Source organism: Anarhichas minor, unplaced genomic scaffold (genome assembly GCF_050575085.1).
Source record: "Anarhichas minor isolate MPS153535 unplaced genomic scaffold, ASM5057508v1 ptg000010l, whole genome shotgun sequence".
Lineage (NCBI taxonomy): Eukaryota > Metazoa > Chordata > Actinopteri > Perciformes > Anarhichadidae > Anarhichas > Anarhichas minor.
Genome location: NW_027466456.1, coordinates 13,091,331 through 13,163,419, shown reverse-complemented (window position 1 = coordinate 13,163,419; position 72,089 = coordinate 13,091,331). Strand labels below are relative to the sequence as shown.

Here is a 72,089-nt window from a genome sequence, read left to right as displayed (position 1 = left end):
TCATTTTTGTTCACTAATCTCTGAACAATGAAGCTGGTAGGCGTGTGGCATTTTAAAGTGACATCAGTGCCTGAGGGACAGTGGTTTCCCTGATCTGACTCAGCATCAAATTCAGTTCAATTCAAGAATGTTTAAGCACACAAAGGCAAAAAGGAATTGTATCAATATTAACTGCAGAAAACACGATTCAATACAGAATACTGGAACATGGCTGATAGTGTTTCACTTCCAAAAGAATAAAACAACACATTTTGTACAATTTATAGGTCGTGCTAATAATGTAGTTTAGGGATAGTTTGGGGACTTACAGGCCAACATGAATGTTAAAGGAAGACTGTGATATTCCTTATTTTTCGTATTTGCCAATAAAACGAATGAAAAGAACAAATATTACGAATGTGTTTATCCACCTTTTTACTGGTTCCTCCTGAAAGCGTTAATCTTTAAAAAATGGGTCACAAATAGAGCCCTCTTTAAAGGCTAAATAATATTTTAAAACAGCTGGGCACTGCACTTTTAAAGTAAATCGGAGTAAATCGTGCATTTGCTTGGGATTATTTTCAGTAGTGGATAAATACACATGTGGTAGTCTAGTAAGAATTTCTGGCAGCAGGGCCTTTGCCCATGTTCACCATAAATAATGACAAAGGTGTGTTAGTTTTTAGACAACATCTATGGCACAGAGGAACATCAGGCTTTGGCTACACAATACTTCAATCATTGTTGGCTCTTTTTATGAGATGTGTTCACCATCGGAACAAAATGTAACGTACTCTTTGACTGCAGCGGCGTGTGCGGACTTGATAAAGAAAATGCATAAAAACACATTCTCAAAATAGCATAAATAGTCTGATAAATGACAACGGCAACATAAATTAAAGGCCCTTATTGCAGGCCTTCAAAATGTATCCAGATGCTCTTTAGCTGAGGTCATGTTCAGGTTAGTAGAGTATGTGGTAGTGTTCACACAGCGCTGCCGTGTCGAACCGTGATAAGTTTAGTTTGGTTGAATTTGCTACCCAGTGTGGGAGCTAGCTTTACGAGCGGTGCAGCCTCTAATACGTCCTGCTGGTCATTAACAGCGGGCCAGTGTGGACCTTTTACCACGGCGCAGTGTCTCATTTGAACAGCGAGCCATAAAACCCCAGGCTCTGCCACTCAGTGTCATTTAAACCAGGACTGATTGGAACTATCTCTGGCCTTTGCTTTCCCACCTTCCTCCCCGCTTGCGTTCTTTCCTGGTCGGTTCATGAATAATGAATGAGGATATATGCAGGCTGGAGCTCAGATATTAATGGAGCTGAAAAACATAAGGAGAATCATTCTTTGTGCTGCCAGCCATTGCTTCTCTACTCTGCCCCTTCCCGGTCGGGTGTTTTTTTCGCCCTTTTCCTCCCTTTTTCTTCCTTTCCTTCCTTCTGTTGCCGGTGGGCCCAGATGAGATAGTGCTCAGTCTGTCTTTCTCTCTTGCCGAGAGATATTCGCTTCTCTCCTGGCTGTCACAGCGGGGGCAAAGGGTGGACAGTGACTTTGAATTGAGAGGGGCTAACTTTCAAATTATAAAAAAAAAAAGGCAGAGAAAACTAGGGAACATAAATGAAGAGTTGGCTTGACTGGATATGCAAGGTGGCTATTGTCTGTCTGTTTGAGCAGCTCTCTGTCATTCAAGGGCATGGCAGTGAGCTTCCTCCTTTGTTTGCCCCTGTCCTGTCTTTCTTCCAGCCCTTCCATGATCTGTCAACTCTGGCCAGAGAAGCCCCCGGCCAAACTGTGGCAGTCAAGGGTGAGAGGTACAGTAGGGTGGAGGGCAGCCTGAACATTGGCCTCAGCAAACCATTGTGCTCAAGTCATAACCCAGTATTTCATACTTTTTAAACAAATGCATTCAAATTAATTGATACTAATGATTGCATTTTATTTTTCTATTGGAAAGAAAAGCTTTTTGCACTCTATCCAACCAACAAAGGCTTGCTGACATTGTGCATGCGGCACGAGGGGGCTGGCAGTCAGCGAAGTCTGGCCCCGGGGCTGGCAGAGTCGCTGCCCATCCTTGGATGACTCGCCCAACTAGGCCAGAGGGCACAGATAATGGGCAGAGTCTTCTAACCCTTCATTTGTGCCAGAACGATTCCACATTCAACACTGCTACATCCACACCTTATGTGGTCAAACACAGACAGAGAATCCCTATTCTGTGGTCCAGAGAACTGTGAATTGGCTACTGATGGAGAGGTGTGGTAGGCGGGCGAGGCCGGGCCGCCCTCAACCTCCGACCCAAAACTTCCATCGTCTTTCGTGGACCGACTCTCATCCCTCACTCATCTAACGATCCTTTCACCTGAGTTCATTTATTATAAACTCGTTTTATTGTTTAGCTGCTGGCAGTTCCAATAAATTCAATAATTTTCAAGTAACATGAGGATTTTTTTTTCTTTCAGAAAGTGTTGTTCTGCACACCTAACTGAGCAAAACAATATATCCCTCGAGCTTTCAAGTGGCCCAAACTCTTCACAAATACAGTACATTTGAACATTTTGTCTCAGTGGAGTCACTGAGCTTCTTTGTCAAACCGACAGCCAGAAGAGCTTCTGTAGAAGTAGCAACATAATGTACAGGGTGGGATTACACAACTTCAAAACGGTGGTCAGCGCATCCAATTATTCTGTCTGTCACTCTGTTAACATTTCATCAATACATTCATGCATTCTCACAGTCATGACTTTTTGTCATGCACACACTTGGCACAGTTTTAAGTTTGCACAACTTGTTAATGGGACTTGCAAGTTGGCAGCGCTGTTTTGCTGTCCATGTACTCCAAAGCCTCAAATAAAATATATTTCTACCATGAAGCAAGGTTTTGATCTTGGAAGAGAAGCAGAGTGTCAGTGAAATACCGTTAAAAAAAGGAGCACAGTTCAAAAAGTTAAAAATTTAACTTTTGTGCTGGCTTGGGTGAGCGTTTCAGCTAATTACGCACAAATCCCTCACGCTCACAGCTCCAAACCACCAGCACCGCTGTCTCGGCAGAGGACAAAGAAAACAAAGGAGACTGACAAACAAACAGTGAGTGAAAAAAAATATAAAAGAGAGGAAGCTTTCTTTCCATATAGCGGCTGAGCTGAGGCGACAGTGGCGTTTAATCAGTTGGTTTTTCCAGCGCCGTCAGCGTGAGCAGCCTCGGCGGTGCAGCCCTCTGATCAGCACTGGGAGAAGAGCTCCCCGCCGAGCTGCTGCCGCCCCTGAACCACAGGTCAGTCCTTGGTGAGTAGGTTTCATTCTGCTGTCGCCTTCACAGCGCCATCTCCTTCTCTCATTAAGATAGAGCGTGTGTCTGTGTGTGTGTGTGCACTTGCATGTATTTATAGGCATGTGTTTGTTTCTGTGTGCGCATTTTTGTGTGTGTGTGAGGAGTAGATGCACCCCAGGACTAGCCTAAAGGGGATGTGGATTCCCGGCCTCTGCTGAGATCCGGCAGCACAACTAGGATTTCTACCAGCGGGAGGGGGGTTGTGTGGGTGTGTGTGTATGTGCGTGCGTGTGAATGTTTGTTAGAGAGAGATGCAAGACGCATCAAGTGACTCGGTGCCTCGGGGTCAGACACACACACATGCAGAGAAGGAGCTGGTGCTGCGGCGGGGTAAACAAGAGCAGACTGTTAGATCTCATCAGCCTCATCACACGCTTTATTATGCTGATTTGGGAGTATACTGTAAACTAATCAGGAATCCAGGAGTCACGGGGGGGCACTCGGCTTAAAGGTTAGGCGTATAGAGAGAGAGAAAAACTTGCTCTGCCTCTGAGTTCTTAACTTTTCTTATCTTCTTATTTCCCTTTTTTTGCTCACCAAGGCCCCTCCGCTGCCACAGTACAGGAAGAGCTATACCGGCTGAAAGGTTACAACCTTTCACCCAAGTGTGAAAGGTTCACTTTATCATGTCTGCCTCCGTTCAATTTCAGAGGTGTGGGGTGATTGACTGGCACTAGAGAGCCCAGTGTGGACCGGGGATTTTAAATGGAAGTCAGGACTCGGGCCTGTCTGTCGCTAGATGCTAATTTTGGCCTTTAAACTAATTCACAAAACACACTTTCAGCTTCATGTTTGTTCACTTGCATAAATGCATATGATTCTTATTCTGGCCGAACATCTACTCTGACTAACACAACAACGCAACAAAGGAATGTTATAAAGTTCACGACGTCTATTAATTTTGAGGCATCTGAATAACATCTCAGTGTTTATTAGACCTGGCGGCACGCTTCATAAATAATGTATAAAAACAGTCTCGTCTTGCTTTGTGGACGTGACTTTCGAAACGTTTCCGTTGATTTCTTTGATATGTCATTCGATTCCACCTTTTCTAAACCAGCTAGTGAGAGAAAACCTACACAATTATAATTTGGCTTCCTGTCCATTGGCGCTCTCCAGTCCTCAGTGACAGCACATTTATGACGCACAGAAGACATAGAAACACACAGGAACGTGGCAGGGGAGCAAGTTTGAGAACAAGTAGCAAACAAGCAGCCAGAGTGGTGAAAGTCACCTCTTCTGGTAATTGTGACGGAGCGAAGAACAGGGTGTTAATTAAGAGTTTCAGGTAATCTCATGTCATGTGGTTTGCAGTGAAACAGCACAGTAACCGAGACAATAAGCAGTGGTGGAAAGGGACTATGTACATTTACTGTAGTTCTGAATTTAAGCCCAATTTTAAGATATTTATACTTTACTTGAGTATTTCCATATTGCTTTATACCTCTATTCATCTCCACTACATTTCAGACCGCTACATCTATTTAACAGTTTTAGTTACCAGTAACATTTCAGAGTAAGATTTTACATCGAAAGCATATAATAGGCCTATATTTAACTAATAATAGCTTTTCTGCTTTTACTTAATTAGGATTTAAAATTAGGCACTTTTACTTAATAGAGCATTTTTACAACTTTTACAACTTATAAGATGTGTACATCTTCCACCACTGACAAAAACACACACACATATGGACTTCCAACGTATCCTCAGAAAACAGTCAATTGGGTTGAAATAAGTATGTTTGTTACATAACTTACATACGTGACATTAGTTAAATACGTATCTTGTGTAACAAAAGTAAGTTAAAAAAGGTCATTGTTGACTTTTGGTTTCGCATGGGACACAAACAAGGGTCTCCGGGGGGAGAGACATCCACCCACCCAACCGCCTCCATACGTGGGCTCTGTCGGCCTTTGAACTACGTCACCTGACATCCTTAGAGGCAGCTCTGCACGTCCTGGTTCACGATTACGTGGGTTTTATACACATCTTAGTGCATTACTTTACAAAAGTATAAGTACAAACAGTGAATGAGACCAGCCTGGAACTCCTAAATTCCCTCGCACCTCACCTCGAGATGAACATATTGCGCTTGTAATCACTCAGAGAGTGTCAACATGTACAGCATGCCTCTACTCTGTGGCAATGCACTCCTGCGGCGAGATGGAGAAGGCATCCATTTTAATCTGCACCTGTGTGCACTGGTGCACCTTGATATAATAATCTCATTTGGGGTGTGCTCATGTGGGCTGTCATCATACGATTGTGTTTGTGTCCAACCCAAGCAGATCCTCTGCTCCCCTCCTCTGACACAGGAGGCTCCAGCAGGGCTGTCTGTCGTTTAGTCGAAGGGTCCTGCTGTTTTGGTGTCTCCTCTGAGCTGTCAGAGAACACAGTCGAGTGGCAGAGAAGAGATGGGGACAAGACAGAAAAAAGATGGAAGAGGACAAGACAGAAAGAGTCATATCAGAAGAGGAAGGGACCAGAGAGAGCAGAACAGATGGGGGAATGACAAGAACAAGGAGACAAAGCAGAGGAGGGAACAGGAAAGATAAGAAAGACAAGGACACACAAGGGGACAGGACAGGAGAGGACAAAAGGACAGGCAACAAATCGGACCGTATAGAACAAAATAAACGGTAAGTCTTAGAGGACATAAGAGAACAAAAAACAATGGGACACAACCCAAGCAAGGAGACAGAACGGGAGAAAAGGAGGAGCGCTGCATGATTATTATCACTGGAGATAAATAATTCTCAATCAATTAATCCTGAAAATTGTCCATCACAATTTCCTGAGTGTACGAGGACTACAGAAAAGGACAAAAAAGAGAACAGGACAGACAGAAGATAACAACAGAGAAGACGGGGCAGGATGGCAACAAAACCAAAACAACAAGACCAAAGTGGACAGGAGGGGTAGGAGACCGATAGAGGACGTGCAGAAGAGGACAAGAGAGAACAGGACAGAACACAACTAAATAGAAGAGGACCCGTCCGATAAGAAGTGCTTTTGTTTTTGTCTGTGTGTGAAAACCAGGTTGGTTAGCCTGCACACACACACACACGCACGCACGCACGCACACACACACACACACACACACACACACACACACACACACACACACACACACACACACACACACACACACACACACACACACACACACACACACACACACACACACACACACACACACTGCTCACCTGGAGGTGGTGGGTGGGTGTGGGAGGATGGGGTCTGTGTTTAGCTGTGGGCCCTGCAGACAGGGCGATCAAAGGCTCCTCAGTCTTTGTCTGCTAACGTTGAATAGACAATAGTAAAGAGGGCCCGCTTTGATTTCAGCTCACTTTTATTGATCACAGAAGAGCAGGGATTGAAATATGAGAGACAAGCCCTGAACTGGATTCTTCTTTAGCTATTGATTATATCCAGAACTGACGGCATTTCACCATGATCCAAGTTTTTATTTTATCCTCTTTTATTTTATTTTATTTGAACCATGAAAAAGTGTGTCTGGCTCCTCGCCTCTCTTTCAGGTGCAGCTAGTAATACACCAACTACGGTTATTTTATCAGACAATGTCTCGTCTTGAGTCTCATTGTTGAGCTTCTCCTTAAAGTTGACACCCAAAACTTATCTAGGATATGCTGACAGCAACCCCCACTCTCCGTGTTCTCTTTCATCCACCCTCTCCTCGCTTGTCAGCAACCTTGAAAGCGTAGTTTTAGGATGACTTTTTGTTTCCATAATTTCAGAGGAGGTACAGTCAGTGTGCTCAGGAGGCTCGGGGATCGGGTACAGGAGGTGGAGGGGTTAAATGTGCAGCACAGAGAGGACCGTGGGAACAAAGAAACACAGCATGGCCAGATACAACAACACCCTTTCTCTTCCCTTTCACAGTACAAATCTCTCCTCCCCTGCGTACAGGGTCTCAGCTTATCTCACGCCAGCTGCGTTTAAATCACTCCTGAGACACAAACTGCATGCCTAAATTTGAGACCAGCAATCAGTTTATAGTCCCGGGCTTCACTGTTATGAGGTGAGACGCAGAACTGCTCAAGAGCTCGAGGTGTGTGCAAGTGTGTGATGGTTTAAATTTAACTTGGCTGGTAATAAAAGTAATTTCTAATACCAGGATAATTAGAGAGAAAGTGCAGTAGTACATAATGCTGCATGCATGTATAGTTTAGAAAGCACCTTAAATTATTTTTTTATTAACAATTATTTTCCGTTAAAGAAGTAAGTAAGTTGTTTTATTAAAAAAATAGATATATGAATAATTTTTATCTATCTAGAATCAGTGTCCCAATCTTGAGCAGCACACGCATGTTCTCGTGATATCTATTTTTCTTAATTTCATGCCAGAGATCAGAATTGTCTCGATGTATCTATGTGCAGCCGGCGTGGTCCCTTCATCTTTAAAAGTGGCTCTTAAGGGCCTGTTTAAGTTGAGCTGACAGATGTGGTTATTTGGGGACAGCTCATTGGCAAGTTTATGGCCAGAGTGCTTATTTTACTAGAGCCGCGCACATGTGCCTGTGACAGTGAGGGAAATCCTTTCGGAAGTCTGGCATACGGTTGAAATATAGGAGACTTAAGAGGACATAAAACCCTCTCGATGTTTATCACGCAAAAAAAAAAAATCTCAATCTCAAGAGAGTTTTGTCCAAGAACACAAGATGATAAAGTTTGACTGAATCAGCGTTCGTCTAAAAATAAAAACTGGATTTAATTCAGCTGGATTTAAATATTTGATTTGCACTTGTCCTTAAATGTTTAGATGACCACATGTGCGTTATGCAAATTAGCTCCTTGAGCACAGTGTTAATGCCTAAATGAATTGGGTTTTATTGGATTTGGTTGATGTTACTGCGAGCCGACTGCTGTTATCAATGCAGTAGGGAAACAAATTAAAATGTAGTGATATTAAGCCGTATTAAACGTCTTTTATCTTTATGTTGCTGTATGCATGTATGTTTACATACATCATCATTAGAGTAAGCAATTGTATTAGATGTGACATTAATGCACAGGCAGTGTTTTGGACCATTGTATTCCCACTGTCAATATGTTCAAATACACTGTGACACACACACACACACACACACACACACACACACTGTGCAAACACACCAACACCAGCCTGACATTATCCTCTGTTTACAGCCAGCAGTCTGGTCAACACAGAGGGGAGACGATGGGGTGACTAAAGTCTCACATAGGAAGCAAGAAACAGCAATGGTGTGTGTGTGTGTGTGTGTGTGTGTGTGTGTGTGTGTGTGTGTTGGGGAGGGCTGCATGTGACACACCACCTGTAAAGTGTCTATGAGGATCAGGTTTCTTTTGAACACATTTAAGACGACATTTGTTTCCAATAGTAGTCCTGTTCCGGAAGGCTGGACCGATGCATCCGAGTTTGGTTTTGCAGGGCGGCGTTTTATAAACCTCCCGTAGGGCTGCTGGACGGCCGAGGGAGAAGCAGTGCGTGCCTTTTAAGAGCCCCTGACGGGTTTAGTGAGCCACTTGGCTTTTTATTTTGGCTCAGCTCACTGCAGGCTGCTTGTACTTTACTGTGCCCCCTCTGTGCTGGCCTGGTGGTTGCAGATTAAGGACATGCAGAGCAAGAGTCCCTCATTACACCAGCGTACACATGCTTATTATGTGTGGTGTTTACTGTGTGTGTGTGTGTGCGCCTGCTTCCACATATGTTAGTGTGTCAGGAACAGTGTTGATGAGTGACGCCAGTTGCGGCCTGCTGGGTGTAGCTTCCAACTGATAAATGACTGCAGGGACCATCTTTCTTTACCTGAACCTCACAACATCTTCCCCGGAGAGCATGCTGCTGACAAATATTCTAACCTGAAAACCGAGCAGGCCTGCAAGACAACCGTTTCATTCTAAATATGAGTTTAACCTGTTTAAAGTTACTCAAGTTCAAACAATAGCAGCTTTCAAATGATGAACAGGACTGTGCTGCTGTTCCCGCTTGTGTTTGGAGACTGTCCCTGGTGATTCTTCTCTCCCAGCAAACTAATATGTTTGAAGCTCAGGCTGCCATTGCCAAGCCTGCGCCACGAGCTATTTCAAATGTGCAAAAAATATTGATATTCCAAAAACAAAACAAACAAACGAAAAAAAAAAATAAAAAAAATCTAAGTCAATGTCCTCTGGAACGGCCCCATTTTTTCTGCCTCAGAACACTCAGAGATCACCTGGGACAAATGATGAGCCCAGAGATTATTCTGCTATTTCTTCCACGCTCTCTCCTTAACATACACATAAACACAGCATGCATGATTCTATTGAGGGAATGCACGCAGGCCTTCTTCTCTGTTTTTGTACTCTTGTTTTTAAGAAGTTAAAGTGCAAGCGCCCTCAAATTCACTCTTTTTCCGCTGCACTTTGAAGAATATTAGTTGGTCAACTAAATTATCTGTACAAAGCCTTGAGGATGCATTTTCCCATGAGCTTGTCCCATTTTTTTTTTTTATTGACATATTCAATTATATTAACAAAAGGTTGGATAAATCTGAAAAAGTTTTGGACCCTGGAATATTCTTCTTTGTAATATATAGTATGTAATAGCAGATAAAAGTATCTATTGGATAGGCTATATTCAGATGTATTAAGATCATTTCTAGGGCTATTAAATGCCTTCAAGCTAGAACACTATTGGACAATAGTTTTAAGTATACATAGACAAAGCTCCCGTCTGCCACAGAGTATATTTTTACATATATATTAAAAGGACTCACAAGTAAAAGCAAACTGCAGTGAAGACGTTTCACCACAAGATGGACTTAGGGATACATGGATTTGGGACGTATGGCAAACAGCAGGAATAAACTGCATGCTCCCGAACTTTTTCCAGAAATGTGTTATTACTCCCACAATGCAAAGCCAGTTTTGAGTAATGTATCAATATTTCTCTATACTATAAAAGAAAAGCAGTCCATGAGGGGGGGGGGCTATCGATGCTGGGAAGCACCAAACAACTTGTGTATTAATTCCAGATATTTACTTGTTTGTTTTGACTGTGTTCAGAGCTCCATGGGAGCAATTTTTGCTGTGATGAAACTGAACAGCAGTCCCTGTGGAGTTCATTACAGGGAAAGAGCTAGTGCACTCCCCCACTGCTCCCTGGCCAAGAGGGATTTGGAAGACCCAGAGGGATGGGTTAGCTTGGGTGGGTGGAGTGGAGGGAACCTACAGAATAGGGTGAGGATGTGGAGGGAAGGGGGGGACTCAAGGGAGGCAAGAAGGAAGGAGACCATAAACACTCAGCTAATGACCTCAAACACACTAACAACACAACAGAAATTAATGAAACTGCACAAATGGCGACATTCACTCCAGGAGCAAATGGCAGAATGTTTTCTTTCTTTAGAATGGGAGAAAAAAGGAGAGAAAAGAGTTTGCGAGAGAAGAGACAGCATGTGGCCGGGCTACCGTTGATCTGTAAGCTTCAGAGCAGGAAGGAGTCAGAGAGAGAGAGCGAGAGAGAGAGAGAGAGAGAGAGAGAGAGAGAGAGAGACTTTGCTCTTTGCAATGTCTCAAATTGGAAGTACTTGTGAAATTGTGCAGCTACTCAATCCCAGAGCAAACTTTACATACCAGAGCAGAGCTGTAATGGCCTATATATGTAACATTAGGGGACCATTTTAAATGTACGGCTTCTGCACCCCAACCCTCGGTGGTCTCGGTGGTCTGGTCTGGTCTAGGAGAAATTCAGACAGCTCAACTGACCACATTAAAACATTTTGAAACAAAAATGATGATTTAAGTCACGGTCACCAAAGATGAATTTGTTTTTATCATGGACTTAATTGATAAAGGTTTAAGGCACTTCTTCGAGCCGTCACCTCAACATTGTAGGTAGATAACGATGGCTAGCGTTAGCTACACAGCTGTAGGCTATATACAGTGTTGGCTATACAGCAAGCTTGCCAACACAGAGCTACGACACAGCAATGTGTCAAATTAAAGTTCTTTAAACAGGATCGTGTATCCAAGTAGAGTTTATTTGCTTGCTGGTTCTGGGAGAGGGAGAGGTGCTAGCAGGAGGAGTAATGGCTGTAAGAACAGTCCAACAGTCACACCTGATATAATGCGGATACCAGCAATATCATGCTGAACGCAACACACATTTTCCCAATAAAACTGAGGGGGAATACATTACCAGTCGCATGGGTTGAATTGAGCGTTGGACTTGGGGAGTTTGAGGTGGTGGTTGGTGAGGTGAGTGGAGGTTTGTGGGCAGTAGTTGAGGTGTCTGAAGGCGTGACAGCAGCTGTTGTCGAGGTGCGTGGAGTTGAGGTGGTGACAGATAAGCTCCTCATTGTAGGTAAAGGGGAATTTGTGGTGGTACGTGGAGGTAAGAGACAGGTCTAAATTGTCTTTTGGGGTAAGAGAGAGTCGAGGTATTGCTTTGTGCACTCTGTAAATAGAATATTTATTCATTTGCTGTGAATGTGTTCACATTTGAGTCCAAGCGCTCATTTGGCACCAAGATACAAATACCAGCAGTTGAAGAAAAGCCGTCATCCTTGTGTCTCCACAGATGAACTCAATGACATCACGGAGCTGTCTGAGCTGGAGCCCTTCACAGACTACAGCTGTACTGGTCACAGTACAGGGGCCCGGGACAGTAAAGCCTTTTTGAGGCTGATTTGTGATTTGTGATTTTGGGCTAAACAAAATAAATTGATTTGAAACATAAAAACAACTTAACTCAATGTTATTAAATGTCTGTTTGCCTAATAGTACAAAAAAACATTTGCATTCACTGCAAATCCTGTCAGTAAGTAATACATTTTAAACAAACTACAACTTTAAAGTGGACTCCATCTTTTTGTTATGTAATGTGCATGTTATTCCATTTACTTATGTGTCTGCCAATCATATACCATCTCTTAATGTATTTGTTTCCTGCTTTAACATCTGCAGTTTACAAAAATATGACGCATGTAAAGTCAGACCTACAGATCCTTCACACAACTTCCTGAACAGCTGTGAGGGACAACAAGTTTAGAAGCGTTTTGTCTTTATATCACTACTGTCAACCAGGACAACCAATACAGCGACACATAATGATGCTTATCAGTGTTAAAACGGCTGTTAAAGCTCACTGTGAGTAAGTGTTGTAGCTAAAGGAAAATATCTTGTTTTTCTTCTCTTAGCACCAGCAGGAATTACTCCACTGAAGGTGGACGTTCCAGAGCATAACGTGATAAGAGTAACTTGTGCTGATGAAGAACGTTCGTATGGGCCTCAGCAGACACGTTGCACGTCTTCACGGTGTCACGAAGAAGCTTAACGAACAAAAATGCTATTTTGAGTTCAAAGACATAAGCTGCTCAAAGAATTATGAACAATCCCTTCTATTCATCGAAAACATAAATGCCACCACTTTGATATTCTTCGGTTATTACGATCAATTTCTCCACAGTGTTGTGAATGAAGATGAGATGCTTGAACTAACAGCCAGTGAGTAGACTGATCCCTTTTGGTTTCTTGCTTTTTAAGTCCTTGAGCAAGTATGTCAAATGTACCTGTAAAGCGCGCCGTCATTTGATGAGTACCCAACAATAATTGCACAATTTCCTGTTTTGCTGCTAGTTTATGTTAATGTCCCTCGATCTGAAGACATACGCTGATGAGGAAAGGCCCGATGGAACTGCCAACAGAATCATCATTATACACTTATTACTTTGTTTTGTATGTAGATCGCTTGTTAACCCGCTTACATTTGGTATGGTCTGTTAAAGGAAAGATGAGATCGACTCCTAATGTCTTGCTCGACAGCACTCCAAAGTGTTTTGTTAAATGGTTATATTTCTTCTCATGTTTTAATGTGCACAAACATTGTTTTTCTGATTCAAATTTGAATGGTGATGAGAGATTACACCACGACACACGGTTGAAGGTTAAAAACAAAGCACGACTGATAAAATGAAAGGCGACTTTTGGTCATCTTACAAAAGCCTTTTCTGAAACTATGCTAAAGTCAAAAGCGCAGCACGCATTTAGAGCAATGACATTAACGCTATGAACAGTTTGTCAAACAGTAGAATCTTAAACTGGCAGTTTATTTAAAGTCACGCTTGCTTAATATTATCGTAATCTGTGCTTTATTGTTCTGTTGCGATCATGTCATGTTGTCCATATTTTTGAACACATGCTGAACTGCACCAACTAAAGAAGAAGTAGCTGCAGTTAAGTCCTGCAGACGGATAGAAATGTTGGTTCTTGTGTCACCTGCAGGCAATTCACGTTCAGTAGTGTTCTGCCTTTTTATCAGCTGCTGTTTTCATGTTTTTACAGTTTTACCTTTCATATTTGTATGACCTTTTATAATCCATCATAATTTAAAAATTGAAAATAGTATCAGACGTGCTTTGTATTAAATACTCAAAAATGAAATAGTAAAAAAATCACATTTAATCTTTTCTTGTTGGAAGACATAATCACTTCTTTGCATGTTCATGTAGAGGACAAAAGCAGCTTCCTTTAATCCAGATCTGGAGACGACGTAGTTTATTCCATGTAGCCGCTAGTATCACATAAGAAGCCATTGTGCTGCGAGTGGGTAAATAGCATTAAGGCCATCCTCAAGTTCCAACTAGTCAGGAACTATAACACGACATCATATTTATAGGTATCCATGTTCAGGTGGCATTCTATCACTGCAAAAATACATATCACATGAACTTGTAGACCAATAGAAAATTGCTTCGAAGGCTCATTCTGGCCTCCGAAGGTTTAGTCCTTCCTTACAAACAGCCCAACTGCTTCAGAACTGCAGGTGTGAAACTGCCACGGCGCTGCAACTACATCATACCGGCCGGCCTTGGTAACGTTTTGGCATAAACGTTACCGGAGTGTACTTTTTTTTTTTTTTTTTTTACTACTGCATTTCTTGGAGATCAAGTGTTGAGATGTGAAACTCATTTGAACCCAGTGAGAGCACTCGCTGTAAGAGGCGACAGAAGTTTGAAAGCTTTATTGCATTTAGTCAGTATACAAGGAGTTTGTGATGAGGGTCTTTAATTTGACATGATGTTCAGAAAACAACAAAAACAACCAAAACAATAAATATTATTTGCAATGTTCTAATTTGTGGACTACCCAGAGGGCCTGTGGACGAGCAAACTGAGCCGAGGTAAACGGCAGAGATCGAGGAGAGCACGGTCACATGTTACACAAAGACAAAAACGCTCCCCACCAACAAATGGCCATAATCCTTAAAAGTGACTCTGCGCTGTGTGCTATAAACCTGCGAGTGAAGATTTAAAGAAATTCAATGAAAACTCGACTATGCACTGCATATACTGCATGTTAATAACTAACTAGGCGACGTTCAATGAATATTCTTTTCTGGGGCATTTTCATAACTGACGATGGTGCGTTGGCGTTGTGAATGGGCATTCACTTACATGTCAATAAAAAAAAGAGTCAGCATTTTAGTATTTTGCTGGTAAATAATGTATTTAAGGAGTTCTGTAAAGCATCAAAACTCAATATCTAAAAAGTGATTAAAAAGTTAAATGTTACAGATGCTGTCGTCAGGAGAATGTAGAGACAAACAGCTGAAGAACATGAACAAGATATGAACTGAAAACAAAACAGTTTTACTGCAGTGGGGGGGGGGAAGAAAGGTTAACATTGTATTTGCAAGTCTCAAGACAAATAACTATCAACACACGTCAAAATGTTATGCTGACCAAAACAAAATAACTTACATTTTCTTGCACTTATAAGCTTTGATTTTGAATATAACACATGTAAGTAGTATTGAAGGTTAAGTAGAAAAAGAAACATGGGGCATACACGTACAATAACTCCAATGAGCGGTTAACAGGCTATTTGATGACGTTTAAAGACGTTTTGGTAAGACGCTAAATTAAAGCGTCATTGATCATTAATTACTTTCTATACCTTTCATGTGGTATCGTTGTTATTTTGTAAACTAGTGGTCGTGAGTGTTGTGTATTCGTGACCCACTGGTGTAAACCTACTCACTGTAAAAAAGAAAAGAAAAAAGCTGTTCCACCAAATGAATAAAGGGTTCCTAAAACCCGACAGCATTGAATCTATCGGAACGTCTACGCTACAATATGTACAGTAAAACAAAAAGAGGACCGTTGGTGCTTGCTTTTCTCAGTACAACACTTTAACATAATATTTTCATGAAAGACGCCTTAACATATATAAACTGCTCTTTCCATGTGTGACTTTCTCTTTGGTATCTCAAAGGTTAGGTACGCTGTGATTTACTTACGACATGGACGGCTTCACAAAGGCGAGGATCTGCTCTCTCTTCAACATGTTTGTTACTTAACAAGACGACGACGCTGCAAACTTACGCGACATTAACGATCACAAAACAGACTAACTGTCTGGGGGGTCAAATGCAGCCACTGGACCGTGATGGAGAACTTTGCATTTTGACTTTAGATTCTTCTTTTTTTTGTCATGTCTTCGTTGTGATTTACAAAAAAAAGGAAAAATACCTTAAGTTAAACCACGGAAGAAGTCTTTTGGTGTCAGTGACTAAGGTAAACAGCAGACGTAAAACTGCTTTTCTTAAAGCTTACCGCTCCTTCTAGGCTGTCAAAAAAAGAAGAGATATTCTGAATTTTTCAAAGACAATACATCGGTGTCAAAATGACTTGCATTCAAAGTGTTGTGGAGACATTTGCCCATGTTCTCCCCCCGGCACATCTCTAGTCTACCCTCTAAATCATCCTTCCTTTCCGAATACATTCATTAGACATGATCACCCTGCCAGCCTCCCATTACCAGGGTAGAAAGTGCAACACGGCAACGCTTCAGCCATCAAAAACACTCAAATCTCTCCACTCCAATTTAACTATTGCCCTCAGTTTTCATGGTCTTTTTTATCTTTTGCTGCTGACCACAGGTCTCATGAGTCCTACCAAACTCTCAAAAGGTCATTTTTATATGTACCTGATCTTTGTCTTGATTAACTGTTTTGAGGATCGGGAGCATGTAACACCTAACTTTCCCTTTAAAAAAAAAAAAAAAAAAGAATTCAATTCTCCAGTTTGTCTGCTTTAAATAGCATCTGCTCACAGCGGCTGCTGAAGAACGGCTTAACTTCACTACATGGAAATACAGAGGACATGCATTTAAAAGCCATCGCAAATAACACATCAGTGAGTTACAGAACACTGATGTTCAGTGCTGTAACAGTATTGAAGTCTAAGGAATCAGAGGTCCATCTGATAAAAAAGGTATAATCTCTATAGTCTTTATCCTAGGGCAGAGAAGGTTTTGGATGTTGTAAACTGTATCACCTTGAAAATAAATCCGTAACACATACTACTTATCACAAAGAGCTAAATTGTATAAAAGCAGACAGATGTGTCCGAGTCGAGCATGAAAAGCAGGGAGAGAAGTGGGGGAGGAGTTCTGCGAGCTATGTGTGTGAAACTCCGGGCTTAGCTGCCCTGTGTCTGGTTCTGCATGTGTTTGGCAATGTCGTACACGTAGGCGATGTCCGGCCTCTTCTCCGGGTCGGGGTTGATGCACATATCTACCACGTTCCTCAGCTGGTGAGAGGGACAGGAGGAGGGTTGTTGGTTGGGAGGAAGAGAGAGAGAAACGAAACAGTCAGTGACACGCCAGTGAGACCGAACTGCAAAAGAGCAACTCCAGAGATGAACAAACCTCTCTCTCCTCTAGATGAGCTCTTACGCAGCCTTAAGCAATAACGAGGCAACAAGTAATCGAGCTGAGACGACGACGTGAGGCCGCGTTAGTGCACTAATCACTTATTTTTCTCAATCCATTATTATTTGAGCCCCCACCCCCCGCGCACACACACACTGCTGCCACTCCATTGCCATCCGGAGACAGCACTTACACTTGAAGCCGAGCGAAGCGGCTGATTGGAGCAGATAGATAGACAGGCTCGCAGGCGGAACAGCCACCGCCATCATTAAAAAAAAAAAAGAGAAGAGCATAAAAGATGGAGAGAAAAGCAAAATAAATAAATAAATAAAAACATCTACGCGAGGTCGCTATGGTAACCCTCTGCCGACTTCCTGGCCGCTGTTGCGTGGCTCAGGCTCGGACGAGTTCTCGTCAGCCGCTGTGTTTGTGTGTGAGAGCGAGAGAGAAAGTGAGAGAAAGATGCAAATTCAGACAGTCTGAGAATTAGTCCCACAGAATGGAGATATGGGGGGGGGGGGGTGCAGATATGTAAAATATTCATGCGCTTCTTTGCATGGCGAGTAGGAGGGGGGGAGTGTCAGGTGGAGGGATGGAAGGGGGGGGGGGGGGGGGGTAGAAGCTGGTGAAGGGAGGCATGGGGGGGGGGGGGGGGGGGGAGCATAGACGGAGATGGTTAAATGACACAACAAAGATGAGCAGCTGACAGTTTGCTGCCGATCCTTCAGGAGCATTGTTTACATCCAGACAGGCGCTGCAGGCACCCCCCTCATCTCCATCTCTCCATCGCCCTGTCTCTCGCTCTATCATTCCCTCTCTCTTTCGCTTTGTCTCCCTTTCTCCTGGATGGGGGTGACATGTGGGGCAACGCAGGAGCTCAGCGTGGTGCGTGCATGTGCGTGTGTGTGTGTGTGTGTGTGTGTGGAGAGAGAGCTCTTGTAGCAAAATATACACTTGCACAATTGCTCTTGCACATACAAAAACACACACATAGACACTACAGAGGCTTGAGACACCACGCAATTAGCCTTTATGGACGTAATGAAGTAAATACCACAGAATAACAAAGCCTCTCATCAGGGTTCACTATTTCACTAGAGACACATGAATAACGACAGCTACTTACACTTGGCCACGGTGGACTTGTGCATGCAGTTCCTCTGATAGTAGAGCCCAGATAGAGATAAAGAACCATACCAGTGTGTTTCCAGGTTTGAGCCCCATAACTATATGACATGTATGTAAATACAGGTATGTAATTAATGCAGTTATGTTACACAGCCTCCATCTGTTTCCTTTCATTTCCCACTGTTAATAAAACCAATACAACAAAAATGTTTGCTGAAGAATAATGCACACTTGATGCTCACTGTACTGGATTAAACAACTCAGCAGGTTTCCAAAAGGTTAGTTGTAATGTAGTATATATGTCATTTAGAAATGACAAAATAACTGATTCATTGACTTGAAAAGTAATTGGCAACAATTTTAAGAATTGTTTAAATGTGAATTAATCGTTAAAGTAGAAAATGTCAAACGTTTGCTGGTTTCAGGCTCTTAAATGTGAGGTTGTGCTGTTTGTCTCAGATTTACATAATTGCAAAGTGAATATCTTCCAGTTCTGGACTGTTAATTAGAGGAGAAAAAATTATTTGAAGATGTCACCACGGGCTCTAAAAACGTATCCGTGGCATTTTGTCACTATTTTCTGATATTTCATGGACTACACAACTTGCTATAACTCACAAAGCTTAGTCTGCCCATAAGAAAGCACATTGACATTGCTTAATGGATGTAATGTCTGCAGTGTGTGTGTGTGTGTGTGTGCCTTTGAGTCAGTGCCTGAGTTTTTGCATGTGCGTACACTTGACATAATGTTTTTAAGAGGAAAAAGACAGAAATGTTGGGGGGAAAAAATGCCACCCACACAAAAAGGGCATGCAAACACAAAGCCATGCGCATGCACACACACACATGCACACACACACACGCACACACACACACACACGTCACCGGCAATCAGCAATACGGCGATCTTTAACCGCAGCCCGACTACATTACATTTGTGTGCATGTGTACACAGAACTACAGCAGATGATCTAACATTTAGTTAGGGAAACATGACACTCCAGCCCATTTAGTTTCACCCTACTTTGCAGCGTGGCCAGATGCTTTTGATATGTGCATTTCATTTTCAGACGGGTAGAATCATAGCCGCCGCTCTTTTGATCACGGAGCAACATCATACTGTACTGTAGCTCAGACAGCTGGGTGGATTTCACTCATATATTAAAAAAAAATAAAAAATAAGTTTAATAAGTAAAAATCTGCGAAACCGTCCACCGCTGCTTAAAACGGTATAGCTCACTTAAAATATGCTAAGACTTCTTTTTAAGTTTCTTTTAGGAGGAGTTCAGGAGTCATTTTAAGACGCTGAGCAGCTCCATATCTACTTACCGTCGCAGTAAAAGGCAACTCTTACAGTACATACCTCCTCTGAGTAGTGGTCTGAGGGAAGAGGGGGGTAGTCACACTGTTCTATCTTCTTACAAAGGGAGTAAAGGTTCATCTTATCCCCGTAGAACGGACTCTGCAGGGCTGCCATCTGAAATGTAAAGATATAAGGGAAAGACAAAAAAAGACGGGGTGTGAGAGAGCAAAGTGAAAACTTGAAAACAGCCAGTCAAATGTTCAACAAGTGCTATACAGAAGACACTGTACAGTATGTTACGAGTAGAACCTGCACAGTTCAGTGCTATCGAGGTATCCGACTTATTGATAAAAGCTGGGTGTGAGAGACAAATAAAGACAACGAGTCGATACACTGTATGTCCAAAGGTGTGTGTACATATCAAATCAGCACACACTTATTTATGGGGGGGGGGGGGTTTGTTGTGGAATGAGCGGTGGTCCAAAATTCAAGTGAACCAAAACAGAAAAATCCATGAGCGCTCTCTCAGCTTATGTGTTTTCCCCGAGCCCTTTCTGCTGCACTGCCTCGAAAACTCGGGAGGTATAGAGACGTAGAGACACAGAGTTTGCGAAAAAGCAGAGCAGAAAGTGAGGAGAGGGGTGCAGGCATATGAGAGGAGAGAATTTCTCAGTTTGCTGGAGCAGCCAGCGAGAAAACTGTATCCTCTGGAAAACAAACGCAAGCAAGCAGAGCAGAGGAGGTGCAGATGGGAACGGGGAGGAAGAGTGGAAAGGATAAGGGGACTTTTGCTGAGTGGAAATAGGTGAAGAATCCCTTCAGCCCGTCTAAGAATAGAAAATATAGCACGCCATTTCTGCCAGGGTTAGTGACTGACTCACTTCTTATTGTTTAAATGTGCATGCGCGAGGCGAAGCCAGCAGCAGCCTTGCATAACAAGCACACATTGTTTTTCTGATTCAGTGCTATCGAAAAAAAGAAACACTGCGTTAGGCTTATGTGTTGGGCCAAATAGCTTAACTGATGATAAATAAACATGGCTGTCAGTGTTGATGATGATGAGCTGCTCGGGGATGTTGTAGCTTGTTGACTTGGTTTTCATTTATTTACATAGTATTACATAGGAAGAGGTTGCAGCAAGTGTATCACCAACATATCATCAGTTTTTGCCCAGTCGAATACGTATACGTGTGTGAAAACGATATATTACATGTCATGGCCTGCACCTGTTCTAGGGCAGGAACTCAGAAATGCATAAAGAGTCTTCTGGACCAAAGTCAAACAGGATCTAGAGCCTTTAGTGGACGGTCTCAAACTTAAACATGATGTCGATGAATGTTTTTAAACATCGGATTTGGTAATTGATAGCAGACGTATCTTTATGAATTAAAACAAAAAGCAGGCATTGCTATAAAAGAACAAAATAAAGAAAACCACATAATAAGTTTATTATAGTGCGCAGATTCTTTTTAGATTTTTTTTTTTTACACATTATTTTTACTCCCCCCCCCCCCCCCCCAGGGGTCCCTACATGATTATCTGAGGATGTACAGTATGTGTTTGACAGTCTGTTAATTGGTAGTGTGAAAAAAGAACAATGTGTTCACATATGGGTCCAAATGGAACGGTTCCATCCAGAATACAGCAGGTTAGTGTGAATGTGCCAGCTATGAAAATAGGACCATAAAGGAAATAGAGGCAGAATAACAGAAGCTGTCTGTTAACAGGGACAGGCTACCAGGCTACCCTGTGAGCCATGTGAACATTTTAACAGCAACCAAGGACTCATTGAACCACTCAAAGCTACTGCTCGAGGAAGTCAATAAAAAAAATGTCATTTGTCAACAGGCCTCTTCGTCAGCTTGACCATAAAGTCACAAGAACTATTACTGCTAAAAAAAAAAAAAATGTGGCTACAAATGTAACCCTTCGTCACCGCCCAAAAAGTGCTAACTTTTAGGCGGTGTCTTCGTTTCAGTCTTCACTGAAAAATGTGTAAAACATTGATGGTGCAGAGACGGAAGAGATGGTATTCCCTACTGGGCAGATTTTGACAGGATCTCTGTCACAGCTTCCAGTGGGCCGTCAAGATGACGGCAGCAGAATCTCAGTGGGCCATCTCTCCTCTGGACGGGATTTACCGTCACACATCCATCCGCAGCCTTAATCAAACACTCGCATAAATACAGTATATCCTCAGAGAAGCACATGTGAACACTAAGTAAAGAGGATCTCCCTCTCTCCATCTCCCATCGGACACCCCTCTCCCTCTGCTCCAACAATTACAACGGAGACTGGCACAGCAGGCGGTTGACAGGGATGAGATGTGTGAGGAAATGTGTATTCCTGTGTGTGTCAGCAATGATGCACTTCTAGTACTAACAAAGCTCCATATCTGTAACCTTACATCTCACATTTGATTCTGCAGTGAGCGACGCACATTCAAATTATCAGTCCACTATTTTTCAAAAACAATTAGAGTTTATATTGGCAATTAAAATCACCAGCTAATAAGGCAGCTTAAAAATATGTCACCAGTCCAGTGAGGTCAGGAAACGTTTTTTAGAAAATAATCACTTTCCAACAAATAAACTGAGCTCTCAAAAAAAACAACAACTAGAGGGCAGAGCCAAGCGGACTCAGCTGGCTTTCTTTCAGAACGGTATGGAAGAGTTAAGTGCCCGTGCTTAAACAGAAAACGCTGACTACTTTCAGTAAAAATTCCCTTCAATGACTCGGAAAGGACCGTGTGGGGAAAAAACACTCTTAATTGCTTTGTAACAAATATATTTACAACTGTTAGTGGTGTATAACAGGTAGTGTGGGTTTGTGTGTAAGGGCTAGATAGCGCTTCCCAAAACAACAAATGTCTCAGTAAGCGAGAAAAAAAGAAAGTGAGAAAGAAAAAGGAAGGAAATCAGCCAGCTATAGACACCAGGAGGCAAAGGGTTAAACAAGACCCCATCGTATTTTCATGCATCTTCTGCTTTTGACAGATGAAAAATGTCAACTGTCCTGTTTGTATTTGGGAGTTTTTGCACTATTCATCTGCTTCATTAGTGCCTGCTGCTCCTAGCTCCTGACAGCTGCCGGCCCCCTGCTCTCAGCGCGCACACACACACACATACAAATACACATACATACACACACTTACTCCTTTTTTCAGACTGTGTCGTCGCAATGGGTTAGATGATTGACTCACTCTCTGACCTCTGAGGCCCTGGTGAGCATGAGACTGTGTGTGTATGAGTGTGTGTGTGTACGGTTCATTGATATTCGAGACATACAATGCACACGCATGCCTGCTGTCTGTCTAAGGGGTGTGAGCTGCTGGTGGCAGAACACACACACACACACACACACACACACACACACACACACACACACACACACACACACACACACACACCCCCTCCCTCCTTTGTTCCTCGGCTCTTCATCAGCTGGCCAGGTTGAGCTCTCCCCAGCCCAGGCATGTAAAGCCAGCATCCCTGTCCGTGTAAAAGGTCTGGATGTGGCCTTCCAGTGTAATTAACACTGATCCCTCTCTCTCTAGCTTCTCTCCCTGTACGCCAATTAAGAGGAGGGGCCCCCCCCCATATCCCTGGAGCCCTTACAGCCTGGGACCGAAGGGTTTCTCTCAAGTTCTCATTTATAAACACACAAATATACAATTATAGGCGCATGCAACAAAAATACCTAAATGTTAACAGACACATGCAAATAGAGGTTCATTTTATCTCCCCCCCACACACACACACACACACACACACACACACACACACACACACACACACACACACACACACACACACACACACACACACACACACACACACACACACACAGTACAAGTGAGCAGAGCATGACTTTTTTATGTGCTCATTGGTCCTTCATGTGGTTTTATGATGATATATTAATCAAGGCGATACGTCACAGTGTAGGGACAGTCATTAAAAATATACCTACACCCAGTGGAGTCATCACTCGGCTACTTCCACAAACTAAAAAGGGAAGAAAGATAACAAGAAGAGGAATGACTTAAAAGTGCCAGATTGTTCCAGTGGGTTGAACTTTTGAGGAAAACTGGATGTGTTCGCATGTCCCGATCTCACTGCAGCTCAACCAAGTGTTGGACTTGAACTGTGAAATTTACAGGAATAGTTCAGTATTTTTGGACATCTGCTGCCTCGCTGAGAGTTAAATGAGAAAGTCAACGCCACTCATCATGTCCGTCTTAGCACAAAAACTGGAATCAGCTAGCCGGGTTCTGTCCGACGGTAATAAGACCCACCTATAAGCACCTCTAAAGCTCATTAACACATTACATCTTTGTTTAATCATTACAACAACTGAAGTGTAAAAACGACAATGTGTGGTTTTCAGCAAAAAAGGGGAATAAGTGCATTTCACAATATGTCAAAGTGCTCCATTAAATAGACTCTAGAGTTTCAAAACGTGGACGTGCAGTGGGCTCATACAGGCACAACTGCCCAATGTTGTTAATAAGCTGAAGGCAGAGAGCAGGAAGGAAGGTATGGACAGAAAAAAGACGAACAAATACAAAGAGGAGGAGTAAGGCACATTGGACACAGGTGACGTAGATAAATTGGTAGATTTGGCACTGCTTGATACCGACGCTGGTTGGAGGAACACGAACATTAGCGCATCAAAACTACACAGACTGCATGAAACAGATAAAAGGATACCAAGGCTTTCCACAGACAGCAGTCTTTGCTTGCAAAAATCCCACTCGCATTTTCAAAAGCATAAAAGGAGCTAGCCACAGGGCCAACTCATCACATGCAAACGCCAGCTGCCAAGAACCCAGCATTTTGGGCCTCATAAAACCAACAGCAAAACAAGACGGGAGGGAGAGGAATGAGGCAGGGGCACAGTCAGAGGTATGGATGGCTGAGCTCCTACAGGAAGGAGACACATTCCAGTAAAGCTTTTCCAAGATATTCTCCTCCCCTGCTAACCTTTATATAAAACACGGCAACCACAAAACATCTAAACAAGCTATGGAGACCTACAGTCTGTGTGTAAAATGCATTTCTTTTATACAGAAAACACTGAGCGAGGGGGGCGAATGTGCGTATATGCGGTGGTTATGACCGAGAGCGCTGGGAGACCGCAATCTCATCGACTGGCATGTGAGCGAGCTCGCCCTTTACCTTCCTGCTCACCCTGGGAGACGATCCCTGCGACTGCAGCGTCCCTGTTTACCACGGTCCAGCAGGTTTGGGTGAGGGGCCACAGGGCAGGGTCAGGTGATGTAATGAGGCGGGACAAAACAAATAAAAAAGGAGAGGATGAAACCGAATGGGAGATGACGATAAGACGCAGGTATTGTTGGACGAACCCGTCGGACCTCAGCCCAACTCCCAGGAACAAGAATGAAAAATGCAGGCTCTCTCAAATTGAGCGATTTCATTTCACACATAAGGAACCAAAATCCCTGGGATACACAGAAAAACATACACTAGCAAAATCCTCAGCCCCTACTGTATGTTCAGAAAGAAATCAATGAGCACAAAAGGGATCAGGCGTGGATTTCCTTATGCCTGCAAGTTAAATCAGGAAAAGGGAGCCATATGGAGGGGAACATATAGAGCAGGAGAATAGAGCAAAGAGGAATGGGGGAGAGTTTTGGAGAGAGAGAGAGAGAGAGCTAAGTTTCCTGATACTGAAGGCACTGTGGTGCCCTCTTACCAAGACGAGTGGAAAGCAAGGGTCTGCTCTTCAAAGAGAATATGCGTGGCGTGGTGAGCACTGCTCCGGTAACAATAAGGTTGTAAAATCTTTATCTCCACAGGCTCCTTGCATGGCTCACCTTGACCTGATGACTGGAGTTACGCGTCTTTCCCTCTGAATGAACACCCCCCATTTTTTTTTATTCTCTCCAGCAATCTATACCCCGGATCGCCCTATTTGTTATTTCACCTTCCATTTCTCCCCCTGTGCTCTCTCTTTCTCTCTAACCTTCCATCTCCTCTTTCTTTTCCTTCTCTCCTAAGGCTTCTTCTGCCTTTTCCCCTTTTCTGGCTTCCTATATTGTTCCTATATAGATTCTTAAACTTTTTCACCCTTACATCTTTATTCCCTGCCTCCTGACCTCCCGAGGGAGCAACAAGTCTCCAACTATTTCTTTTCTTTTTTCCCCCACTTTTGCTCTCGCCCCTTCCCTCTCCTCATCCCTGGCCTCCATCTTGCCTTCTCTGTGCTCAGTCCAGACTGTGACCCCTCACAGTTGTCTTCAGGGCGAAAGTCATAAAAGATCAGTGGACTGTGGCCCATCTGAAACTGTGAAACAATCAATGCTCAGGCTGCACATGCACTAACATCACAATTTCAAAATGATCACATGTAAGACATCAAGCTGCACCATGGATCTTCAAATATAACTAAACCAAGCCAAATGTTTTTAATGTCACAATTAGTTTGAACTAAACCTAAATAAACAAAAACTCTCTCCTAACAAAATTGGCCACATTAAAATGAGCTTAATGAAAGAACACTGTGCTGTGCAGGTGGGGTTACGCACCCCTCATACCTGCATACACTATGCAACAGACGTTATATAAACTAGAGCAATCTGTTTTGAATTCAAAGCAAAAGTAGGATATTCCATGTAAAACGCAAACGCATAAAAAGTACCCAATCACAATGTGACCTACAGCGTCCGCCGCTTTCAGCCAACCACAGCCCTTGCATTGCCGCAGTGCATTGTGGGGAACTAATTAGCATGAAGGACTGTGGTCTCTGTGCAGCCATGACCTGCAAGCTGAGCACAAACCTCTTCCCTGCACGTTCCGCCACCTCTCCGCGCCCGAGGCGCTGTGGAGAAGGTGTAGTCACTGGTGCGTTGAATCGCAGCCCAAGTGATCAGCAACTCAGGGGAGTCAGGAGAGAGGAGGGCAGGGAAATGTGGGTGTTTCCTTGACCAACAGTGTGTCTTTGAAAATATGTGTGTGTGTGTGTGTGTGTGTGTGTCAAGGTTGGCAAGGTGAAACATCAGATTGACTGTCATCATGCATGTCTATCATTGCTCTGCTCCTCACTCTTTCCTCTTTGTTCCCTCCACTGCGTGCTCCTCCACGGCCTTGTTTCCACTCAGTGTGGTCCACAGCAGAGCCCCGTGGTGTTTGGCTCCCGACTAATCAAACTAGTCAGTGTCACTACGCGGCCTCATCTAAAACACATGGCCATGTCAGTTCCCTTCACTCGGCAGCTTTTCAACATTTAGCAGGTTCCCAGGCTAAGGAACTTTAACTCAAAGAGTCTCAAGAGAAAGAAGTAAGGAACGGGAGGGATGCCCGGTAAAGAAATGCAACATACCATGTAAAGACATTATTACTATGTATTAAAGTGTGTATTTTTTATTTTGCACATTATGACTTGTAGTGGAGGCGAATACAATACAGTACAACCGTGTGGGAGAGTGCAGGCGTATTTGTATATGTTTTCTTACAGTACTCCGTTATATTGAGGATGGTTTGTTTGTTTGCGTGTGTGTGTGTCTGAGCCAACGTGTTCTCACGTCACTCCTACAGTCGACTGCAGGGTGACAGTGTGTGCACACATTCCCATAGTTTACCTCGTAGAGCAGGCATCCTAGCGACCAGATGTCAGATTTGAAGTTGTATCCGTTTTCATGTATCCTCTCCGGTGACATGTAGTAAGGAGTACCCACTGGAACACAGAGGGAGAGGGGAGAGGGGGAGGGCGAGAGAGGAGGGAGCAAGAGAGAAGGACAGAAGAGAGATAGACAGAGGTAGAAAAGGGAGAACGGGACAAAGAGAGAGTGAGCGTTAACGTTTTGCAATGCAAACCCATGCTTCCCCCCCAGTTCATCAACGTCACTGCCACACCTCACACGGAACAGAGAAGCAGGTGAGGAACGGAGGACTAGTCTCACACCGTGGCACATCCAGAGGTCGGAATACTCACCATATTATAGCAAGAGTTTAAAAAAAGACAACTAGAGGGAGACTTTCAAGCGCATTGCCTCTGTTAATTCCAAGTAAGCTGACGTCAGATCATATTTTATAAGGCTAGATGTCATCGTGCACAGTTGTACCACAAAGTTGCATGCACGTGAACAGCACACATACTCGCACACGCAAAATATACATAAATCAGTTTTGATTACTGGGGCTTGGTAATGATCTGAAACAGTAGTCAGAGAGTACGCCCAGGGAGCAGCGTGGAGCCGGAAAAGTTTCTGGTTCTGGTTTGGAAACTCAAGAATCCCAAACTGCCATGGGGACTGGCAGAGCTCCAGAGAATCAGACCTTCACCCAACTGGACACAAAGGCAAACCACAGCTCAACATCACATCCATAATGCACTGCAGGATGCTTCGGAGATTTATATATATTTTTTTTCCATTTGCTTTCTGTTTTGCTGTGATTCCCCATGTAAAAGTCGATCAAGCAAATCCAGCAGAGGTTTTATATTAATCACACATGGTTATGGGATGGAAATTTTACCAGCCCTCTAACCAGTGCTGAGCGGCTCTCAGACTCCGCACATTCCACGTCCTCTCGAGCAAACACGAGAGTGGAGCCTCACTGAAATACGAAGAATGTACAACCTCCATCAGCGGCATCGCTGCACATGACGATGTGTGTCGGCTGCACCGTGGAGCTTGTGCTTCACATGTTTACAGTCATCAACGTCGTCTCGCATTCTCCTTGGGATCCATACGGTTCATTAACCTGAAAACTGATTTGTAACGCTTAGATTACTAATTAAGCTCCTCATGTATCAACTGTTTAACGACATGACTGAATACCAAGTCTGATTACAATATGAGATTGACGACCTAGCATGGCATCATTTTATTTAAATACCATTTATGACTTTTTTTAGTTGTTTGAGACTTAGTGAGCCTGATGTTCACTCTAAGCCTGTCGTGTCCAGTACAATCCAACGTGACACCAGCTCATTTTGTTTCCTTCCCCTAGAGTTGAAGGTGTACTTATCAAATTAGCTTGTGGAGTAATTGGTAGAATGAAATAGTATTTGACAACACAGGCGGAAAAAGTAGAAACTAGGGGGATCTCTTCATAGCTCTGCTGGGTGAGGGTCAGGGCAGGGATTTTACGGGCGGCCCGTCGGGCCTTGATGACCTTCTGCAAATCGTATCCCGATCGGCCGCAGTGGCACCGATGGCCCGGCCGCACTGCCCCAGCTGGTGTTGCCGTTTTCTTCTCTTTCTCTTTCCTGTCGGGACATTTTTTTAAGACACCAGTGTCTTTGGTTGAAATTCTGTATTATTCTAGAGCAACATCACGTGAAACGCTGCGCACATCACCAGAGGTGGGTTTGTTTCTGAGCCTGGTAAGCTGAAAAAGCTGTTGTACCTAAATTTGTACATTGCTTTGCACAAAAGCCAAATGAAGACATGTGAATGTAAAAGCCGACATTAATGTTGTGCTTTGTTGTGGTTGGTTTTTTCCTTACAGAAAAGGGGCTTTTTTGTAACAACCCAAACAGTCTTGCCCTTACTTATATACAAAATGTGTGCGGGGAAACGGATAGATGGAGCTATGAGGAAGAGTTTTTACAATATGCACAAACAGTCGAAGTGAGCTTGGTAGGTGAGAACGGCTCTCAGGTGGAAAGAACTCAGGAGAAAAGTCGGCTGGCAGTAAAATGGTAGGAAAACACTGTAACTGCACACTCACCTCCAGTACTCGCATGTGTGCACACACACACACCCACACAAACTCTCCAGAGCCACTCTGCACATTAACAGGTTGGAGGAAACTGAACTAATATAATTGCAATTAATAAAACTATTACAGACAGGGGCTATTCGATTTGAAGTCTACGGGAATGAAATTAAAGCTCGCACTTTTCATTTTGGTAAAGACTTAATTGGGTTGAGAGAAAATACTTTTATCTTAAATGTGTGGTTTTTAATAATGAAGTGTTACCTGCCATTCCAAAAATAATCAGCATCTGCACAGGCAGAGAGGAAGCAAGCGAGAGCAAGTGGAAGAATAAACAGGGGACTGCTGGTTTAATTGGTCATCCGTTGGTATTGTGTGTTTGTGCCTATGTGCGTCTGTGTGTGTGTGTGTGTGTGTGAGCTGTGAGGTCTCATGGTGCGGTCTGAACAAGCTCCCCTGAGATTCATTATTAGTTGATTAAAAAGAATCAGCCTCTCTTATGCTAATAGTGGCGTAAAAGAAGGCGGCAGTGCTGGGCCAGGACTCCTTCAGCATGCTAAATCAAGGGCACATTACTTATTCATGCAAATAAATTGAAAGTCATGTTGGGATTGATTTCCTTTATTGTGAATGGCTGTGACAACACTGTATTCTGTGCGAAACAGGGTAATGGTTGTTGTATAGGAGGTGAGATGCCATCCGGTATAAAGAAGCCCACGCTTCCAACCCCCTGCTGAATGTTCTTGGTGATCATTAAAATACATTTATTGATTCATGCTGCAATTTCCTTACAAACAATTCAAACCTAAAGCTTTTGCACAACCATTTACACACTGCGACGCATTTCCCAGAGAGTTTCCATTCATGGCGCGAGCCTTCTCTAATCTAATCTGCGCTCTATTACCAGATACTGTATTTTAAACAGCAAGCGGGATTCCGCTGCAATCTCAAAGACTGTGATTTAGTTTCTCTTTCAGACCCAAGGCGGGAGTTTGTAAACCTTTGCTCTAACGTGTTCTAACAAATAAGCCTTTAAGTTGTAGGCAGCAGCGCAGCCAGAAGGACTTAATCTCATCGTCAGAAGGCGTTCTCTGTATTCCCTTATATTCCCATTATGTTTTCTAAAACTTCCTGCTGAGCACTCACCCCCCATTTGGCTCTCCACCGACCCCTCTCTGTTTCACGACTTGCTTGCCTTTATAGATAACCAAGACTTTATAAAGGCCTACATGTTGAAATAGTCATAATTATTTTCAACATAAGCCTCCCTGCAGTCTTTCTGCTTCCATCTTGTTCTCCCTCCTCCTCGCCTTTCCTTTCCCTCCCTTTCCCCTGGTACTCATCGTTAACACCTCTCTCATTACAAGTGTTAATTGCAGGTATATTATACAACTTATTACTGCCAATTGGCTAGTCTCTCATTCCTCTAACGATTGCATCCGCTTTCCTGTTACTACCGTTCTTTTATTCTTTTTCTCTTTAACCCAACTCCTGCCATTACCCTATACGTAACCATCTTCAGCCAGAAAGGCAGAGTGTGTCTTTTGCACGCTTGTGTGTATTTTTGTCAGCCTTGTGTCTCAGAGTCGGGATGTGTCACTGAGTGGTTGTCGGTTTGAATGCTGCAAATCTGCGTGAATGTGCATGATTATCTTACTCTGCATGTGTGTGTGTGTGCGCGCGTGAATTCAAGCGCATATGGATATGCCCATGCGTCTCTGTGAATACATACATCTGTATAAGAGACAAAGAGTCTGTGTGTCTCCCAGTCTGTGCAAGAGTGAGTAAGAGACGAAAAAACTGCGAGTGTGTGTGTGTGTGTGTGTGTATGTGTGACTGCAGGCTGCTGAGCGGCTGAGTTGAAAGCCTGCGAGCTGACAGGCTGAATGCCTGGACCTCCATCTCATCTCCACCACCCTGCTCCACTGTTCAGCTGGGCTCATTACAGACCCACGCTGGCACGCAATTGCGCACGCGCGCGCGCACACACACACACACACACACACACACACACACACACACACACACACACACACACACACACACACACACACACACACACACACACACACACACACACACACACACACACACACACACACACACACCTCTTCCTCACATTCTTTCTTTCTATCCTCTCTCTCACTCTTGCTTTCCTTTTTCCCATCCATTTTTTTGTCACATTGTCATATTAACCGCTCTCTCTTTCTTCACCTCCTTCTTACTCTTTTTCCCTTTTTTTTTTTCCTCCCTCCTCTTTTTTTTCTGTGTCACATTCTCTTCTCTCACACCCGGCACATTCTACCTTTCTGTCTCTCGTTCTCTCTAAAAGTCAAAGCACCAGAGGGAGGGTCAGAGGGAAGGAGAAGTGAGGACAAGTAAGACTGAGAAACAGCAGCAGGAGAGAAGGATATGTGACAAAGAAAAAGACTAAAGACTAAAGAAATGGCAAGGGTAAAGCCAGGGACAGAGGGTGGAAGGATGAAGCACTCCCTTGTGTCAACAGGCCATGACTACCTATAGGGACATCGTCTGCTTCTACAGTACTAGATCATCTGCTGAACACATCCTTATGAAGTCTAAATATTCTTAAAAGCATATGAAGTGCATATAAAATGTATCATCACAAAATCTCATCTGCATACTTCACATGCTTATTCGAGGAGAGTTCATTTCATGATCTCAGGACCAATGTGACTGCTCTAGATCAAATGCATCTGTTTTCCGATCATCGACTCTGCACTGTAGGCAATACGACACTATGATTTGTGTAGTTTTTCTGGAGATTATCGAAGCAGTCTTGATTGCTTCAGATTAATGATGACAGTTTTCCAGTCGACCCCTGTGCTTGTGGGGCTGCCTATCCCCCGTCAGCCTAAAGAGGGTGCTGTGGATTTAACATTTAATGAGCTATCACAGGCGCTTTTACCCGACTCTGCTGCCACTGCGAGCTGCTTAGTTGATGGAGCCGACGTTGAGCTGATCATGTGATTCACACCTTCTCAAAACAGCTGGGCCGCTGCTGTACAGGGGCTGAGAATAGCGTGCCGTTTGGGGTAACAACAGTTTGACATAGGGAAGTGCCACTGTGTGAATGACGGGCTATATGTGTGTCTATGAAGCAGGTGAAGCTACTGAGGGGATGTTTAATGGCACAGTGTAACCATCTCCACTATAATGATCTGTGCCACATTTATACTATTAACATAAAACACCAAGCCAAAGGAAAGGAGGCCAGCTAAAATGATCAGAATATGTTAAATATGTTTTTTTATTGTGTTGTATAGACCAGGCATCAGATACTAATTGACTCTTCGCTAAGCCTCACCCCCCCCCCCCCCCCACGGCTACTCCGTAAAGCTTTCAGAGCTACCATGAAGCTCATATCGTCTCTAACTGCACTCCCTGAATAAATATGAACTAATTCAGCAGCACAATCAGCTAAAAAGGTGAAGATATAAGTTACAGCCTACAGATAACGGTGTAAACGTGAACCCCCACATCACCTGGCGATCAAGACAGAAGACAATGAAGTTAAGTAACAACACTGTTCCTGTGAGGCCGGCTAGGTCTTTACTCACTGTTACAATCCTTAAAAAAAGCAGCACGTGTATACCCTCAGCATACCCTCAGTAGCTTGCATAGCAAAGACGTGCTAACGCTAGTTAATGACGTGCATTCGAGGGGTGGCACTTAGCAAAAACCAACCACTGCTCGCTCCTGTGTTGGGAGTGTTTAACGGAGTTTAACCAAAACAGAAATGAAGGGATTGACTGGTTAGATGTATGGAACTCTTGTGATTTATCTTTAACCAATGACCAGTAAACGATTCTTACAGACATTCTGTATATCTTAGGAAGAATTTCTCGACAATTCTACTGGCCAGAAAGGTGTTTTTGTCAGTGATTGACACATTAATATGAAAACCTGCTGCTATTTTTTAGAGGCATTTTTTATTAATGCTGCTATTGGGAAGTTCCACTCCAACATTTGATCAAATCCTTTCTACACAAAGAGCATAATTCTCTGATACCATAGATTTGATTATTTCTGGAATTAAGTGTTATTGTGGATTCATTTTAAACACCAGTTTGTAACAATTAGCCAACATGCCGGCCTCTGCAGCATTACAATATGCACTGTGATGCTTAACAACAAAAAAAGGTGTAGGCGTAGCGAGACTAAAACAAAATAGGGCAACGTGATGAAGGCTGGTAGGAACAGGCTGTTGACAAATTGTTTATAGGTACATGTGTGATTTAAACACTCGGACACCATGTGTGAATGTGAGTCTCTGTGTGTATTTCTGTTAAACCCTATGTCTCCTATAAAGAGAGGCAAGCTAAAGGTTTGGTTAGTAAGTGCTACAAGTGTTTATTCCTTTGGAAATCATTTAATGACTTAAATGTTGTTTCACTCTCTTCTTGAGGTTGCGGGCTTGACTCCTAAAGATTTACAGTAAAAGGCCCACAGTCATGAAACTCCATAAGAGTTAAATAATGCATTTAAACGCGGGGTACCATTCGGTTTGTCAATTCTGTACAGCCTCAGGTTTAGCACACTTGTATTTCTTAAAATAAGCCAAATGTACTAGTCTTAATTAGTGTGGGCTACAATTCTCACTTCTTTGAACAAAAAAAATAAAATAACGTTCCATGATTTATTTTCTGCAAGTGACAAACACACCCATCAATGCCGACAGTAACAGTGATTGTAAAGTTTGCTGGCTTGTTTTATGGTACGCAGTCACAATCAGAGCTGTGTCGAAGGCCCCGGCCCAGTCTTCCACTGTGTTAGGGTTAAAGGTCAAGGCAACAGGAAGTGGCTAAGTGGCCTATGAAGGGGCTGGGCACAGACGTGGCCAGGCAGCATGACTACATGACACATGGCTCGGGGCTCACCATGCCTAATGAAACACATCAAACATTGGGTGATTACTGGGGACCGCTGAGTCTAAGTGTCTGTGTGTGCGTTTGTAGGCTCATAAGGGAAGAGTGTGTGTGAGTGTGTGTGTGTATTTCCACACACAGTAAGTATGGACTGTAATAACTTACCTAGTGAGTGAGCAGCGGTTGTTTTGGAGCTGAAAAATCGGCCCAGTCCCAAGTCCCCTAGTTTCACTACTCCTGTAGCTGTGATGAATACATTGGCTGGCTTGATATCTGGAGAGAGGAGAGCGATTGGTTGCATACAAAAATCGAAACAACTGTTTAGATTGCTAAAGTTACATTCATGACAGTATGGAGATATGATTATAAACACATTGTGTGTGTCCACTGTGATACACTTGGGAAAGCGTCAGAAAACATGACACGCATGTACATTAATGTATTCATTTCCGTTAATGTGGGCGTTAGCAAACCGTTTCTGTTGCTTTTTCTAACGTAATGTTAATGTGACCCGCGTCAGCCTTTGAAATTTACTGCTAATATAATTGTAAGCGTCTTTTGAATAGGCGGTCTCTGTTAAGTGGCCATTAAAGTGCAGAGCTCAGGGTTCATTAGTGTCCCTCTGCCCTAATCAGAGTCAGCCGAACGGAAGTACACCACCTGTGTGTTTGCACGTATGCGTGTGTGTGTGTGTGTGTGCGTGCAGCAGCCTATGCCATGGATCCAGGACTTGATTCGACTTGGCCCTACTAAAAGCATGTGGTCCCATAAACACTGTGTTCTCTGGTCTATGTGTTGTTTAACACCTACACTTAAGCCTTCTGTCGTATGCAACAAGGTCGATCACGCTGAAGAAAATTCACTGATTTGACGTTCTATTATTACCCACCTATAGTTTAAAGACTTAAGAGGACCATACTAGAAGTACTGTATGATTTATTCTGTTAACTATAAAAATGTACAAGAAAGCAGTTGTGTACAACGATTTCTTGAGATGGTTTTCTCACCTTCCAGACATCCATTGGTCCATCACAACCAACAACACCTTCATTACTGTGTTGTGGGGTAATGCAGTTGCAAGCAAAGACTGTTTTGTTAAGATTCAGGACCACATCTCATTTTATTTGAGGTTTAAGAGTATTTTTTAAGGCAAAGCTTCCACTCGACAATGGGACCAGTCACAGATGAGTTGCGGGAAGATTCTCATCCCTCCTCGTCGAGAGAGGGTCAATGCTCACCTTGTCCGGGTCCATTAAACATGCAGACTGTTTGTTGGTGTGATAGGACAGTGTGCAACTCCGTATCAAGGAGGCCTCTACTCTTACATCTGTACGCTACTCTGACATCACAACAGAAATGATTATCAGTTAACATAAAATATCTTCGATAGAGTTCAGAGCTCAATAGAGTTCAGCCTTTTTTAAAAAAAGCAAACTAGATAATATGAACGTTGTTAAATGGGGAGAGTTGGACATTGGTCATATGCTTTGAGATAGTATTCCCATGATGAATCCCGTCTCTCTGTGGTTTGCTGAAACCTAATATTCTAGAAAAGGTAACCACGGTTAAAGTCACCACTGTTTTATACAACTGTTTTTTCTTGTAAATATGTCGCAACATTAAAAGGAGGTGAGAGAAAAATCCCTCATAAATAAAATGAGGGATTTTCTCGTGGTTTAAAACAACATAGATTATCTTGTATTTACAATAAACAAATAAGCCAATTTCTTCTTTGTATTAATATGTGTGTGTGTGTGTGTGTGTGTGTGTGCATAAACACTACCTCTGTGCATGACTCTCCGGGAGTGCATGTGTTCGAGCGCACTGCAGAGCTGGACAAAGTATTTCCACACTGTTCTCTCTGGGATAAGCCTCCTCTGCTTCTTAAAGTGCTGTAAACGCACACACACACACACACACACACACACACACACACACACACACACACACACACACACACACACACACACACACACACACACACACACACACACACACACACACACACACACACACACACACACACACACACACACACACACACACACACACACACACAAAATCAGAAAATCAGAAAATCAGAAAATCAAAGCAACATTAGCATACCTGAAAGAAGGCACAAATAAAATATTTGAATAGGAGTGGGAAAAGGTCTTGTGTGGCACGGAATACAATTTTAAGATGGGAGCAAAGTGTCTGTGTGTGTGTACAGCATCCAGCCCCAGTCCCCAGCTCTGACTCTGCCGCTAATGCAACCCAGACCACTCTCCTCTCGGTCCGTCCTAACCGAGCTCCGTCTCATTTTCTCCATGGCCGCCAATGGAAAGCACATGCATTCTTAGGAACAGAGAGAATACATTTGTGGTACCTTCCAAAAACTCTCCCATCTGGCATATAGCTCTTTTGTTAGGTACATCTTTCAGTGGCACAGTGCTTCCAGTTGATTTTGGTATATTTTTTTAATTTTGGAGGGCCGAGTGAGTCGCTCTGGATCATCAAGAGTGGGGTCCAATCCAGAGAAGTCACAGTGATGACAGAGCTTCAACTTAGGCCCAATGGCTTAATGATCAACAGTGACATATAATCAACAAGGGAGGATAGGAACTCCTCCTCAAACAGCAGTGGTTCAGACTAAGCCTGGCCACCAACAGGATGTTATGCCGTTATGTCCTCATTGCTCCATTTTCAAGAAAGGGAAGCCCGGGTATGAAATTGTCATAATTAGCATATGAGTTCTTGCGTTATGGCCAAAAACCTGTTTTGTGAGGTCAGAGGTTGACCACCAACATATAATCACTAAATCCTTGAGTGCAAGTGCATCAACAGAGAAGTGACAAGATAAGTCAGACCATAAAACATTAATCAAGGAAAGAATGAACATTCGATAATTGAATTAAATGTTTGTTTGTTTCGTATACGAGTACATTTTGGATACTACTTGTACATCACAAGCAAACACTTATTTGTATCTTGAAGTTGAAATTTCCTTTATTTTTTTCCATTGTCCATTCACTTGGTATATCTTTGTGTCTGTATGTATTTATTTTCAATAATCCTGGAGATACAACTACTGCTGAACTACTGGTGTGTGTGTGTGTGTGTGTATTACAGAAAACGAAAGAAGGTATGAGAGAAAGAGGGGGATAGAGAAAGATAGATGGAGAGAGGGAGGGATAGACCTTGGCCTACATGCAAACAAAGCCTTATTGAGAAGCCATTCTTCCCTTGCCCTCTCATTTCCATATCAGAGGACTGTTTGATGTCAATGGGGGAGCACATAGGCGCCCACCAACACCACCACCACCACCACCACCACCACCACCTCCTCTCCATGCCTTTAACAGCAAACACTGCACATGCAATATTCTGTAAGTGCATGCAAATCAAGGACCATTTGATTTCATTTGAATTCTGATGGCCAGAGAGAGAGAGAGAGACAGAGAGAGAGAGAGAGAGAGAGAGAGAGAGAGAGAAAGGAGAAGAGAGCAGCGTGGAGGACGAGAAATCAAAAAGAATAAAAAATGTTAAATTCATGCATGGGGGGGTTCTGTTTTACATATGGCACACTGTTCAAATGTGTTTACTTCACACTACAGGAGGGGGGGGGGGGGGGGGGTAATCCATGGCATGCACCTCTGGACCGCCACTGTTACATTCGAAACACAAATCATTTACAACTGTGAAGGAGACAAATGGTGAGAAGAGGCATGCACTCGTGTGTGTGTGTGTGTGTCTGACTGTATGTTGTCAGTAGCCATAAGGAGATGACACAGTCTGAATGCTCCCAGCATCCTGGGTAGCTTAGCTTAGATAGCAGTGACGCTCAGTGGTTTGTTATCCTACCTCTTCAGGCTGCCTTGATACATCTTTGTAAAGTGCATCTCTGAACATCTGCAAGAGTGTGTGTTTCTGTGGTTGTGTCTGCACATTCTTTGCTTACACACAGTATGCCATATGTATGAATTCAGTGTGTGTGTGTGTGTGTGTGTGTGTGTACCAGATATATATCACTGGTGCAAGTGTGTGTGCTGAGCCTGCCATGTTCACTCTCTTGTTCGGCTAATCCTCGCCTCTCCTAATTTGCTGTGTTGAACTGTGCGGATGTGGAGCTGCTGAGCATGACTGCAAACAGGTTGTCGAGCTGCGCCGATACAACGCCGCGGCATCATTTATGCATGGGAGAAGAAGACCAGGCTTTTTACATGCACACCACTAATTTATTATACTGGCAGGTTTTTATAATAACTGGGAGTTTGGTCGAACTCAAAGACGAATAACACGGTGAGCCACTTTTGAACAAGCCTGTTCCTTCTGCTCCAATTACAACAACATCCCTCCACACACAAAAAAAAAAAAAAAAAAAAACTTGTTGATTTAGGTGTAAGACATGGTCAACTCGACACATTCATGTGGCTCAAAGTCACTCGTTAAGTACTCGATTCGAATATACATTTTTGACTCAATGTTTATTTAGAATCAGATAAATGATGTCTTATCTGAGGGAGATCTAGCCGAGATTGAAAAGTACATCTAGTTTTATTAAAGCCAGATAAATTATGCTCAGTATTTGTTCATATACCCCCTACATACAAAACGTGCTGGAACTTTACGACCATTAATCATCGCCTGATTCTTAACAACTTCCCTCCTACAGTCCACAGACTGCTGGGATTAAAGGGCTTGCAGGATGCATGTTACTAGTTGGTTTTTTGATTCAGGAAGGAATGGATGATTCAGATTGACTCAGTGTCCAGGTAGTGAAAAGCCGTTAACCACAAACCACAGACTTCCTGCCACCATTCCCTCAGTTATTAAAGCCCACGTCAGCAGTTTGTTGCTTCCATGCAAGCATTCCTTTTGACACCAAATCTGGGATATGGTGTTGAACTGCTTATTCTGTCAGATATTAGATATACCAGAATTTCCCTTTATACAACACACTGTATTTTTGGTGATAAAGTGTATTGCTCTTGTGGTGGAGTGTAGCTTGTTGTATATTATGAGCACCCAGCAGGCCAAGAGTGCTAGCTCCGGGGTTTGCTGTTGTGGAGAGTTCCTTACCTTGATCATACGCGAGAGGTCCCCTGCATCGGCTAGCTCCAGGACTATATTCAGCTCATTGTCCTCAATAAAAGACGCATGGTACTTTATCACGTTGGGGTGGTTCAGTTGCTGTGGGAGAAAAAAAAAAAAGACATGTCATGGAGAAGGAAAGAAAGAGCGAACAGAAGACATGTTGGAAGACATGTTTAAGGGCTTCCATGGTCACACTTCCTAATCCAAGAGTGAAAACCATTCATTGTTGAGGCTACAGACAGGAGCGTCTTCTTGAAGACTTGTTATACAATTTATTTCAAACAATCCCATCAGCTAACAAAAAAAAAAAACAGAGGTTCATGTCATGAGTTGTGCAATCCACTGTTCTTTCACCACCAATTAAAACAAAAACGTTGAATCCATATTTGGAAGCCGTATTTTGTAAGGGTGGACCTAATGAGACGATTTTGTCCTCCAGTGTGACAAAGCTGGGTGACATGTCAAAACAACCCCTCAGTCTGTGATGACAACAACCTATGTGTGAAACAAACACACACACACACACACACACACACACACACACACACACACACACACACACACACACACACACACACACGCCTGACAGGCTGACATGGCTGGCAGTCAGAAAAACAAGCATCGCAGGCTCATCTCTGGCTGAGATTCCTTCCTGTTGGTTGGTCAATAAGGCAGGAACAGCATTCCCTGTAGTAAACAAAAAGTCTCTATCCATCCAGAGCAAGAAGGGAAAAGAGGGAGAGAGAGAGAGAGAGAGAGAGAGAGAGAGAGAGAGAGAGAGGCAATGAAGGGAAAGAAACAAATGACACAGTGACACAGACAAGCAAAAGAATGATGGAGGCAGTGCGGGTTGAAGAGGTAGGGAAAGAGAAAAAAACAGAAAAAAAAACAGCATGAGAGTCATAAGGTGAGCACTTCTTATATACAGTCTATGGGTGAGCGGAGTTGGAGAAAGGGCGGAGGGGAAAAGGGAGAGCTGGAGACACGGAGCTGTGTGGCATGGCAATGTCGAGGGGGGGGGGGGGGGGGGTGGTGAGCAGACAGAGCAGTGTGACACACGTCCTCCACTCGGCTCCGCTCTGCTTCCTCTGCTGTGATTAAAGAAATGTTCATGCTCCGGATGATGCCAAGAAAAGGGGAAAGGAGAGCACAGTACAGTACACTCGGCAACACTACACTCTCCGTCTCTGCAACCTTCCCCGGTCCCCTCTTTCCCTTCCTCATGTCTCCATCTCTCCTTGTCCCTCCCTTGTCCTCTCTTGCCAGATGTATTTTTGGCTCAGAGTGGCAGGTCTGCACGGCTCCAGACTGTAACACAGCCAGGGAGTGATGATAAGTCCCCCCCCCCCCCCCCCCCCCACACACACACACACACACACACGCACGCACACAATCCGCCCATCACAACCCACTCCTCTTCCACAACTTGAACCTCAAGCGGAGGATACGGAGAGATAAAGAGAGAAGTTCACATGCAGATGTTTATGTAAATGATGGATGCAATACAACAATCACTCATTGGGAAATATCACACACAGCCTTGCATGATTATGTAATTACACATGCTCGCTGAGACCCACCAGCGTGTGTAATTACTTAATCATGCAAGACTCAATGTGATATATTTCGTGAGCTGGTGATGTGTTTCAAAGAAGAACAAGATACTGACTAATTCAATCTGATGGCACAAAATTAACCGTGATAATAAATTAGGTTAGAGTGCATTTATAAATGGATGCTCAGAGGAAAGCAGCTGGTAGGAATAAGAGTAACAATATTAATAATTTAAGTGTCCTTCAGTTGGGAAAGAATTAAGAATGAATTTTAAAAAATGGCTTCTAATGTCCGTCACCAGAAGAAAAGAATGCCACATTGATATTTGTCAATAAATTGAACAAGAAAATGAGTAGATGTGCAATGTTGGGTTCTTTGTCCATTTGAAGAAAAACTAAATATGTACGAAACTTGCAAAAGAAATGTATTGCTCATAGAGAGACCTGAGGATGAAAGTGAATTTATAGTGTGTGTATCAGGTTAAATGAAGCTGGCCAGTTCTTCTTGTGAGTAAACCTCTGGTACAATCTAATCACACGCAGAACCCAGACATGCACACACACACACACACACAAAACACACTTTTACAGACACATAAAATACGGAGCAGCAAACACACAGACAGCTTTTCACTGCTGATTAGGGCCGATCAGTCGCCTTCAGAATATAATCCAGGCTCGATAGTAACCCAACAGCGAGAGGAATTTGCAGCTGTGAGATTTCAAGAATGGTGAAAATAGCAGATTGGCAGGAAGCACGGAGCTATTTCTGCGAGCAACATTCCCATCAGCGAGGATTTAGACAAAAAGGGCAGAGTGAGAAATCACATTCTCAAGTTGAAATCATCATGCCAGAACAGGAAAATATAGATGAACGAGCAGACATAAACACAGACAGACAAACAAACAAACAAATAGGCAGACTGTTGAAATGCCATGACTGAGGGTGTATGCGTATGTGTGTGTGTGTGTATGTGATCACGTGCCAGTATGTGTGTCATCCCAGTCGGTCCATGCCAGTGTGCCTCTCATTATTCTGATTTGGCTGTGTCTCTTGTTGGCCTGTCTAGTGGGGGATAAGGCAGAAGGACTGTCTCTCTCTCACACTCAGCCCTTTATTATCGGGCTGGCTGGGCAGCACAGGGTCGGGCATAACTTCCATGTTCACTAGCAATCAGCTTACAGGATGAAAAGAAGGGAACAAAAAGCTCTGAGGAGGAAAGACGGGCAAAGGAGAGAGAAAGGAAGAGGGATGGATGGAACGACATAGCAGCTGGGTAGGAACAAGCGGGGGGGGGGGGGGGGGGGGGGGGGGAGGATCCAGAGAAAGGCTGTGGAGGAAGAGGATCCACGTAATGAGAAGGAGATGAGAAACGCCGTCACCTGGCAGAGTGTGACATTCAAACCTACCGTGACCCCTCTTAGGAGGTCAGAGATACAGATTCAGGCGAACCCTGCTGTCTCGTGCCGTCAAGTCGATGATCTGCTACTCAGATTACAGCTCTCTACAGGGCCTCGCCTGCATCTGAGTATTGTTGTCTTTGATTGGCCCAACGAGCCCCCGGAGCTTCAGTGATGTGTTTGAGTGGTACAAAGTAATTGGTTTTGTTTTCTTCCCTAATGTGTACGCGTGAGCGTGTGTATGTGCGCAAACTGCCTGTGGTGCACAAGAATGCGCAGAAAAGGCTTCATGTATGGAGGGAGACACGACTAGGAACACACACACACACACACGCCATGAAACCACAAACACACACACAACTTTGACACACATCTAGGATCTTGCAGACAGGGGGAAATATTGAAGCTGTCATTAGTTTGTTCATTAGTATTTGAGAGAAACCCGGCTGACACATGTTAAAGGTAGATAAATGAAACCACTTCATTGGAATTAAAATAAATAAATAAATAAATAAATAAAGCAAGATGAGGAAAAGGAGGAGGTAAAACATCAAGAGACTCATGAGGGAGACTGTTACATTTCCATGCTGATGCACTGTTGCCCAGCTCTAAACATTACAAAAAGATACAAAAAAAAGCATTAAAAAAAAGAGTCAATGTGAGCCTGAAGGGATGTTACACTGGTGCACTCCTGCACATACACAAACACACACACACACACACACACACACACACACACAAGCTTGGAGACATGTGTAGACAGTAATACACGTGTACTGTACAGTCATACACACAAACTCATTCACATTCTCAAACACCCCTCTGCAGTCATATCCATGCAAGGAAGCACACGCACACACGTGCATGTGCCCACACATCAACACACAAAACCAAGCCGTCTGGTGCAGATCAATTGTTTTCCTGTGGTGGAAGGTCTCAGCTGAGGCACCTTAAGAGAACAGAGCACAGCACATGACGCCGTCTCCCTCCTCTCTGGTTCTTTACCTTAAGGAGATCTATTTCTTTGATGCAATCTTGCCGAGCTTTGGCATCCATCAAGTCGAATATCTATCAAGAGATCAAAAGGGGAGAGGGGGAGAGGGAGAGGGAGAGAGAGAGAGAGGTGTTATGGCATATTCAAGAAATGGAAGATGGAGAGATGGATAGAAAACAGGGGGAAAAAACACTAAACAGGAAACATGGTTGCTGTTATCTAGAGGGTGGCGTTGGAGTGACTACAGGTGTTTCACATCTGAGTAACATGCACCAATCCCTGTGTAAGGTGTGTGTGAGGTGTGTATATTTGTATACATGCTCAACAAGCAGAGCACATATTGTGTGTGTGTGTGTGTGTGTGCGCACATTCACCAAGAGAACTGGGTCATATTGTGAAGGTACAGAAGCCGACACAGTCATGTTGCAGTTCAAAAAATAGAAATAGCTAACGTCTATTTTTAAGTGTGTGAATGCAGCAGTGGTTCCCCGCTGTCTGAGTGGTCAATGGCATCAATCAATTGTTTCATGGAAAAAAGAACAACAGGCAGAAAAATAGAATCTGTTGCTATTTTCTTGCACCGACATGCAACATATTTTGGAGTTACCAGGCTTTCTTGAGATTATCAAGTTGTGTTTGCGTATATCAAGAACACCAGTGTGTGTGGATTCAGGACCTTTGTTACAGCAGCTGAGATGCGGTGAGGTGTGAAATTGCCAGTAAGTGTAATATTTGTGTTGGCCTAGTGACATGTCTCCTGTTGCGCTTTAACCATTCTCGTGAGGACAATAAAATAAAAAAGGGAAGAGGTAAGAATAGTGATGTGCATTACTGTGTCTTACCTGGACTTTCTTCAGGGCCACTGACGTGTTGTCTAACAGGTACCTCGCCCGGTACACCTCACTGAACTGGCCGCGTCCGATCTTCTTCTCAATCTGGAAGTTCGCCAGCGAGTTGTGGCCCATGTCTGGTTGCAACGGTTTCTGAGAGTAATAAACAACTCTGTTAGCATTTGTGCACACACACATGTGCTTTTTCACACAGCATATGCACACGCGCACACACACTACAAGGGGAAAAAAACGAATGAAACGATGAATAATATACAGACATTTTGCGGATGTATTTACCACTGAAGTGCAACTAGCTCCACATTATTTTAAGAGGAAAGGATGAGGGGCCCAAAGATGTCCTTAAAAACTAACGTCTAACGTCCTTAGTCTCTGTTATTCACAAAGAGCACCAAGCGGTTTGAAACTGTGAACGGGCTGCAGATACCTTCTGATTACAACAGTTAACATGGTGATTGATAATGTTCCTATGTAATCAATTATGTTATTGTACCTTACATCTGCTAGGCAGGCCAGTGAATCACCCTTCATCGGCTAAAACTACAGTATGATCGCCCTTAGGTAGAGGTGTAAAAAATATTTCCCTACACGGATAAATAACATATCCTATTACATAAATGCAGACATCAGATCATACCATTTAACTTGTTTTCAAGTTCACAGGAATCCTCTTCCTTGCTTCGTCTGCCAAGTTATATCAGTGACAGTCTGGCACTGGGCCACAGACAACATGACTCCTGGCCTCTCCTCGCCACACGATTGGCTGTGCAGGCTGAAACACTCACCTTCAACAATTAAAAAAAACACTCTAAAATAAACCAGAACGAGCCCCTCGGATATGATGTGTAAAGAAAAAAAAAAAAAAAAAAAAGAAGCACAGAACAGGCTGCGTGACCTTTGCAGCGTTTTGGTAAACTTGTACACGGCGTCGGTGGGAGCAAACAGAAGGTGACGGATATCAGAATGCCACATGTCACCAGCACTTGTGCCAACGCGGCCGTGGGAGCAGCTCAGGGGCGAGCCACTCGGGACGGAGGGGAGGAAGACAAAGAGGGGGAGAAGGTCAAAAGATTCCCAAGCACTGAAACACAATAGAAGAGAGTGTCATCACGCTCGTCGTAACTCAAAATTGCAAAACGTAAGTGAAGCAGTTTGACAGAGTTACATTCGGACCAGAGGCGATACAGGATTCCCTCAGCGGCCTCGTGTCTGCAGAGGAAGACGACGAGATTCAAGCAAAAATGAACAATGAAACCGAAGCGAAGTACTGAAAAAGTTCGAGGGGAAGCAACTGAAAAATCGGACAATTATTTTTTTAATTAATCAACTTAACGTTTGGTCTGTAAAATGTCAGAAAAATTGGGAAAGTGGCCATCACAATTTCAAACGTTAACATCTTGAGATTGCTCGTCTTATCCAGTTAATATTCGTTAACCCCAAAATATTCAATTTACAATGCTTACGTTGGAACCAGTCAAGGTTTTTTTCTACCAGTTGAATATATCAACTAATTGTTCCATCATCAGTGGTAAACTAAATGTATTGAAGAGAGCGAAAGGCCATATATTTAAAGTTGACAACAAGTGGAGTGCTGTCATCACACACTCATTGTCTGTATGGTGACAAAACCAACCCAATGACTTAACCCACATCTTTGTTAACAAATACAAAGACACGCACACACACACATTGAGAGTGAAGGGAAGCACAATGAAAGCTACAAGGCTGGGGCTTTTAAAGTTTAAAGATGACAGCCAAAGGAAGAGGCGTGAGCCAATTAGATGCCCCGTTCAATTAACACTTAACACCGTCGAGGTGTGTGCATTTTTCAGCATGACACCACCACCGTCATCCAAAGCTGTGTGAGAGTCACTGTGACAGAGAGCATGACACGCTGCTCCGCTACCCACAGGTCTAAAAAAAAAAAACTGACACAATGAATGTTTTAACAATAGTTACATATTGTTCCAGTGTGGACTTTACATACAAAATAAACTTACATAGAAGAGAGGCACAATGAAAAACCGACACAAAGATTCGCCATATTGCGCAATGATATGTCATAATGGTGACTGATGCATTTGTGCGAGGTAGGACAGTTTGAATGGTATAGATTCAGAGCGAGAGAGCGAGAGGAGAGAGAGGAGAGAGATGGGGGCAGAGAGGACAAGAGGGCATTGCTTTCATTCGTTGCGTGGTAGCTTGACAAATGTTAGCATGAGCCTCTAAAGCGCTGTGACAACCGCCTGCTGAGAGCACAGTCTTGCTAATGTGTCCTGGCATGCCAGCCCCCTAATCACACATTTACATATGCAATGACCTACATTTGCATGTCAGATCGCACACTGTCCGGCGTGATTAACAGTGGGCACCTCCCTGTGTGGAGTCGCCTTGGGTGGCAGCAGAGGCCGTGCGAGGGCGGAAGACAGGGCTGGAGGGAGGGCGGCTTTTTTGGCAGCCAAGGGGCCGGGCTGCCAGGCAGGATTATGTCAGCCGGCGGCCCCGGCATTAGACACTTCATTAGAGCTAATCTGTTTAGCAGTGGGCAGTGTATGTAAACTTCACAGGCCATTTGCGGCACCTCTTCGCCCCCTGGCCTGGCCTTCAAAGGGCAGCCAGGCCAAGGCTGAGTGACAGGCCGTCTCATCTGCCGCACACGGGCGTCACAAAATCAGGAGCTCCCAGCTGAAACACAAGGGCCCGACGAACACAGACACACACACACACATAAGGGGAAGTCACAGAGGAATGACCCTGAGTGACGCAGGAGTCAGTGTCTGAACAAACCGGCTTGTAAGAATCGATTGTTGGTGTTTAGGTGAACTATGATGGTCGAAACAACCCAAAGATGAAGGGTTGCCCAGTGGACCTGTCACTAAAACAGTTCTTGTTTATCTGAATGGGTAAAGCCAATGGTGCCAAGGGTACGTACTTGATTCAGTCTTTGGCATATTTACCTTAAATCAATGAATTGCTTTTTTTTTTTTATATATCCGTCACAAAACTCATCTCATATCAATGCTCAAGGCACAACACCAAAAAAGGAACACAAATCCTCTACTACTGGACAATATACTATTTCGTCATTTACAATACCGGGTCACATGTCAAATGCCAGAAATGATCACTACCTACAGGACTATGAATATCGGCCTCTGCAAAGTTTGTTAATATCAAATGACCTAACACTGTCTCTTATTAAATACAGACTTTCTTCATGTTTTCTTGACTTACATTTCTGTGGTGTGCTTACTCTTTTCACTCACATCACTCTGGTTGGTGATGGGGGACAAGCTGCAGGGGATGGAGATAAGTGGCAGCCATGCAAGGCATTATGGGTAATGTCTGAGGGACAGTGTGTCTAGGGTATAAAGGTGACACACAACCGCCATGGGCTACTCACTAGCAGGGGGATTGAAAGAGAGAGAGAGAGAGAGAGAGAAAGAGAGAGAGAGAGAGAGAAAGAGAGAAAGAAGAGGAGAGCAGACAGACAGCTCATCGAAGGAAGTGTGATACGGGCTGCCCAATAATGACACCATTGCCAAACACAACTGACAAGACACATGGAGAGTGGAAGAACGAATGCGGAAGAGAGGGAGAGAGAGAGAGAGAGAGAGTGAGAGGGGGGGGAGAGACAAGCAGCAGAGGGGCGAGGGTGTGATGTGACAGCCCAGCAGCGCCAACGGCTGCCACAGGAAGGCCAGCGGCGGCAGAGAGGTGCTGTCTCCCATGGAGAGAGACTGGGAGGGATGCAGGAACCGAGAGAGAGAAACTCAGGGCGCGTCCACACTAAGCCGGCTAAATTCACAAATGGATCTCTCCGTGTTGGCACACTGAGCCAGCATTTCACATACAAACTGAGCTTTACAAAACAAATGACTCCAGAATGAGGCTGTCGATCTGCATTTTGGTGTGGACGGGGAAACTTAGATTAGCCAACAGTAGAAAAATACTGGCATCCCGGCAAGCTAACGTTGAGAAGCATTCCGCCTCTTCTTCGTCCTCCAAAATTGGAAAGGGCGAAGCAAATGACGAAGTAGATTCACACTTAGTCATTCAGAATCAGAGCTTTCGTGCTTTGTTGCACACTTTGGAAGCGAGATATAACGTTCATCTCGACGTTTTTACGGACGCAGCGATACTCTACAACCAAACCAAAGCTAAAGTTATGGACTCCCTGAGGAAAGCGGTCGTGATGGTAGAAACACGCTGCACGTGGACATCCTTTCACACAGAATCAAGCGTCACCGCGCACTTTATCACTGTACGTATAGTTTAACCACATGTTCCAGAAAGCGTCATTTCTGTACGAGAGCTAAATGCTCATTGCCTATGACCGGGGGATTTGTTTGAAGAGAAGTCGATATGAATTTATTAGTGAATAAGAGCAGCGTGTCACATGACTCAGAACATGCTGAATTACGTGTTTGCACTACGAGGATGCTGCTACAGGCCCAATTTCATTCATTCTTTGCAGTGTTTGAAAATGTAACCCTCCAATTGACGCATCTCTTCTATTTGTTACCAATATTTAATTAATAAAAGATAAAAGTAAATGTATTTGTTTCTTAATTACGGATCATTACAAATACGCAGATAGCCGGTGAGAAAAAAAAATAAATGTTGATGCATCAAGAAGAATCGATAATCGTTCTATAATCGCATCGTAGCCCTCTGAATCGAATCGTGAGGAGCCTAGTAGAGGAAATCTGCGGGACTGCTGTGAACGTAGTCTACAAGAGAGACAAGGAGGAATACAAGGAGAGACAGGCAGGGGGGGCCCACTCCCAAACCAACCAGTCCTCTGCCCTGCCCCCCCCCCCCCCCTTGAGCACGGCACCATGCAATATTCATCTTCAGCCGACCGGCAGGATTCACCCCAAAGGTGATTTTCGTTCTTCTCCTCCCAATCTGCTCCCAACAACCGCACCGCCTTGTCTCGGCGCTCACAGACGGATCCGTGTCTGTCAGGCTCTGCAGTGACGATCAAAATGTGATCTGAGGGGGGGCCCTCCTCACCGCCCCTCCCACTCACTCAAAGAGCAAATGCACCATTAAAAATGCACATCTTACCAGCTCATCTCGTTTACCTAATGCATATGCATCATACCTCCGGGACCAAGAGAAATGATATTGCAAGCGATACAGAATATCCTTCATCACATATACAATTCAGATTTCTTCAGGAGGAGGCTGGTGGGGTTCTTCCCCCCCCCCCCCCCCCCCTCCTCTGTGCTGCCGAGCAGACTGAACCTTGGGAAAGTGTGAAACAGATACGGGACTTGTTGAAAGACACCCATCTGGATGCTGCTTATACAGTCATCTGCATACTCTCACTGACTCTCTCTCTCCACCTCCCACTAAATGTGAAATCAGTTCAGACGTCTTCTGTGAGAGTGAGAAAACATGACGCAACACAGAAAGTTCACTGTGTTAGCAGTAACCTAAGCACAAAAAGTGGGCCTGGAATTAACACTGATGTAAACTGCTGGAAATAGACTGAAAGAAAAAAAAAAGAGAGCGAAAGCATTGAGCCTGAACAATAACACACAATCAACTGTTGCGAGATCAGCGGTAGATCTCGTGTCTGTGTGTGTGTATATGCGTGGGGGGGTGTTGCCTAAGTGAAATGAATCATTAGAGCTTTTATCTGACTTTCTTCTGTGTGCAACCCAATTATCCTTAATTTTGCAATTACAAATCTTAGAATAAATTAACCCCCTTGGCAATTCCAGTGTTAATGTTGCAGTGCCCTTGCATATGCAAGAAAAACAACAACTGAGAGTACAGACCTATTTTTAGTGTTGTTTCTTTCTCCCAATAAAAAAAAAAAAAAAGAAGGGGTACTCTAGGGCATATGGATGATCCTCTTTGTTTAAAGCATATTCAATAGATATGGAGGCAGAAACATCCTTCTGGAAAGAAATCAATGGACCTGATGTTGGAGGGCGGTATTAAAATCCAACAGTGACCAGATCTGCACAGAGCAAACCTGAGTTGTATCGAACCAAGAGAGGCATGCAGGGAGGCCGGGCTCTGCCAGCCTCCAGATCTCTGATCAATAGGAACAACTCAACATTCATCCACTGCTGTCGATCTCACACACACACACACACACACATACAGCGGTCTGGAGGATGCTCGGACTGTAACGCACAGCTTGATTGACGCAGGGAAATAAAATAAAAAAAGGGTAATACAGAATATTTACAGTTCAAAATGTGAAGGAGGTGGGATACTATGCTTGCAATGAATGGATGAGTGGATCGTATCATTTTTAATCGTCAAGAGATTTTCACCGTGTCAATAAATTTAGAGGGAAACTATTTCACTGAATGATACAATGACCCATGAAATAGAAATCCATAGTGACGGGGAATACAAGCTTTTATCATGGCGTTTGCAATTTCATATCAGTCATAATCAACTGCATTTCTTTAAAAATTGAGAAACTGTGTAAATAAGTTGACCCGATTGTGAATAAAATATGCAGGTACTTCCTCACATTAATGCAACAACCCAGTGAATCCAATACTGCCATACAGGAGACACGCTCATCGATTTGCAGCGTTGCTCACAGTGGCCCAAAACAACCAGAGGTTGACTGTTTAAGGCTGAACATAAGAAGGAATGCCGAAATACATTGTACGCAGCCAACAATACGTCAGCCTACTTCACAACCCCCAGTTAGCGGTCTGTGTGTGGAGTCTACCTGGGGTTGAAAGACTGGAACGGCTGCTTGCTGTCCTTGTGGCTGCGTGTCCATATCCATGGTGTTAGGAGCTCTATCCTTCACACCTCTGAGAAGAAGAACACAGAAAATACAACTTCTGAACGGTGAACAGACAAAACACTCGGCAGTCGTTTCCTTTAAAAAAATTTTTTAAAAAACGCCGTTAATTCTACAACATTTCACGACAGAAGAAGAAGAATGACCTCAATCAACTGGACAACTGCTCTCTGTTGTTCAGCACTAAACTACCGAGTGCTGGTCGGAGCGAGGGTGTCCGGTTTCGGCAGAACTGGATCCCACGTCATGCCTGTGGACTTGACACTCTTTGTCTCGGCCGCTCTCAAGTTGCCGCACGGCAGAGCGTCAGCGGGCTGCGATATTAATCCCAACAAAGCGGAGATGATGCCACTCTGTAGTTCCTTGGCATTCCTCCAAGGAACCTTTCATGTGAATTACTGATTATACCGGCATTTATCCACTGTTTTCTGAGAAAATATAGGTCACCCCGAGGTGAGTGTGTTGGGTATGGGTGTATGCCACGGTGCTGTGTAATTGCATCTTCTGGCACGTAGCCTAGAAGGAAGATAATTGCATAAGATACTCCACGACCGGTTGCGTAGCTTTTTTTTCCGCCACACTTGCAACAGACAATGTGAAATGTTACCCGATTTAATAGTTTACACAAGTCTTGAAAAGTATGGTTCCGAACGTATATTCACACACACCGTCAGCTTATGATTCCAGAGCGTCCACTCAACTCATGCATGCGGGAAGAACAGATTTTGACAAACGCTCTACGGTAGGATCACTTCCCGCGCACACTCCAATGCACATATCATGGCTGCAGAGTCGGAAAATTAACACCAATTTACGCATGACACAATGCATGCATAACAGCAGCCATATGTCATCCACAAGTAAACGCATATGTTGGGCGAGGTGTTTGCATGGATGCAACATACTAAATTTAAGCTAAGACAATGTGTGCACAAATATCTGCTGTGCTGCAGATGCATTTGCACACAACGCTAGGTGAAGGCATTAACGAGCAGCAGCAACGGACAGAGGCAGATAAATCATTTATCTACCGATACAGATGTGGGGTTTAATGATACTGCCACTGACTGTTGTCTCTTTGCAACGTCGTATTCACATGGATACTGTACACGCATGCAAACACAAATGGACCAAAAACACATTCGAATTTCACACAAAGCTAAAAAGGGACACAACACACTTCACAGTGGGACATTTGCATGTTTTCCACTAGAGTGAAGGCCGTCTGTCTGCAGATCTGTCAGTCTGTCATTTGTGTATTACTAACCGTCTCTCGTCTCTGTCGCCTCAAACCTTCCCGGCCAATTAAAAATCCCCCGGCACAATGGAGAGGAGAACTGCACCGAGGAGCTGTCTCTCCCCTGATGTTGTCAGTCCCATTCACTAAAGGTTAATAATGCTAATTAGACATCTGCAATATGCAGTGCATATGTATATATATATATATATATATATATATACACACATATGCATGGCACTGTACGTGCATGTTTGTGTGCGTGTTGGGGCTCTTAAATATGTGCATGTAAGAAAGCATGTGTATGTGTGCGTGTGAGCATGCAAGTATTTTGCAAACACTGTGGTCGGGCTTCTTTTCTATTTTCTTTTTTTTAAATTGGTTGAGCTTTTCTTTCCGGGGGCTCACTGGTCTTCATGTGAGCTTTGAAGCTCGTGGAAATAGCTGTTTGCACAACACTATTACTCCTGGGATTGCATTGACTATATTGGGAATATTGTTTTCTGAAATTTACATGAAAAGCTTGTTTCAAACCAGTTCAAATCAAATCAAATGTAAAAAGAAAAAAAGAAAAAAAAAGGATTTAAAAGCACCCACCGCTGGAGGAAGAAAGGCAAACTAGAAAAACACTGTTAAATGGCTGATCCTGGCTCTGATTCTTTACTTAATACACACACTAAAGAAAAGTCTTTTTTGAAAGCCAACTGTTGCCATGACTTGTGCAAAGGCCCGAATCTGGTTAGGTTCACTAAATGCAGACTACCAATGACACCACACCCATGTACATTCATTTGTTACTATTTCCATTGAAACAGCAATAAAATTATATAGTCAGCCTCCTAAAATGTCCCAAACCCAGCACCACACAATCACCTCAACATTTGAAACACAATGAGTCCATTAGTTACGGTAACAAGCGGTATTACCTGTGAAATATGTTGCTCTATTTCAGTATAGTTCTCTTGTTGTGTAAACTGTTTCAATTTGTTGTTATATTTTCAAATTTTAAAAATAGATTTGAGATTTTTCCTCCAATCAGCACTCGCGCAAGAATTATGTTAACCCTTGAAAAAAAAAGGAGTAAAACAGAAAACAGCAGCCTCAAAAATGAGTGCGTACTTTGTCTTCAGCCTTTAATATTTGTAGCCGTGTTTTAATTTGGCTTCAAGTCCTATTAGGACAATCTGGACACGTCCTGGACATGCACGGGGACTATAGGTGAAGACAGGGCCTAGTAAACAGAGGCTGACCGGATGGCTGACTAGCTGGGTGTCGTGACATTTTGATTTCGGTGTCACCTCCCTGCCTCTTGTAGTGATGCTTTGCACTTCAGCCTTGTGTTCTGCTAGATTGGGACTGGCACCCTGACTCCTCTCCCTAACCCTCTTGTGTTTCTGACTGTCGATGTGTCAAAATAACCAGGGGGCATCCGAGCTCCCCGACGATCTTTCGCCTCCCACATCCCACGTTAACGAGATCAATTAAGACTGCCTTGTTAGATTAACACACACCAGGAAACAGCACAATTAACAACGCTAACTCAATCAAATGAGGCCAGGTCACGCTCTCACGGCTCTCTCACTCACACTCTCTCTCTCACACACACACACACACACACACACACACACACACACACACACACACACACACACACACACACACACACACACACACACACACACACACACACACACACACACACACACACACACACACACACACACACACACACACACACAGTTCAAGCAATGTGCAACCCATCGAAAGAAACGCCTCGTCCTCGTGTCCAAATCTGACACACAGATTGATTTCAACTTTCATCATGTGAATCCTAAAGCTACTAAATCTCTCAGTCTCCATAAACCCCGCGACGCCGTTTCTCTCATCGTCTCTGATCCACTAAAGGTCCTGCTCTCATCACAGGAAGGACTTTTTGACTTCCAAAACATTTGGTGTGGCACAAACAGCAATGGAAACTCAAGGTGGCGGTCTGCTGGCTAGGATTTTGGCAGCAGTGGGGCAGCAGCAGCAGCTTAAATCCCCCCCCCCCCCCCAACTATTCATAGACGCATGTGTGAGTCTCGTTCAGAGCTTTGGTCTGAGACAGCTGCAAATATTCAACAGGATAGACCCATGTTTAGACTGGAGGAGGGAGAATCAATACAGGCCAGATATGTGGACGCACAATGTACTCGTACCTAAAAATCATAATATATACGTTTTAAGTCTCGAGTTGTATCTAGACTCATGTTCTAGAGCTTGTGGTGTCATCTGGCAGCTGAGAAGTCAAAATCGTACCGAGGGTCACACTATTAATTATACTTTCGAACAAATAATCCACAACCATTCTCACCATTTCCATGCCGGTCTGGGCTGAAAGGTGTGAAAGTATAGTTTCTTTGCAGATAAAAATTTGGAGCAAGTGGGTTGAAAGAACACCATTCATCTCTCTGACAAACTGATGGTTGTTTTTCTGTTCAGCAGCGGGGAAAAAAAAGAAATGTTCCCATCCAGACCACCAACCAGTCAGTGTAAACAAACACAGTTTCCTGACTGTGTTCCATCTAATGTGAGACGTCGTCACAGCGGGCCCAATCACACGTAGGTAATTAAATGCTCGAGCAGGGACGGGAGAAACAGTGAGGCAGAACAAGAGGAAAGGAAAGGGTATTAACGAGACTATTCAGCAGTTTTCTGTGAACATTCTTCTTTGTTCTCATCTCTCATCTGTGATTTTTGCATTTTTATTTCATTTTCCTGTGTGACATATGCTCCATCGCACACTGTACTGTGCTAAACTCTCCGCCCTCTGCTCAACTAGAAATAGACTTTAAGTAAAGAGTAACTTTACGCTGCAGTTCCCCCTGACGGCCATAAAACAGCCGTAATTGAAAGGGGCACTCTGGCGATTTATGTATTGCACTTTCATAAAGTTGGGGGGGACTCATCTGATGACATCATCATCATTTTTTCCTGACTTTAAAGCGATCCCTCCAGATCGACGGATTACATTATACAACCAGTTTTCGGGCCGAGAGCTTCGTCCTCACGGCGAGTAAACTGAACTTCATGAACTAAATCAGTGGAGCTTCCTTTGAGGCCGATGGAAAAATCCTTCTTTTGATCTCCAGACTCATTTACACACAAAGATGAATCTCTTTTAATCTTTGCTGGAGCATTCTTGCTTGACTAACGGGTGACTGTCTCCGCTTGTTACAGTCAGGCTATGAAAGTGCCACCTAAGTGCCACTCAGGGTTTTTCTTCAGATTCTGTTTGTGTACATCCAACACTGGTCAACACAAAAAGAATGCACAAGTTGGCTTTTTGCAACTCAGTGGACAACAAGTCGTCCACGCTTGATATGAAAGAGCACATCTTCAGTCCACGGGTTCAAAACTGAGCGAGAAAGGGAGAGAGGGACAGCAGGGACAGAGCAGAGCCGAGTGGGACAGATGCAGAACTGAGGAAAATGGCAGGAGGGAGAAGGAAAGAAAAAAAGAAGCTCGCTAGCCCTGATGTGTTCACGGTCCTGTGAGAGACGGTGTGGAGCTGTGCACCACAGACGTTGGCACTGGCTTTAGCTCCTCTTTAATCCCCATTTCCTCCCTTCTGCATTATTCATTTAAAAACAGGAGAAGAGGAAAAACAAAGACTGGGAGCCGATTATAAAAAGGTAGATCAAGGCAAACTGTGAGGGACGGGGACGGGTGAACTAGGAAGTGAAGGGTGCTGGAATTAAGCGCTCCCAAAAGAGAAGGGTGCTAAATCAGCTCTCGATCCCAGGACAATAAATATGAAAACAGACTGATGAGCAAGGGTCTAAGGAGGAGAGGAAAGATATGAACAAGAAAGAAGGTGAAGAGAGAGGGTTTTTGAGGGGGGGGGGGGGGGGATAAAAAAAAGAAGAAGGAAAAATATAATGTGACACTATTCGGCCTGGGTGTAGGATGTGAGGGAATCAAAGGCACCTTTGAGGAGTCGGAAGACGACAGTGAAAGTGCTAGAAGAGTGGTGTCCATGATTACAAGAAGTGGAGAAATCTTTGAGTCTGTGCTCATGAAAGCCCACCCCGGGCCTCGTCTGAAAGCCCCGCTTGACTAACACGGAGGAAGAGAACCGCTAATGATGGAGGGGTCCGGATTCTACAGAAGCGCCGCACTCTCCAATTCATTTTAATCACTATTCCAAATCATTAGCCCAAATGTGCGAGCACTCGTATTCGTTGGACCACGAGCCGAGAGAGAGAGAGAGAGAGAGAGAGAGAGAGAGAGAGAGAGAGAGCGGGAGAGAGAGTGGGAGAGGACCAATTACACCTCAGCATGTGAGCCCAGCTTTGAGGTCTTTGAGTTAGACGGTCCAAGACTTGATGGAATACAAAATGAAGAGGGGAAACTTTATTGTCTCCGAGTCTAAAAGAAAAAACACAAAAGATGAAAAAGGGACAAACCTTTGAAAATAGGCTTTGCGGAGCCAACCAAACACACTGCGGAGACAAACCATTTAGACTTTTCCGTTCCCCCGAAATCTGGCTACAAAAGCATAAAGTTAATCAGGGCGCAACTCAGCATGAGAATATTAAAGAATCTCAAACAGCCAGACAGAGGACCCAAACAACAACACTGACATCAAACAGGATTCATTATTCAACAGGAGAAACGCGGCTGTATTAACGGCTCGCTCTCTCTCAGAGATCAAACCTCCGTACCTCCACAGCCGGACCAAAACTGGACGTTTGAGGAAATAGAGAAATCAATGTTTGACAGTCGATACAAAATCTGATAACAATATTAGTTATTGCGGTATCCTATGTTTTATATGGATTCTAACATGCTATTCGTTCTGTCGCGACGTCGTGAGGCGTCCCAGATGTGGAGTCAGCTGTCGTCCAACGCGATTGTTGTGCCCGATGCAGACGCCCTACGTCTGCCCGGCCCGGCTATACTCGAGCTGATATTGTGTGGTCTGAACCCAGCAGTACTTATTGGCAGACCTGTCCTCAATTAGCTTAAACTGGTTGATATTTCCAACTCTTTGTTCGCGTGTCTGGAGTTAAGTTTGACATGAAGAGGCATGCTGTATAAGAAAAAAGCTTTACTGTGATGTTTGTGCTCTGTGAGTGTAATAATACCGTTGTTCAACTCAGACCTTCACCCTCTCCCTCGTGGAGGGAGCGCAGCAATATGATAAAGAAAAGGGGGGAATTAAGACATGAAAACTGCTGCGGTCCATAGGGACACTACAAGGCCAGTGATCCATGATGCTGCTTGCTTACTATTTATAGCCCTCCTTTACATTTTTCACTTTCATATTTTTATAGGCTGATTATTTCACTGCAGAAGTAAATAGCACAGCACAAAATCGCCTGGGCTTCATGTGAGGCCTAAATTGATTTATTCCCAACAATTCAGATAAACTAGCGCAGCGCTCCGCCCCAGAGTGTGTACATTTCACCTACCGAGGTATTTATAAATACTCTCGCCTGACCCTCCATGAGCCAGTAACACTGGACTCCCCTCTTGCCTTCATCTGTGTGTGTGTGTGTGTGTGTGTGTGTGTGTGCGCGCGTGTCTGCCTGCACATGCACACCTGCACATTTGTATCCCCTCCTATCTCACTGTTTCTTTTGCATTTTCAGCCAGTATGTATAGTTAAGATGTCCACCATTGAGAGGAGATCTCAAGGAGATGCAGGTGTCGGCCCCTCTAGTCCGCTTCTTCCTCTTCCTCTTCCTCCTCTCCTGTGCGTTGTCGACACGAGCTGGCACGTGGCTAAAAGCCCCGGCCACCTCTCTGCTCTATTGTCCTGCCCACTCCACGGCGGCACTGACGGCTCTCTTGTGGCGAGGGGCCCCTTTGTTGCCAGCCTGTCACTCCAGCAGGTGCCTTACAGCAAAAAGGCAGGAGCCAGCCCGCCAGCCCGCCAGCCCGCCAGCCCGCCAGCCAGCCCGCCAGCCCGCCAGCCCGCGTGGCTTCGTTAGCGCGGCGCTCCGTTTGATGTGCTCATTTCATCAGCCCGGAGACGGCAGCCAAGGAGGATGCTAATAATCACTTGAAAAACAAAAACATTCCACTCAGGCTTGTAAAATATAAACTCCAATTTCAATGATAAAAGAAGAGTGACAGACAGCCATGGTATCAGTCAAAAGAAAGACCGCCAGCCGCACTACCCCTCTCTTTTTAGTTTTTTTCCTCACCCCCCCCCCCCTTCTCCTAGGTGAAACTAATTAATTCTGTCAATCACTGCGAACAAACAAAGTATAATGACAAATTGCTGACTGTGTAAGGAAGGACTAAATCGTGTGGGCAAAGTATGCAAAAACGGAGCTGCATTTAAGACAGCTGTGTGATCCCTCAGAAAGCAGCTTAGTGTGCGAAGGAGCGAGCTGTGTGAAGCAGAGAACCCCCCAGGCGTTCAGGAGAGGGCACCCTGGGGGTTTGGACTGTGCTTGCACACCCTCACTACGTTCACAGCCCTTCAAAACGCCACATCGCCATCACACCTCAGTTAAAATAGAAACCCAATGCTAAATATGTAAAGAAAACACAAGAACACCGAGTTTAAACCGGCTGATCTAGTTGCAAGTGAAGTTTTTAAGAGGTTTGAGGGACCAATCATGGATGTGGTTCCAACTCCGGCCTGCAATGGTCTGAGAGCAGAATTACAACGTTTAGGGTGCCACAGTAACTTAAGTGCACCAGTGTAGAGGAAAAGATTGAGAGTGTTAACATATAGGTCCTTGTATACACGGACACAATTAGGTACGCTAGCTGATTTAGGGCTGCAATTGTCCAATTTTTTTGCAAAGCCCAAAAATATTTACATGTACTTCACATGTGGCACTTTAATGTGCAAACCCTGACATCTCATCACAGGAAGGCATCGTAAGGTGCAGGCCCCTCTAGATTTCAACGCCTCTACATTGAAATACCTTGAGCGGAGGAAAGAATGCCCGTATCGAGGATTGTTTTGTTTTGTAGCTATTTAGGCTATTTCTAAGAGCACACCTCTCAGCTCATCTGAACATTTGAACATAATATCCACACCCAGATTTGCACACGTTTGCAGCATGACGAAGATCCCGAGGCTTTAGGTTACATTAGTGCTCTGTGGCAACAGCTCACGGTCTTTCACAATGCAAAACAGAGCGCTGCACAGCAGAGCAGAGCTTCCAGTGCTCCAGGACCAATAAGGGCTTTGTTTGTTAGCCATGTCACCGACTGACCACCAAATTAGCTTCATCACCTCTGGCACCGGGAGATCGGATGTGACATGCCGTACCACGGGGCCGTGAGGCTGGAAGCTTACAGTAATACAACATAAAAACTAAAGACATAAAACAGGGACATGTGAGGGAATCTCATGAAGAATAATGAGAAAAGGGAATGCTAAATAAAGGATTGTTTTACACAGAGAGTCTGGTGTTCATCAGTACAGCTGATTTCTGAACCTCGTGATCATACTAACAGGAGTCAACAGACGAGAGCTTCATCATCTACACGGTGTTCAGGTTCTGAAATGACATTACCCTCCTTTGTCCGCTATTAATATCTATAAAGGAGGAGAGGAAGCTGCAAACAAGGAGGCAGCTTGACATGGCCCATGTGAACTAAAGATTGCAAGAAAACAAACAACCAACAGACACAGAAATTAGCATGTGATGTGGTACAAGACTGTGACAAAGAAGACTCAATGCGGCATTTGTTTACACGAGAAATTAAAGTACAATCGGTGTACATAGATTACAAAGCTACAACTACCTTTCGGTCCGTTTCGATTCCAAAGCAGCATTAGTGCCTTCTACCCATAATGCAGTTCTGTCTGTGACTGGGTTCTAGCACAGAGACAAAGTGCTGACCTATCTCTTTGTTGTTTGGAGACGATGAGGCCTGTTATTTGAGTTTCTCATCTATGAAACGACCATAAAAAAAAAAAACATCTGGTGAATGTACTTCATTTTCCCTTCACAAAACCAGCAGTCTCTCAAACTCCCTTCAAGCAGGTCCCCCCCCCCCTTTCTCCCTGGATAGTTTGAAGCAGTTACCCTGCGTCAGCATCGGAGTTTGTCTAAGAGGAAATGACAAGAGCAAGATGTCCAAGTCGTTAGTAATGTGAGAGGAGCAGTTCCCAGGCATGTCTCGTTACATAGCTGAGTGCTAACGTGAGGGCTGAGGGCTTTTCTGGGCCCAAACTGCTCACTCTGTGGGGGGACAGGGGGAAGAGGACCCCAGCCCTTTAGCATCTCCAGGGCCACTAAAGGAAACCTCCAAGACCCTGAATCCATAAAAAAAAAAACTTAGCTCAACCAATGAGGGAGAGACCAAAACATAAAGTGTGAGTCCACACATTAATGTGATGCACATAACCTCACACACACACACACACACACACACACACACACACACACACACAGAGAAGAGAACGTAAAACTGGATGCATATACTGAACATACACTAATAGCGGTCCCATGGGAATGTGGCTCCACAAAAATCAAGCTTTGCTCCGGCTCCGGTTTGGTGTCAGCCTGCTGTGGCTTCTGTGGTGAGGCCCCGCTGGCTGCCGCGCACACACAGATGCACACACACACACACACACAGAGATGCACACACCCACACACACACACAATGTTCTAACCAGATCCAGAGCACCGCTACTCAATCAGAGGTCAAATATAGTACTGTTGCTGCATACGACTGTGTGTACACACCCCATGATGTTGTCACACTGCCAAAGAGAATCGCTCCTTACTATGAAACCGACAATAACGCAACTACTTCAGTTGATTCCAGTAGCGCTATTTATCCTGGCTTAGGATCACATCGCATCATAGACGATTCGGTTTGACCATATCTGTAAATCTTCGAAGCGAAGCCAAATTAACAGCTCAAGGTAGATTTTTTTTTTTTTTTTTCTTCAAGGTTTTGAATTTGGGATTTTAAAAAAAGAAGCCGTGTGATGATTAATAACAGGGGCGCGGGGCTGGCGCACATTGTTCATTTCCAGACATATGGCTCGTTCTTGAAGAGGAGGTGTACCTTTGAGAGAAAATAAATCAGGAGTAACGTGTATAAAAAGACAAGCGGCATTTTTGGAACGGGTACTTGAAAAAATTAAATCTGCTGGCTTGTATTTCTTTACTTACTCTATGACACGTCAATATTCTGGGGAGAGAAAAATAAATGTCTGTTTTCTGTGTCAGGCAATGAAGTGAGAAATGAGGCTTATTCTACCGTTTCACTCACTTCAAAAATGTGCATTATTATACATTATCATAGAAGGAATTATTAACTTGCGAGTTAATGCATTGGCAGACACACAAATGCACACAGAAAAAGTTTTAGCCTTTTTTTTTTTATTCCTCGGGCACTCATCCTTCTTTGCATGAGCGCATCACCCGGCACACCGACAGAGCATCCCGGTGTGTGTGCCAGTGTATGTGTGAGGAACTGAAGACGGGAGGATAACGTTACCCCTAAGGGGTCGCACCTCTCTCCATTCTCGCCCTCCTCCCTTATCCCTCCTCTCCACTCTGGGCCTGCAGGGATTTCCCTTTTCAGTTCAGGAGAGATGTCAGACCTGTTTCACCATCCCTCAAACAGAGGCTGGACTCTGCACTGCAATCACCCAACATCTGTAAAAACTCCTGAAACCAGCCTCATTTCTGAACATCGGGGCAGAGAGGAGCTTAACTGAGCCAAAGCTGAATCCAAATGCATCCAACTCGTCTTCAAACGCAGCTTTTGTTTATTTTGAACACAAGTTCCATCCATCCATCCATCCATCCATCCATCCATCCATCCATCCATTTTCCTCCGCTTATCCGGGGTCGGGTCGCGGTGGCAACAGGCCAAGCAGGCTGACCCAGACTTCCCTCTCACCGGCAACATGTTCCACAAGTTCCAATGGTACGTTAAACTCTGCTGGACACAATATTAATTCAGAGACATGGAGAAAAATAATGGCAATCCCTTGCCAACAAATAGGCCCCAGAAATAAGCAAACTACCGCATAAACATGTGTTCATAACCACATGTTACGCAGAGATGGGAACAGAGCCCAGAAAAGCAGGACATATCTGAATGTCAACAGCCGCTTTCATCCAGCTCATAATAGCAAATAGAGTCTTAACCCCCATTTCCAATGTTGAGTTCAGGATCCAGTTGAGATTTAGCAGGACCAGAACCAAAGTCATACATGGTTCTTACTAGATATTTAACCCAAAGCACTATATAGGAATCTGAGTGTCAATGTATGTATATCAGTGGAGAAATATGTCAGTTGAACTGAAACTGCAGAGAAAGACAGAAGTCTTTCAAGAAGAAAGAGAGCGAGAGAAGAAGAGAGACGGAGAAAAAGAGAGATGGAGAAAAAAGCTCCACAACAGGGGTCGACAGCAGATAAACCAGAGAGGTCTTCTCTGCCTCCTCCACATATCAGAATATTAATATTAATGAAACTTCCTGTACCCCCACCCCTCCTTCCCTCCCTCTGTTTTTCCCCCTCAGACGATTTGAACATGAAAAACTTAAAAAGCGCAAATTCCAGGAGTTGCGTATCACAGTTTGACCCGGAGCCACACAGCAGACACCAACCATGACAGACTTGCTGTTCAAAGCGAGCGGGAGCTGCTTTCATCAGGCTATCCTCGTTTTCTTTTCTTTTTTTTCTTTTTACAGTGTGACACCGCCAGCCCATGCCATCTGCCTTTTTCTAAAATCAGAACTTCAAGATGTGCTTCCTGCCTGTGCGTTGTTTTTAGGTGGGCTTCGCAAACCGAGGCCCAGCGTCACGCGGGCTTTTTTGCTGCTATGCTGCTTGCAGACTGCTGTTTACAGCCAAACCCCGCAGAGAGGCGCAATGTTAAATATTCACTGTTAAACTGTCAGGCCAGAACTGGTTGGGAACCAAGCCAGGCACTCACAGTGTGGTTGCATTGTATGCCCCCCCCCCCCCCCCCACCACCCTTTAAACACAACCCAACAAAATCAATCATGTTTCCTCCAGCCAATCCAGAGTGAGACACGCCTACTTCCCTCCTACTGCCACACACCCACTTCCTGAAATGCCCAGACTACCAACGACCACTTTATTAAGCTCCTTCTCCTCCATGCATCCTTACAGTTCATTTTCTTTATCATAAATCCAACATAAAAAACACATGCATGCACATCGTTTGCACTTAAAGACACCTCTGCTCTAGGCCTGAGTAAGCCGCTGCCGACTTCCGATGCCTGACTTCAGACATCTGTAAAATGTTTTTCATTCTGTGCCCCAATACCGCACTGGCAAAAGGCCTCTCATCCTTGGCTTGGCAGGACTTCTGACGGAGCCAGCCGGCAGCGCCATACAGGGCTAACCCCTGCTGCTGCCGCTTCCTGCTGCTCTGAGGGAGTCGGGCTGCCTGCCTCCCATTGACTGTGGGCCAGGCTGGGCAGGGAGGTGGAGGCTGAGGTGGAGAGAGATGACCCCCAGGGAGGAGGAGGAGCAGAGCAGAGGCAAGAATGGACAGATTGAGAGTCACAGAGGTTGAGGGGTGGGACGAAGTAGTGAAGAAACTAAATAGGGGAGAAGGGGGTGCTGGTAATCAAGGGGAAGTAGAGGAGAGGAGATAGGTGGCATGGTAGTGGAAGGGTAGCGAGACAAAAAGGAGCTCAAGGGTAGGTTAGGCAGCAGGAGTCGAGCGGAGCCTCCTCATTACGACTCCTCCTCGTGCCCCCAGGCCTTGACCACGACCTAAAAGCTCCGGGCCAAACCCAGAGAGCAGGGGGGACCGCGGAGGACAGCTGTGAGTCAGGGTACAAACACAGGCCGGAGAGGGGGGAGAAAGATGGCCCCCGCACCCAAATGAGGCACTGTGAAATAAAAGAGACTGAAAACAAAAAGAATGTGGATTGCACTTGATCCAAATCATTTAATCCAAGACCGATGTGATATCTAGATGTTTCTACATGATGCACGGTGGATTCATGATGATACATGTAATGGTAATTAGCTGTCAAATGCATTATGTCTGCATTGCATTTAGAGAATATCACAATTTCTCCTTTGGAAGTCTCCTATGGTATTATGTATCGTGCAACATATTATTTGGTATATCATCAATGGAGAGAGGAACTGTGTGTGGAACTGTGGAAAATAGGGAGGATTTGGACAGACAAGGTTTCCCCCACATTAGCAAAACATGATGCTCTGATGCGCTTATGAAAAAAACTTCTTTCTTTTTTTTTAAATCCTAATGGCTCGGCTCTCTTCTCCAGTGGACGCACAATGACGACGTGAATATCATTAAATGAAACTGTTCAGAAGCAGTTCAGTAGCTTCCATCACTGTGCGGTACTTTGTTTTTTCTCAGACAGCTGGTATACCCCGAGTGCAATGGGTAAAAGATAAAAGATAAAGAATCTGTCTTTACAAAACAGACACTGATCAATTAAGAAACGCATCAGCTGGTCTTAGTCCTAGATCAACACGCAACGTCACCAGAGAAGAACAAAGATAAGTGAAAGAAGAAAACAAAAGAAACAGAGAAATAGGGTAAAACAGACAAACGTGCTCTCTTCTGCAGCAAATCCCCGTGTGAAACATTACGACTCATTTGTGATGAGGTTGGAACAAACGCCCATAGCACAGTCAGCAAGCAACACGAAAACCTTCCTCCCTCATTCTGCTCATGAGTGCAAATTCATACTGCTTTTGTCTCATCTCTTGACAAATGCATCCTGTCACTGTCACTGATGTGCTGTTTACAGTGGCATATAGCATCTTGTAATTATTCTGTGAAAGGGAATTTGTATCCCGAGGGATTTCTATTTTTGTGCATGTGGATAATCAAAAGAGAAAGAGAGGGGACGATAGGAGAGTGATCTCCAATAATAAAAAAATAAAAAAAGGAGGACGCTGCTCGAGAGCCACGTTTCCAGCACAGTTCACGATATGCCAACGTTTATTTAGTGGCACCAAACACGGTTCATATATATATATATATATATATATATATACACTAAGTATTGGATATCTATAGTATAGTCCGTCCACAAATAGTCTGACTAAAAGGTGCAAAATCAGAAAAAGAGTCAGTGTACCAAATAACTATAACAGCAGCATTACACAGCTATTTCAGTCAAGTCAGTGCCTCGAAATAATTCATTTGCTATTTCTGTCAATACATCAAAATTATTGAAATTTTGAAACCTCTCCTGTACGCATTTTGAAGAGGCAGCCGTACTGAAGTTATTTAATCTTTTTGTTCTTCTGTATGTGGGGAAAATGCCTTTTATTGTATTGCTTTTATTTAATCATTTAATAATTTCATTTCATATGAAGAGAGTTGTTTCATTTCGAGAAAAGATTTCGGACCAAAATTGTAAAAAGATGAATAAATAAAGCATGAATAAAACCTTTTGGGGGTTTTTTTCCGACACCCTTTGTAGTTTAAAACAAACGCTGATATTGTGTGGTCTTGGCAAAAAGCTGACCAAGGGGCACTGTAAGCGTTTCATAAACTTTAAACAGGGTCGGAGGTCAGTAATTTTTGAGTTTGCATATCTTTGTAGTCTGTTTCCCCCTGAGCACTACGCAGCCCATTGAGAAAAGGCATCAATGCCACAGAGAAATTGAGAAGCCGCGAGGCATCCTCCAAGGATACGCGAGAGCTTGAAACATCAGTGACCCTTCGTCAGATAGAAGGGAGATGGATATGAAAAATATTGACTGGCTGTTTGAGGGGAGAATAAGGAGCTGCTTAGACAGCCCACTATCACTGCCAAAGACCTGACTCTAAACTCTCACCAAACTGAGCCTGGTATGGAGAGACTCAAATCTAAATTCTTCTGGGAAGGTATCGAGCTTTTCCTGCTTTTTATTATTTCATAATACAACAACTAATCACAAAGAAAGTACACCAAACGAGCCGATATCCTAAGCAGTGATCTGCTACCTTTGCCAGCATCATTTCAGTACAGATGCTTGGCCACGGTCTTTGACATCATGCAGAAGACAGTGTTTAATGTAGCTCAAAAAATGGCCTTAGGAAGCATCTTCCTTCAAATATGCTTTGCGAAAAAAAACAAAAAAAAAACACATAGATAACATTTTTTTTGTTCTTTATGAAACCCAAAGGCAAGATGACTGTTAAAGTGGTCAGATGACAAATGTCTCATCTGATCTTTAATCCAGCAGAGGGGCCAGCTCCAGGGCTCAAACAGGAAACTCTCACTGGAGAGAGCGATTCAGTAAATTCCACTGTGCTAAATCACTGCTGTGGGTACACTGCAGCAGATTTCTCCACACCAATGAATGGCATTTCAGGTCTCACTCTGAATGTCCTAGTAGTAGAAAACTACTAAAAGTGTGGCCTATAGGCAGCCAATGTATGCAGGTGAACCCAGGCTAAATCAGGGAGCGCTTGGTAAACATACAGTACATCTGGAACCCTAAAAGAACGCAAACTTCTTTCTCACGTGACAATAGCCAATCATCGGTGCCTCTTCAAATAATCCAGTAAAATAGCACGTGAAGGATGATTTTTGATGAAAAAGTTCCCCTTTCAATGTGCTTCTCTTTCAGATTCAATCATGCTAAACATTACTGGTCACCTCTGCTGTCACTCTTTTCCAGTCTTATTACCATTATTAAATCCAACACAACACAACAAGGCAAATAATAATTAAGTTTTGCCAGAGGCTGTCAAGAGCAATCCACCTCCCGTCAGCTGAAATTCAAAGCGGGATGTACTGGCAGAAGTCCCTCACCGCAGTTTCGGATGCAAACATTTGGCAGCCATTTGCTGATCATCCGGTTCATGACACGTTCCTTGATAGTCAACTTCACAGAGCCAGCCGGTGTTCATCGCTCCATCACCTGATGACGCTGGCAGACTCCAGCCTGTTGTCTTTGACGGTGATCGAATGTGGCAACAGAGAACTGAGTAATAATTGGGTCAACAAGGTATGTCAGTTCCCACTAACTCTTGTGTGAATCATCTCTCTGCAGCGCAGCCAAATGTAATAGTATGACGCCTGAAATATTTGGCTGTGATCGGCAGCGACAATAACATGGCATGACATCCTGTTTTCACCCTGTGTGGCCCCCAAAACGGCTCAGGGTTAGGAGAGGCGAGGCTTATTTTACTTGTTTGCTTGCTGTGCCACTGGGTTGCATTTCCTTCTTCTTCTTCTTATTATCTTTTAAAAGGCTCATTATTACATCTATACTATCATTATAGATGAGCCATTTGGGTCCAATGGTTTTGCAATAACCATTCTGACTCAGAAAAAAAGCGGTGAGTCACGTTCTTCCCAAAACATACTTCTAGATTTATTTTTCATTCAAATAAACCATCTCTTTACGACTACCAGTAGTTCTCTTCCAAATAAACACCGTCTTCCCGGCTATGACTCTCATGGTGTTTATCCGTGTGAAGCAGACAGCTGGAAGCAGCACTTGGGGTTTTTCCCCATGCAGCGATGGGTAAGAAGAATACAATACACTTAAACTGTAATCATTAGCCACATATTTCCATTGAAAATGGGTGTGCTCTCACACCCTACCCGTTTGGTTCGGTTAAAACGTACTCGGGTTTATTTACCCAGTTAGCACAGTTCGTTTGAGCTGGTGTGAAAGCAGGCAATCGAGTCCTGGAGCGGACCGAACAACCGATCCGCTTGAAAATGTGTGCGTCAAGTCAACAGTTTATGGCCAATAGTGGCCATCAAATCGTCCCATTGAAATAGTAAATCAAGGTTCATTCATCCAGGTCAACAAAAACCCTGACTAGTTGGACTACTCCAAAATAAGTGGAGTGCTTGTAGTCTGTAAGTTACGTTTGCAGGACGCATATGTGAGGCTCACTTTACAATGCAGAGGCACACAAAATAATAGTAATAAGTTAATGAGCTCATCGGCTTTGAAACTGTCATTTTCTCTAAAAGATCAAGTAGAGGAGCAGCAACTAAGTTATGGGCCTGTGTGTTTATAATGGCACAGCCTGAATCAATATGCATGGTGGTATGTTACTCTGTTTATCTTTTGTTTCAATAAATGACTCTTCGGTAGTCCACGCTTGTAGCAGTGCGTGGATATTTGCTGCTGCAGATTTATCACTGTCGAGTACTTCTACAGAAGAGACCGATAAACAACACATAAACAACACACAACCCAGCAGCAGTGGAACAACACAGAGTACATGCAGACATGTTCTGCAGTGTCACAGACATGTCGTCTGATCTTTAAGAATAAAACATGTAATTGCATAAGAAAGGCCATATAAGGAAGCAATGATGCCGTGTCCGTGTACTATAACAACACTCTAGCATGGCATCAATACGTGGCTACTTCGTTATGCTACCGTCATGTTTAAATGGCTTCAAAGCTAAGTCAAGAGAAACGTATTCTAACGCAAACTGTAATACCGACGTTACAATGTCGTTAACTTTAAATGGCAGCGGCGACGGTGTCATTTCAAGGTAATGAAAGTTAGCCATGCGGCATGCTAGTCGGCTAACAGGCTAAGCTAGCTTCGTAGAAACTTTTTCAAGTGAGTGTCAAGATCGCGTGGACAGTAGAAACGGTGGCAATGTGTGAGCTTCACGAGACCGACACTCCTAAACAAAGCAAAAATAAACGTATGTAGCGTTAATAGTTTACAGGTGGTTCGTTAGCCGTCCAGTTAGTACACATTCATGAGTTCACTTGTCAGCTACCGTGTCTCCGTTCTTACCAGGAAGTGGGACTCTGTTGCTAAGCTATTCCTCCTTCACGTTGGAAGTTTCTCCTAATGGTTATGGCGGTTGTCTTTGTTTTCACTCTCCCTTTCCTCTCCAAGGTCGCTCCTACAAGTGGACTCGGCGGGCCTCTCTTCTTGCGTGGCACCGCTGAAAAGTTTTTGGGTGTTTTTTTTTTTTTTTTCCGGAGAGGGAGAGGGAGGGAGAGAGAGAGAGAGAGAGAGAGACAGCCTGTGCTGCAGAGCCAGTCAGAATGTGTACGTGTTTTCAGACAGTGTTTTCTGCACTAGGCCCCTCTCACCAGCACACTCCTGACCCGTGTGCCAGTCATGTAAACAACCCAGCATTCCCGGAGCGCAGGGGAGGGGCAAATGTCAAAGAGTGGAGGGAAGCTGTCAAATACCGCGAGATCCAACAGAGAAACTCAATCTCTAACCACCTCAGCACCGCTCCTTTCTTCTCATTAAACGTGTATGGAAAGTTGTGATATTTATTGAGAGATATGATAGTGAGCGAGAAAGTTCACTCTTAACTTAAGATCACGACTAGCTTTTTGCAGAGCTTTCAGCTGAACCTCATATTTAGACACAGGGGCCCTTGACAGTAGCTACAGGGCCACAAGATAATGTCATAATGCCGGAGCAACCTTAGGTGATTAGTGTTCGCGATGGGCAGTTGTTGGTAATAATTCATTCGCAAGCAACAATTTAATTGTGACAGAGATTAAGCCACCTTAAACTACTTCATATACTTAACAGTGAAAAGCAATGCTTGATCTTAGAAATAGCAATTTGGCAAAAACAAATAGGAAATCAATGTCCACTTTCTATGTTTTTCCTGAGCTTTGAACCGCGTCTCAAGAGCTTCATCAGTAAATGGAGTTTGCTCCAATGTCACTGAAATAACAACTGAACAAATTCAAACTACTTTCTGTAATATTAGGTAGTTTAATCTATTGAACAGCATCATATTCTATAAACTGACCACATGTTTTGTGTGTAAAATCTTGATCTTCAGCTGTCAGATAAATGTAGTGGAGTAAAAAGTACAACATTTCCCTCTTAAATATAGTTGAGTAGAGGTGCATGTAATGGAAATGAGTACTGTATCTCCTATTACATATAGGCCTACTTAATTACGTTCAAATATTTAGGGTGACACATTCTTAAATTGAAAGAAAACTCAGAGATTGGTTACTCTGGCTTCGTTTAGAAAGCACATGATGAATTGTGTGAGGGTGTGTAAGTGTGTGACTGTGCATGCAAGAGAGAGACAGAGGCAGCCAATGCTTAATAGATTCTCCTGAAAACACACTGTTATAAGCACACACTTTGACACACAGTCTTTGGTTGCTATCATTATACACGTGCATACCCACACATCCCATGGCACAAACGCAGTCCGCCCTTGGGAATATCGTGAGAATTTATTGACAAAAATGGTATCGCAGATTGACTCGCATGGACAGCGAGAGCATCTGGAATTGATCAGCTTACTTTGCTTTGATAAAAGTTTCATCGCTGATTTCAGACTGACAATTCAAACACTGCTGATACACAGGAAACACATCTGTCTTCTTGCCATCCCCATTGTTAATAATCAACAAGTTAGGTGGGGTTGTGTTTTTTCTGCGATACTTCAATAGCCTTTTTTGTTAACCTCACTGCAAATATGGAAAAGGGAGAGATATGCCTGGAGTGTAGGATTTTTCCCCCTTTTTCTTCAACAACAGTTGAAGATTAAAAGAAACGTCTCACAGAAATCTGTCAATTCTGTATGTGAATAATGCTGTGTGGAATTTAATGGCATGAGTTATATTGGGTTTCCTCTACACCCACATTTTCTTTCAATAAGATCAATGGCGCTCGGTGACAGATAGGGACGGTCTTTTGTATCTTCAAATTTCAGGTTTCTGAGGGAATAATTAGATGGATGGATGAAAAGTAATGCATCACTCTGCGAGGGGAGCTGCACCCAGAGATCCTCTAGTTCAACACGCATGCCTCCACGTCTGTTTGGTAGAAAACTGTTTAATAATCGTGTTGAGTTTCCATTGTTCTAAAAGTGGCTCTCTGCACTGATCTGGTGCTTTAAACCAATAGAAAACTTTTTGTGTTCTTTTTGCTGATATTGTTTATTTAACAGAGAGGATTTCCTTTTGATTCAGGGATATTTTTTTTTAGCATGAAGCGAGTATTGTCATCTATTTCACTCTCTTCCCCTTCCAACTTTCTGGTGTCGCTTGCAGGTAACCAGGATGGAAAAGGTTCTCCCTCCAGGGGAAATGAAGAAGGTTGAATCGCTGGATTTATAGAAACCTTTCATCGACATTTTACTGTAAACGTGACATTTAATTCTGATGTATTAGAACAAATTCTTGCTCATATTTTGGGCATTTCATTCGGGAAACAAAACTGCCTATAAATGTAATCTGATGACAATTGATTTGAGTTCACTAATGTGTTTTGCTTATGAATATGAAAGCCGTGAGATAACATCTAGAGGCACTTTAGGCCATTTTTGTTAATGCAGAGAAAAAAAGATTAATATCAGATCATATGAAAATGATTTAAAGTATAGCTGTATTGTGAATAAGACCTGTCGTACTCTTAAAACACATGCGCGCAAGTACTGTTTTTGTTTTCTTCAACATACACATTTCAGTGCAGTTCTACCTGGGTTTTTCAGTGCTTAATATGCAGAAATTTTGCACCCACGGGCTGGAAGCACATTTTAGACATTTAAAAAGAAAAAAATATTGATGTTTTCACTCATGTCTTTTTTATTTCCCCCTGTGTTGTTGATCTGGCTCAGGGGTTAGATACGACTGCAATGTGGTAGAGACAGAAGCTGCAGTCAAAGCTCCTGTGATCCGGTGCAGACTTCATAGAGACCAGCAGATGGAGAGGAGAGAAGCTGTGTGCATCCTGAAGGTTTAGCAAGAACTGAGAGGTTACACTCTACCAGTACAAAGATGACCTGTCACACACTGAAGCATGCGGTATCAACGAAGATGAGCTTCCTGTTTATGTACCTCACAGAGCACAGCTATCAGAGGAAAAGAGAAAGGGACCACAGATGGAAATATGTATGAAATGTTGTCTCTCACTTCATATATTCAGGCGAACTTGGAGGCAGCCTGCATGTGACGCCTGCATTTCCATTTTAAACGCTAATTAATGTTGTTTTGTCTTCAAAGTGCAATTGCAACTGTAGTTATCAGCCTTGATCGCAACATTTTCAAGGTTGTCTAGATGTGAGCCGTCACATAACAAATACCTGTAAATATAGAATAACAGCACAACAAAGAAACACAGGATTTATGGCGTGTGGAGAGCACTGTTCAAATGAGGCACTGGAGAGATCGTCTGATAATGTGAAGGACAAAACTGGCATTTTACTTCTGCCTAAAATCTGTTTTTCAATTGCTGTTTTTGCGTGTCGGTGTTGCGTTTT

At 43.7% G+C, this 72,089-nt stretch overlaps 1 protein-coding gene across 4 annotated transcripts; it reads right to left on the bottom strand.

The window, feature by feature from the left end:
- Window positions 1-14,301: 14,301 nt before the first annotated feature.
- nek7 (NIMA-related kinase 7) lies at window positions 14,302-68,999 on the bottom strand. Of its 4 annotated transcripts, XM_076088253.1 has the most exons (11): window positions 68,630-68,999; window positions 50,600-50,687; window positions 44,525-44,968; window positions 43,879-44,019; window positions 43,048-43,110; window positions 39,074-39,184; window positions 35,796-35,904; window positions 34,178-34,285; window positions 27,041-27,135; window positions 19,501-19,614; window positions 14,302-16,888 (listed from the first exon to the last, which is right to left on the bottom strand). In XM_076088253.1, the coding sequence occupies exons 3-11, from the start codon at window positions 44,525-44,527 to the stop codon at window positions 16,778-16,780; spliced, it is 855 nt and encodes a 284-aa protein (XP_075944368.1). In that variant the 5' UTR covers window positions 44,528-44,968; window positions 50,600-50,687; window positions 68,630-68,999; the 3' UTR covers window positions 14,302-16,777. The 4 variants fall into 4 exon arrangements, with proteins under 4 accessions (XP_075944368.1, XP_075944367.1, XP_075944366.1 ...); XM_076088252.1 differs by lacking the exon at window positions 44,525-44,968 and having other exon boundaries at window positions 50,600-50,714; window positions 68,630-68,995; XM_076088251.1 differs by lacking the exon at window positions 44,525-44,968 and having other exon boundaries at window positions 68,630-68,991.
- Window positions 69,000-72,089: the final 3,090 nt, after the last annotated feature.

What these genes read in the sequence shown, in the direction of transcription:
- nek7 (XM_076088252.1), bottom strand. Translation starts at nt 50,659, where the DNA reads ATGGATATGGACACGCAGCCACAAGGACAGCAAGCAGCCGTTCCAGTC. An exon ending in TGGCCCTGAAGAAAGTCCAG is followed by an intron (nt 43,111 to 43,878) that starts GTAAGACACAGT and finishes ATCTCTTGATAG; the next exon opens with ATATTCGACTTGATGGATGC. An exon ending in AACCGCTGCTCACTCACTAG is followed by an intron (nt 27,136 to 34,177) that starts GTAAGTTATTAC and finishes TCTGTGTTCCAG; the next exon opens with TGGGTACTCCTTACTACATG.